Here is a 72,089-nt window from a genome sequence, read left to right on the forward strand (position 1 = left end):
TAGGCTAAGCATTACTATCATCACTTATCATCAGACAATGCACTACTTTCAATCTGTTTTCAGTTCATGAGCTTCAAACAATGTCATTTCACATTTAGCAAACTCATTACTTAACAGGAGCAAGCATTTTACTCTTTAAACACTAAACAAGCCTTTAAAGCATCCTGGGACAGATTCAACTAATTATATTTAGCAATCACATTATCCTCAGGTTTAACAATCACTACACATCACAATACACAACTCATCTTATCATCTGCTCATCATTAAGAAGGTTTTAAGAATCGTTTACCACAAGGAACCAGATTGGTTCCTTAACCTTTCATGAAACCGGCCATGCTTTGTTGGACTTGAGAGTGTGGATCGTCACCCACCTCCTTCACCTTCAGTTCATGGCCTCCATCTTGTACCATCAGCTTCAAAGACCCCTCCTTTCTTCATCTCCACTAGGCGCCAAGCTCTTGACACCATCTTCTTTGGAACCGGATGTGTTCTTCTCTTGGACAAGGCGCCTTGGTACAAGGATAGCTAGGCCTTGTCCATACACCTCTGCTTCCAAGGAGAATCACCATCAGGACAGGAAGAGAACAGGATGAGGAACCATGAGAACTCGCCAAGCTTCAGTCTTCTTCTTCATAAGGAGCTGAACCGGATGGAGAGAGCTTCAATGGTTTGGATTTGAGCTGAGGAGAGAGCAGTGTGTTTGCGGAAGCTTCAGCTCAGGTTCTGATGAACCTGGCTCTGATACCATATGAGATTTGAGAGCTCTGGCTGTGTATGTGTATGAGAAGCCATTAAAGGCAAAGAATAAGGTCTTGAACTAGTTGAATAAGAGGTCTGATGAAACTAGTATGAACTTGAATCAGAAACAAAGAGACTTAGAGAGATTAAGAGATTAGAGACTAAGAAAGGGGTAGATTAAGGGAATCTGATCAAGAACACACTTTTATATTTATGAAGGAGTTGGGGAAATCCCCCATACTCTCTTAAGAGTTTACAATCGACCATACATCAGTTTATATATGTTTTCACACTCTGAAACTCATAAACCTAAATCTGATGGCTCTAAATGACTTTGGGAAATGGATGGCTTGGATGTAGCTTTGAATCTGGTCAAGGCAGACTGAATGGTGATTGGTTCTTCCTTGCTGGCGCCTGATTGCTTTACTTAAGGCTCCATGTATCTTCCCTCTCCTTTGGCCAGATACATGATCTCTTCTTTGCCTTTACTTTACAGCTCACGCCAGCTTGCACATTTGAATTTGAACAAGCTGTATGGATAAGGTTTCTTATCCATAAACGGTCAAGAGAGCTCAGCACCTTCCTGGTTACTTCCTAAAGCATCTCGGACAGTATATGCCTTTAGGATCTTTGCTCTCTTGCCCTAAGCCTTCTTCATGCCTTGCATCACAAGTCTTCATCAGTTGAGTGTACGGATTAGGGTTGCTTCTCTCACATTGCGCCCTATCTTTGCACAACTCCAAAACATCCCAAGACTTGATAGAAACTCTTTTGGATCAGCCATGTCCTTCCCGGGCCGTACCATCCGTACATGGCCGTACATGGCTGTCCCTATCTTTGCACCATCTACCTTTCTCTCCTTAACTCATCCAAAGACTACTCCACTTCTATCTGAACTCTTCTTAGCCATTGTCCCAACCTTATATCAGCTTCTCATCACTTCTGAAGCTTCATAGAACTCTTCTAAAGATCTTCAAGAGCTTGCCCCTATTTATGCACAAGCTCCATTCTTCTCTTCAGTTCAACATTGTCTCTCTCACATAAATATGTTGTAAACCTCATCTTTAATAATTAATGGAGTTTTGAGTCTCTCTCTTTATTCTCTCACTAAAATCTCTTAATCTCTTTAATCTTTTCATCTGATTATCTCTGATTATTTGAATCATGCTCTAATACACAAAAGTGTATACTTTCTTGGAATTGAGATATGTAGATCCAAGGAAGGTTTGTTCATGTCCCAAAGGAAGTATACACTTGATCTTTTGAAAGGTGCAGGTGCTTATGGAGGCAAGACAGCAAGGATGCCTATGGAGGATGGCTACAAAGTCCCACGAGAGGGGGAGATTGAAGACAGCAAACCTTATCAGGATCCTAAACTCTATAGAAAGCTAGTTGGTAAATTGATTTACCTTACCATAACTAGACCTGACATTTGCTTTGCTGTGAATCAGGTGAGTCAACACATGCAAGTGCCTAAGGAACATCATTGGCGCATGGTGGAGAGGATCTTGATGTACCTCAACGGCTCACCTGATCAACGAGTATGGATGGGTTGCAATGGGAGCACTGAAGTAGTTGGATACTGTGATGCGGATTGGGCTGGTGATAGAGCAGACAGGAGATCAACCACAGGCTATTGCACATTCATTGGAGGCAACTTGGTTACTTGGAAGAGTAAGAAGCAGAAGGTAGTGTCTTGCTCAAGTGCAGAGGCTGAGTATAGAGCTATGCTGAAGCTTACCAACGAGCTGGTGTGGATCAAAGGTATCTTGAAGCATTTGGAGATTGATCAAGCCACGCCAATGACAATGCATTGTGATAACCAAGCTGCCATCCACATTGCCTCCAACTCGGTGTTCCATGAGAGAACCAAGCACATTGAAGTGGATTGCCACAAGGTGAGGCAGATGATCATCTTAGGAGTCATCCTGCCATGCTACACAAGAAGTGAAGATCAGTTGGCTGATGTGTTCACTAAGGCTGCGAGACAGAAGACAATGGAGTCCATTCACATCAGGTTGGGCCTCATTGATCTTGGGAAGAGAAGGAGCTGATCCCCTTTGGCTGTGAGGTCTTTACTCTTTTTCCCTCATCAAGGTTTTGTCCCAATGGGTTTTCCTTGGTGAGGTTTTTAATGAGGAAGATCTCATGGCTATCCAAGCTTAGTCTTTCACAAAGCTAAGCTTGAGGGGGAGTGTTGAGAAGAAGGCATTAGATGATGAGATGGATTGGTAATAAGAGAGTGAGGCTTAGGAGAATAATGGGTTGGAGGAATGAGTTTGGGAGAGGCTAGGCCGTACAGGCCGTACCATGGCCGTACAGGCCGTACAAGAGTAGCTCGACCAAGATCACTACCTAAGGGAAGTTACTACACTCGGTTAACTTAAGAGGTAAAGGAGAAGTCTTACTGAGGCTTTACTGATGTTACCGCGTGGAGAGGATAAGGGAAGAGCTTATGACAGGCTGTCAGTAGCTGTGTAAAGGTAAAGGTGCTTTACACACAAGGAAGAGCTTAATTGGACAGTTTGAATTAAAGCAGAATCTTATCCCATGTAATAGTGTGATTTCTGAAACCCTTAACCTCGACATGCCTCTCTATATATTGTAACATCTGGTCATTAATAAAACTTAGACAGTTCTGATTATACTTAGCCTCCATGGCGTTTCTCTTAGACTCTTGATCTAATCTCTTACTCTCTACACTTGTTTCTTCTCTAATCTCTCTCAAATCTATTCTAAACACTCAGATTACTCTTCATTACTCTAAAGTCATAGAATTTACATCAAACTTGTTATCTGTTAAGAAATGTGCTACTGATTTGCAATGCAATGTTATATTCAGTCCTAATGATGTGAAGTTTCAGGATATTAAAAGCAGCAAGATGATTGGAAAGGGAGTGACTAAAGGAGAGCTATATTTACTTGAAGATCTCACTCCTGTTTCTAGATATAGCTGCTCGTTTACCTCTGTTTCTAGTTCTGGTTTAAGTAAAAATGCATTGTGGCATGCTAGATTAGGACACCCTCATAATAAGGCTTTAAAACTGATGTTGCCAGGTGTTTCCTTTGAGAATAATGATTGTGAAGCTTGCATTTTAGGCAAGCATTGTAGAACTGTCTTTACCAAGTCTACTTATACACTTTTGTGTATGTAGAGTGATGAATGAATATCAAGAGATGATTTGTGTAGTTTGTATGAGATTGGGAGATTAAGAGAGACTAAGAGAATAAAGAACAAGAGAGAATACTCAAAACTCCATTAATCATTAACAATGAGGTTTACAAGGCTTTATATGAGTGATACAAGATACAATTCGAAATCATAGGGTCAGAGGAGATCAGGAACGTGTGGAGTCAAGGAGAGCCATCCAAAAGCAGCCAATGGGTGTTCTCACATGCTTGGACAGGCTGTAAAGGTGTTTTACCTTTCCAGCTATGACCAGACCTTATCCTGAATGCTTCTTCCTTATCCAGATTGCTCCTTCCTTATCCAGACTCTCCTTGGACGTGCTTCACTCTCCAAATGGGTGAAAGGTAACTTCCCAAAGTTATACCTTAGTTACCACAGTAAAACTAAAGTTACTGTGGTAAATCTCCAAAGTTACTGACTGCCCCATTACTCTTCCTCTATCAATGTACCCACTCTTTATCACCTCTTCTCAACACTCCCCCTCAAGCTTGACCATGTGGAACAAGTCAAGCTTGGAAACCATGAAGACCTCCCTCATTAAAAACCTCACCAAAGAAAACCCATTGGGATAAAACTTTGATGAGGGAAAAACAGTGGAGATTCCATGGTTAAGGGGCTCAGCTCCTGGGAGTAAGATCAATGAGTCCAAGCCTGGATAGTATGGACTCCATTGTCTTCAATCTCGCTGCCTTGGTAAACACATCTGCAAGCTGATCTTCACTTCTTGTATAACATGGCAGAATCACTCCCAAGATAATCATCTGCCTCACCTTATGACAATCCACCTCTATGTGCTTTGTTCTCTCATGAAACACTGAGTTGGAGGCAATGTGGATAGCTGCTTGATTGTCACAATGCATAGTCATAGGAGTACTCTGCTCAATTGCTAGATGCTTCAAGATCCCTTTGATACACACCAACTCGTTTGTGAGCTTCAACATGGCTCTATACTCAGCTTCAGCACTTGAACAAGAGATAACCTTCTGCTTCTTACTCTTCCAAGTAACCAAGTTCCCTCCAATGAATGTACAATACCCAGTAGTTGATCTCCTGTCCACTCTATCTCCTGCCCAATCAGCATCACAATACCCAACCACTTCTGTACTGCCATTACAGCCCATCCAAACTCCTTGTCCAGCCGTCCCACTCAGATACCTTAGTATCCTATCAACCATCTTCCAGTGATGGACCTTTGGCGCCTGCATATGTTGACTCACTTGATTCACAGCAAAGCATATATCTGGCCTGGTAATGGTCAAGTAGATTAGCTTGCCAACCATCTTCCTATACAGCTTAGCATCCTCAAACAGCTGGTTCTCTTCAACCTCCCCCTCACGTAAGACCTTATACCCCTCTTCAAGAGGTGTCTTGGCTACCTTTCCTCCAAGTACATCAGTCTCCTTCAGCATATCCATTGTATACTTCCTTTGACACATAAACAAACCCTCCTTGGATCTGCATATCTCAATCCCCAAGAAATACTTCATCTCTCCCAAGTCTTTGATATCAAACACAGACTTGAGGAACTCTTTAGTGGCTTTAATCCCAGCCTTATCACTCCCTGTGATAATCAAATCATCCACATATACTAGTATCACAATGATCCCTGAAGGTCCTGTCAAGGTGAAGAGAGTGTGATCTAATTCAGACTTCCTAAACCCTCTCCCATTGAGTGTTGTACTCAGCTTCCTGTACCAAGCTCTAGGTGATTGTTTCAGCCCATATATTGCCTTCTTCAACCTCAAAACATTCCCTGGCTTTACTAGATGCTCAAGACCAGGAGGCGGATGCATGTATACTTCATCTTCAAGTTCACCTTGCAGGAAAGCATTCTTCACATCCATTTGCCACAAATCCCACTCCAAGTTTGTTGCAATGGACAACACAATCCGAACTGTGTGCAGCTTAGCTACTGGTGCAAAGGTATCAATGTAATCCTCTCCATAGGTCTGTGTAAATCCTCTTGCAACCAATCTGGTCTTCTTCCTATCAATCTGTCCATTTGCTAGATACTTGATTGTGAAGATCCATCTACTAGATACAGCCCTCTTTCCCTTAGGCAGCTCACTCTCATACCATGTATCATTTTTGATCATAGCACCTGCTTCAGCTCCCACTGATTCTTTCCATTCCTTGTCTAACATAGCTTCTTCATAAGTCCTTGGTACATAACTCTCATCCAGACTAATCATAAAGGCATAATGCTCCTCTGGAAACTCAGCAAAGGAACACACGGCTTGAGAAGGATGCTCCACAGCCTGGGCATTGTAGTACACTCTCGTGTTTACCCAGTTGGAAGGATCCCTCTTTATCCTTGTGCTCCTCCTCAAAGCTTGAACCTGATCTTCAGTTTGCACACTAGCTGGCTCCACTTGCTCTTCTTCTGAACCGGCTGGTCCGACTTGTTCTTCTCTACTAGACTGAACCTCATCCACTTCTCCACTAGACTGAACCTCATCCACTTCTCCACTAGACTGAACATTGTTCTCAACTTCTTGTGATGTATCTTGATCATGAAGACCTGAATCCTCTTGGTTTTGCTCTTGCTCACCAGATTCAGTTCCATTCCCCCTCTCATGATCAAGAGGAGTTGTTCTTCCAGCTCCACCAGTCTGATTGGAAGGCTCTCTCCTTCCGGGTTCCTGATCCTGGGATAACCCTATCCCGAGCTTCTCCAACAACACTCTCAGTATTGTTGCCTTATCAGATGGAGCTTGAGACAAATCCTTCAGATTTTCCCACTCCTTTTCTTCATAATAACCTTTTGTTTCAACAAACTTCACTTCTCTAGATACCATCACCCTCCTTGCTTCAGGATCATAGCACTTGTACCCCTTCTGAGTGATAGAATAACCAATGAACATAGCCTTAGTACTCTTTGCCTCCAGCTTGTTTCTCTGCTCTCCTGGAACCATGACATAGCACACACACCCAAAGACACGTAGGTGATCAATGACAGGTTTGCTCTTGTTAAACACTTCAAATGGAGACAGATTCTTCAATATCTTGGTTGGAACCCGGTTGATGAGATAGCAAGCAGTCTGCACAGCATCACTCCAAAAACGTTTTGGGACATTTGCATGAAACATCATCGATCTAGCAACCTCCATCAAGTGCCTGTTCTTCCTCTCAGCTACACCATTCTGCTGTGGTGTATAAGGGCAGCTAGTCTGATGCACGATCCCATGCTTGGCTAGATGACTCTTGAAGGCATTGCTGATGTATTCACCTCCATTATCTGATCTCAGTACCTTCACAGTAGCATTGTATTGATTAGATACATATGCTTGGAAGTTCATAAATGCTTCTAGCACCCTATCTTTAGATGGAAGCAATGTAAGCCAAGTATACTTAGACTTCTCATCAATGAATGTCACAAAGTACTTCTGGCTATCTCTAGACAAACAAGGAGCAGTCCACACATCTGAATGAACTAGATCAAAGCAATGCTCATAAGTAGTTTCTGATGTTGGAAAAACAGTCCTACAATGCTTTCCTAATATGCATGCTTCACACTCCAAGTGATTAAATGACATATTAGGAATTATCAATTCAATAGCACGAGCATGAGGATGTCCCAATCTAGCATGCCAAGTAATACTATCAATCTTCTCATAAGTACTACTCAAACACATAGAATCAAAGGGTTTAGAGATCTTAGCCAATTGGAGCTGGTATAGATTATTCTTGCTGTCTCCTCTCCCAATGACCTTTCCTGTTTTCAAATCTTGGAATTCAACATCATCTGGCCTGAATACTACTTGACAGCCAAGATCAATCGTGGCTCTCCTCACAGATAGTAGATTTGAAGCAAACTGTGGCATGTAGAAGGCATCTGAGTCTTTATCAAATAGCTTGAGCTTTCCAACTCCTTCTATTGGAATCCTATCACCATTAGCTATCATCACACCTCCAGTAGCTTTCTTTACATCACTCATTAAGCTTCTGTCACTAATCATGTGATGACTTGCTCCAGAATCAACAATGATGGGTTTGTTGGATGTGGATGCTTTGGCAGGAGCACCTTGTCTCCGGGTCGTAGCCAAAGCATACACATACTTGACAAACTCATCCCATTCCTCCTTTGTGACAGGCTCATCCGCTCCTTTGGACTCTAGCTTCCTCATAACCCCACTGCTCTCTACAGATTCTCCAATGTAAGCTGAGTACAAGCATTCTCCTACTTGCATACTCTCCTTGATATCCTTTCTCCATAATCTGCTCATCATGACCCACATCTTAGAAAGTTTTCTCAACTTTCCCTTCTTGCAGCTTGTACCTCTCTTCCATCTATCTGGCTTCTTGTTTATCTCCCACACATCACACATGTGTTCAACCAGCTTACATATCTCTCCCATAAGAAAGCCAAAGATCACATCTTGCTTCCTCCTTCCTTGACACCAACTCGGACTTGCTGTATGAGTTTTTACCATACTCAACTCTGATTCTACTTCTCTCAGCCTCCTCACAAGCTGATACAACTCGTTCTTCCCTTGTCTTAGACTATATATCACGCCTTTGGCTTCATGAACCTCCAACCTTGCTGTCTGACCTTCTTCAGCAGCTACCTCCTTTAAAGGTTCCACCTTTACTTGAATCTCCTCCAAACTTGCTGTCTGATCTTTCTCAGCAGCTCTCACCTTTAAAGGTTCTTCCTTTTCATGATTACTCCAAATCCCACAGCTTTCAAAAGCTGTCTTTATCCAGCTTGACCAAGCACACTCGTTTTCTCTCTCTTTCTTCTCTTCACTTCTTGATCTTGTCTCCTCCACCATGCTTAACTCGTTTGAATCCATCAGAAACTCTCCACAGACTCAATTCGATCTCAAGCACACCAAAAAGCACCAAGAACACATCAAGAACACCAAGAACACCTCAAGAACACTCAGATTTCGAAAATCATAATCAAACACCCTCTCCCCTTTGCGCAACCTGGCTCTGATACCATATACACTTTTGTGTATGTAGAGTGATGAATGAATATCAAGAGATGATTTGTGTAGTTTGTATGAGATTAGGAGATTAAGAGAGACTAAGAGAATAAAGAACAAGAGAGAATACTCAAAACTCCATTAATCATTAACAATGAGGTTTACAAGGCTTTATATGAGTGATACAAGATACAATTCGAAATCATAGGGTCAGAGGAGATCAGGAACGTGTGGAGTCAAGGAGAGCCATCCAAAAGCAGCCAATGGGTGTTCTCACATGCTTGGACAGGCTGTAAAGGTGTTTTACCTTTCCAGCTATGACCAGACCTTATCCTGAATGCTTCTTCCTTATCCAGATTGCTCCTTCCTTATCCAGACTCTCCTTGGACGTGCTTCACTCTCCAAATGGGTGAAAGGTAACTTCCCAAAGTTATACCTTAGTTACCACAGTAAAACTAAAGTTACTGTGGTAAATCTCCAAAGTTACTGACTGCCCCATTACTCTTCCTCTATCAATGTACCCACTCTTTATCACCTCTTCTCAACACTACTACTGTTTATGAAAAGTGTTTTGATCTTATTCATTCTGATGTTTGGACTGCACCTTGCCTATCTAGAGAAAACCATAAGTATTATGTAACTTTCATTGATGAAAAATCCAAATACACCTGGTTAACCTTAATTCCAACCAAAGATAGGGTACTTGATGCATTTAAAAATTTTCAATCCTATGTGACTAACCATTACAATGCCAAGATAAAGATTTTCAGGTCAGATAATGGAGGAGAGTACACGGGACAAGCATTCAAGCTACACCTAGCTCAGCATGGAATTCTTCATCAGACAAGCTGTCCCTATACACCACAACAGAATGGTGTGGCTGAGAGGAAGAACAGGCATTTGATGGAAGTAGCCAGGTCCATGATGTTTCAATCCAATGTGCCTAAGAAGTTTTGGAGTGATGCTGTTGCTACGGCGTGTTATCTCATCAACAGGACACCAACTCTGATCCTTCAAGGACAATCACCATTTGAGGTATTGAATCAGTACAAGCCTTCTCTCGAGCATATGAAGGTCTTTGGGTGTTTGTGTTTTGTGATGGTGCCTGGAGAGATAAGAAACAAGCTAGAAGCTAAGAGTTCAAAGGCAATGTTCATTGGATACTCATCAAGTCAGAAAGGATACAAGTGCTATGATCCTAACACAAGGAGAGTGTTAGTCTCTAGAGAAGTAAAGTTTGTTGAAGAGAAAGGATATTATGAGGAACAGATTCAAGAAGACTTGAAGGATCTTACCTCTGATAGAGCTGAAACCTTGAGGATTATCCTAGAAGGCCTTGGAATCAACATGAATCAAGGACATCAAGGGGGGAGAAGCACTACCCCAGTCCCGGATCATCAGACTTCCAACCTTGAGCATGAGGGGGGGAATGAAACAAGAACTCCAAACCGTGAAGAAACAAGTAGAGAAGAGAGTTCTGGCTCTCATGATCAAGCTGTGGAATCAAATGATCAAGAAGAAGGAGCTGAAGAGAGTCAGCTAAGGGAAGAAGGAGCTGAAGCAAGTCAGCTAGGAGAAGAAAGATCTGAAACAAGTGTGCTGCCACAAGAAGAACAAGAGATGGCGCAAGAAGGGCCAGTATTGAGAAGAAGTACAAGGCTGAGAAAGGATCCTTCCAGTTGGGTAAACACAAGAGTGTACTACAATGCCCAAGCTGTGAAGCATCCTACTCAGGCCGTGTGTTCTTTTGCTCAATATCCAGAAGCACATTGCGCATTCATGGTAAACTTGGATGAGAATCACATTCCAAGAAGCTATGAAGAGGCAATGGAGGATAAGGAATGGAAGGAATCAGTAGGAGCTGAGGCAGGAGCTATGATAAAGAATGATACATGGTATGAGAGTGAACTACCAAAAGGGAAGAAAGCTGTGTCTAGTAGATGGATCTTTACAATCAAGTACAAGGCTGATGGGTCGATTGAGAGGAAGAAGACTAGACTAGTAGCAAGAGGGTTCACTCAGACATATGGAGAGGATTACATTGAAACATTTGCACCAGTGGCCAAGCTGCACACCATTAGGATTGTTTTAAGCTTGGCTGTGAACCTTGGATGGGGATTGTGGCAAATGGATGTAAAGAACGCATTTCTACAAGGAGAACTTGAGGATGAAGTCTATATGCATCCTCCATCAGGCCTGGAACATCTAGTGAAGAGAGGGAATGTACTGAGGCTAAAGAAAGCTATTTATGGGTTGAAGCAATCACCAAGAGCTTGGTATAACAAGTTGAGCACAACCTTAAACGGCCGAGGCTTCAAGAAGTCAGAGTTGGATCACACTCTCTTTACACTCACGACACCCTCAGGTATGGTTGCTCTCCTTGTGTATGTGGATGATATCATTATCACAGGAAGTGATGAGGAAGGTATCAAAGCAACCAAGGAGTTTCTAAAGACTATGTTTGAAATCAAAGACTTGGGAGAAATGAAATACTTCCTTGGAATTGAGATTTGTAGATCCAAGGAAGGTTTGTTCATGTCCCAAAGAAAGTATACACTTGATCTTTTGAAAGATGCAGGTGCTTATGGAGGCAAGACAGCAAGGATGCCAATGGAGGATGGCTACAAAGTACCAAGAGAGGGGGAGATTGAAGACAGCAAGCCATTTCATGATCCTAAACTCTATAGAAAACTTGTTGGCAAATTGATTTATCTTACCATCACAAGACCTGATATATGCTTTGCTGTGAATCAGGTGAGTCAACACATGCAGCTTCCCAAGGAACATCATTGGCGTATGGTGGAGAGGCTGCTGATGTATCTAAATGGCTCGCCGGATCAAGGGGTTTGGATGGGATGCAATGGAAGCTCAGAAGTGGTGGGCTATTGTGATGCTGATTGGGCAGGAGATAGAGCTGATAGGAGATCAACTACCGGCTATTGCACTTTCATTGGAGGCAACTTGGTGACTTGGAAGAGCAAGAAGCAGAAGGTGGTGTCATGTTCAAGTGCTGAAGCTGAGTATAGAGCCATGCTGAAGCTGACAAACGAGTTGGTGTGGATCAAAGGCATCTTGAAGCACTTGGAGATTGATCAAGCCACTCCAATGACAATGCATTGTGACAACCAAGCTGCCATTCACATTGCATCCAACTCGGTGTTCCATGAGAGAACCAAGCACATTGAGGTTGATTGCCACAAAGTGAGACAGATGATTGTGCTTAGAGTGATCTTACCTTGCTATACGAGAAGTGAAGGTCAGTTGGCTGATGTGTTCACCAAGGCGGCAAGACAAAAGACTATGGAGTCCATTCACATTAGATTGGGACTCATAGATCTTGGGAAGAGAAGGAGCTGATCCCCTTAGCTGTGAGATCTTTACTCTTTTTCCCTCATTAAGGTTTTATCCCAATGGGTTTTCCTTAATGAGGTTTTTAATGAGGAAGATCTCATGGCTGTCCAAGCTTAGGCTTTCACAAAGCTAAGCTTGAGGGGGAGTGTTGAGAAGAGTGCACTACAATATGAAGAAGAAGTCCAAGAGGGTGTAGAAGTGTTGAGGAGTTAATAAGCAACTAAGAGAAGGAGCATGTACGGACAGACAGTACGGATAGGGAGAGCAGTACGGACGCAGGCCGTACCAACGACCATCCGCAAGAAGTAACTCGGCCAAGGTGAAATGTAAACAGGCTGGAGTTACTTTACCTTACTTACCGTGAACCTGAAGTTGAGCTGAACATTAGAAGGATAAGGGAGGCGCGTCTGACAGCCTGTCATAGGCTGGAAAGGTAAAGGCATATTCAAAGATGCCTTACACATGTGGAGACTCTCATTGGAAGGATTCAAATGAGCTCTTAGCTGGTTATTGACCTCACATGCTTTCTACTTTATGTAATCGAAACCCTAGTGTCTTAAGCTTCCTATATAAGTGTAAACTCTCTCATTATTAATGTTAAGCAAGTTATGAGTCTCTCTTAGTCTCTCTCTAGTTCTTACTTAGACTCTTAATCTCATTTTATACTTTAATCTTCTCTAAATCTCGTCTAATCTTTCCTAAATACTCAGATCACTCTAAACATCACTTAAAGTGATATTCTTCGTCGTTCCAATCAAACCAGGATGAATCACTTTGTGAGAAGCTTGATTTGGATACATAAAGTGGTGTAAAATCACCAGGAAGTTGAATAAATCTCATAGGAGTTGGGATGAAGAAGTTATCCCACTTTCAAATAAGGTGATTCCAGTTTCCCAGTTTGGGAATAGCACAGCTTCTTCGTCGTTCCAATCAAACCAGGATGAATCACTTTGTAAGAAGCTTGATCTGGATATATAAAGTGGTGGAGAATCACCAGGAGGTTGAATAAATCTCATAGGAGTTGGGATGAAGAAGTTATCCCACTTTCAAATCAGGTGATTCCAGTTTCCCAGTTTGGGAATAGCAAAGCTTCTTCGTCGTTCCAATCAAACCAGGATGAATCTCTTTGTGAGAAGCTTGATTTGGATACATAAAGTGGTGAAGAATCACCAGGAAGTTGAATAAATCTCATAGGAGTTGGGATGAAGAAGTTATCCCACTTTCAAATCAGGTGATTCCAGTTTCCCAGTTTGGGAATAGCACAGCTTCTTCGTCGTTCCAATCAAACCAGGATGAATCATTTTGTAAGAAGCTTGATTTGGATATATTAACTGGTGGAGAATCACCAGGAAGTTGAATAAATCTCATAGGAGTTGGCAAGAAGAAGTAATCCCACTTTCAAATTAGGTGATTCCAGTTTCACAGTTCGGGAATAGCACAGCTTCTTCGTCGTTCCAATCAAACCAGGATGAATCATTTTGTAAGAAGCTTGATTTGGATACATAAAGTGGTGGAGAATCACCAGGAAGTTGAATAAATCTCATACGAGTTGGGATGAAGAAGTTATCCCACTTTCAAATCAGGTGATTCCAGTTTCCCAGTTTGGGAATAGCACAGCTTCTTCGTCGTTCCAATCAAACCAGGATGAATCACTTTGTGAGAAGCTTGATCTGGATACATAAAGTGGTGGAGAATCACCAGGAAGTTGAATAAATCTCATAGGAGTTGGGATGAAGAAGTTATCCCACTTTCAAATCAGGTGATTCCAGTTTTCCAGTTTGGGAATAGCACAGCTTCTTCGTCGTTCCAATAAAACCAGGATGAATCATTTTGTAAGAAGCTTGATTTGGATACATAAAGTGGTGGAGAATCGCCAGGAAGTTGAATAAATCTCTCTAAAGTGGTGGAGAATCACCAGGAAGTTGAATAAATCTCATAGGAGTTGGCAAGAAGAAGTTATCCCACTTTCAAATCAGGTGATTCCAGTTTCCCAGTTTGGGAATAGCACAGCTTCTTCATCGTTCCAATCAAACCAGGATGAATCTCTTTGTGAGAAGCTTTCTTTGGATACATAAAGTGGTGGAGAATCACCAGGAAGTTGAATAAATCTCATAGGAGTTGGGATGAAGAAGTTATCCCACTTTCAAATCAGGTGATTCCAGTTTCCCAGTTTGGGAATAGCACAGCTTCTTCGTCGTTCCAATCAAACCAGGATGAATCACTTTGTAAGAAGCTTGATTTGGATACATTAACTGGTGGAGAATCACCAGGAAATTGAATAAATCTCATAGGAGTTGGGATGAAGAAGTTATCCCACTTTCAAATCAGGTGATTCCAGTTTCACAGTTTGGGAATAGCACAGCTTCTTCGTCGTTCCAATCAAACCAGGATGAATCTCTTTGTGAGATGCTTGATTTGGATACATAAAGTGGTGGAGAATCACCAGGAAGTTGAATAAATCTCATAGGAGTTGGAAATAAGAAGTTATCCCACTTTCAAATCAGGTGATTCCAGTTTCACAGTTTGGGAATAGCACAGCTTCTTCGTCGTTCCAATCAAACCAGGATGAATCACTTTGTAAGAAGCTTGATTTGGATACATAAAGTGGTGGAGAATCACCAGGAAGTTGAATAAATCTCATAGGAGTTGGCAAGAAGAAGTTATCCCACTTTCAAATCAGGTGATTCCAGTTTCCCAGTTTGGGAATAGCACAGCTTCTTCGTCATTCCAATCAAACCAGGATGAATCACTTTGTAAGAAGCTTGATTTGGATACATAATGATATGATCATGGACCAGCCAGCTGATGGAGATAGAGATGGCGAGTTTAGAAATGAACCAGCTGAAGAAGATGAGGTCTTAACCATTCCTAAAGGTCCCATGACTCGAGCCAGAGCTAGGAAACTCAAAGAAGCTATTGGAGGACTAATCAGGAAGTCCTTGGAGCAAGAAGAATGTCTTGGAGGAAGCTTGATACTTCAAGATACGCTTATCACCATTCAAGCCATCTTACCATCAAGTTGAGTATCATCTAGGCTAGCAAGCTATGTGTGCTCTTTTCCTATCATTGTTTTTGTCCCATTGGGTTTTGCAATGATAGGTTTTTAACGAGGCCATAGTCTTGCTATCTTATCACCTAGTTGATACTCTCGGACCAAACCACATGAAGAACCTTATGCTATCTTTATTTCTAAGTATTTATGTCTTTCATTTTCGAAAACTCTATCTAAGTTATGTCTTTATTTCTACATTAATTGGAGGAGCCTGTTCCTTTAATTTCGAAATGCTTGGAGCCTGTTCCAAGCCTTTCACTATATATATGTGTAACTCGGCAACCCTAGCATCTATCAAGTTTTCTTTCACTTAAACCTTTGTGTTTTCTTCTCCCTTGCTTTCACGAGTTAAGAGAGTGTCTGGTGTGTAGTATCCAGTCTGTTGGTGTGTAATATCCAACGCCCAAGGGCTTTAGAAAGGTGTGTCATATCCGATCTAAGCCTAGGAGTATCAAGGAGCCTTTCCGCAGCCTCTTGTGTCACCATTCGATCCACAGCCTTGATAAACTTGAGTCTTTGATTCGTTTATGCAAGGATCTATCCAAACCATCCAGAGAAGGGTCCTAGGATCTCATTAAGTGGTATCAGAGCACTCTGGAAGGGGAGTTTTCAATTTCTCTTTTGCGATTTCATTAGATCTGTGTTCATCGTGTTATATCATTGATCATTTGGGTTTTGCGTGTTGTTTCTCACTCGATCTGATTAGTATCATTGAGAGGATTGATAGATCTGATTGTTTCGTGCCACATATTGTTAGATCTAAGAATTTCGATCGAGTTTTGAACAAAAAACCTTTTCACATTCTTGTCGATTACGTTATCGATTTGCTTGATCCAAAAGTTTCTTGTGATTGTGTGACTCGATCTGTTGTTAAGATCATAGATCAGGATTTGATTATCTCATTTCATCATCTGTTGAATCTGATCTGTTAGTGTTTCAATTTCGAAAAGATAGAATTCAAATCGTCGCGTGTTGATCAAGTATCTTCATTTGCCGCTTTGTTTGAAAAACTTTGTTTCCTTATTTGAATCTTGAGTTCTGAATTCTTTTGAACTACTTACTGGTTCAAGTTTTTCGTGTATCAGGAAGCAATGGGGTCTGAGGAAGATGATGAAACCTTTGTGCGAAGGAATAGATTGCTGCAAGAAGCAATCACCAAACAAGTGATGGAAGCGATGGTGAAGTTACTGGAAGAGAAGTATGATCAGAGACCGCATGATGGGCAAGGACAAGCATCTGGTTCAAGACATGAGCCAAGAAGAAACAGACAAGGTCAGCGTGAGCATGCTGGATCAGAAGAGACTGATAACTTCTATGAGAGAAGTAGCCATAGCTCCGGTTCAAGACGTAGCAGTAGAAGATCTCGACGTGATCATGAGGGCCGGAGGCATAGACGCAATGAGCTATCAGGATTAAAGCTTAAGATCCCTCCTTTCCATGGTAAAGCTGATCCAGATGCCTATCTTGAGTGGGAGAAGAAGATCGAACTCGTTTTCAACTGTCAGCATTACTCAGAGACTAAGAAGATTCAAGTAGCTGCTACCGAGTTCAATGACTATGCATTGAGCTGGTGGGATCAGTTGGTTACAAACAAGAGGCGCAATGGTGAATTTCCCATTGAAACATGGGCAGAGATGAAAGCTGTGATGCGCAAGAGGTTTGTACCAAGTCATTATCACCGTGATCTTCATCAAAAGCTGAGACTGCTCACACAAGGATCAAAGTCTGTAGAGGAATACTTTCAAGAGATGGAGTTGCTTATGCTAAGAGCTTGTGTATCTGAGGACAGTGAAGCTACCATGGCACGATTTCTTGGTGGACTCAACCGTGAGATACAAGATAGAGTGGAGATGCAACACTACTTGGAAATAGAGGAGATGCTACACAAAGCTATCTTGGTGGAGCAACAAGTTAAGAGAAGAAGTCATGCGCGTGGCAGCTATGGTTCCAATAGATACCAGACCTCTAAGGAAGATAAACCGAGCTATCAAAAGGAGAGCAAGCCACAGCCAAAAGAAGAAGCCAAGTCTAGTAGCATCTACAACAAAGATAAGGGGAAAGTGGAAGCTACAAGCTCGCGTGCAAGAGATGTGAAGTGTTTTAAGTGCCAAGGACGTGGGCACTATGCTAATGAGTGTACCAACAAACGTGTGATGATCCTTCATGCCAATGGAGAGTATGAATCTGCTGATGAGGAGACAGAGGCCGAAGAAGATCACAGTTCAGAAGAGGAGTATGTTGCCAACCCGGTCGCTGGAAGGTTGCTAGTTGCTAGAAGAACCTTGAGTCTTCAAAGCAAGACCGAAGAAATGGAGCAAAGAGAGAATCTCTTCTATACTAGATGTCTAGTGCAAGGAAAGGTCTGTAGTCTTATTGTGGATGGGGGCAGTTGTGTCAACGTTGCGAGTGAGACTATGGTTAAAAAGTTGGGTTTGAAGGTCCAGAAGCATCCTAAACCATATAGGCTCCAATGGCTCAATGAAGAGGGCGAGATGAGAGTATCTACTCAGGTTATGGTTCCCTTAGCCATTGGTAAATATGAAGATGAGATTCTTTGTGATGTGTTGCCTATGGAAGCTGGACACATTCTCCTTGGAAGGCCGTGGCAATCAGATAGACGTGTGATACATGATGGGTATGCCAACAAGCACACCTTTGAGTTTAAAGGGAGAAAGACAGTTCTTGTACCTATGACTCCTAAGGAAGTTCAGGTTGATCAGCTTCAGCTACAAAAGAAGAAAGAGATAGATCTTCCCGCTGAATCAACAAAGCAACTAAACTTCTATGCCAAGTCTGGTGATGTTAAAAGATCTCTCTGCTCTAACCTTCCTATTCTTTTGTTTATCTATAAGGAATCCCTCTTGACTACTACTAACATTGCACCGGAGTATCCGAGTGAACTTGTCAATCTTTTACAGGAATATCAAGATGTTTTTCCAGAAGATAGTCCCAATGGACTACCACCAGTGCGAGGGATTGAGCACCAAATTGATTTTGTGCCCGGTTCTACACTTCCCAATAGGCCAGCATACAGAACCAATCCGGTGGAGACCAAAGAACTACAAAGGCAAGTGGAGGAACTGATGGAGAAAGGGCATATCCGAGAGAGCATGAGTCCTTGTGCTGTTCCAGTGCTACTTGTGCCCAAGAAAGATGGGAGCTGGCGCATGTGTGTTGATTGCAGAGCCATCAACAATATCACTGTAAAGTATCGCCATCCTATTCCTAGATTAGATGATATGCTTGATGAATTGCATGGTTCTTGCATATTTTCTAAGATTGATTTGAAAAGTGGATATCATCAGATTAGGATGAAAGAAGGAGATGAATGGAAAACTGCATTCAAAACTAAACATGGTCTATATGAGTGGTTAGTCATGCCATTTGGATTAACCAATGCACCTAGTACATTCATGAGATTAATGAATCATGTTCTTAGATCATTCATTGGCATATTTGTTGTGGTATACTTTGATGACATCCTTGTATACAGTAAGAGCTTTAATGATCATATAGAACATCTTAGAGCTGTTCTTGATGTGCTTAGAAAAGAATCTCTTTTTGCTAACCTTAAGAAGTGTACTTTTGGAACGGATCACTTGGTCTTTTTAGGCTTTATTGTGGGTGCAGATGGGGTTAAAGTTGATCCGGAGAAAGTAAGAGCTATACGAGAATGGCCAATTCCTAAGACAGTGAGTGAAGTGAGGAGCTTCCATGGTCTTGCTGGTTTCTATAGGCGCTTTGTGAAAGACTTCAGCACCATAGCATCTCCCTTGACTGAAGTAATCAAGAAAGAAGTCGGATTCAAGTGGGGAGAAGCACAAGAACTTGCCTTTCAATGCCTAAAAGAGAAGCTTACTAATGCCCCTCTTCTTATACTTCCTGATTTCAATAAAACTTTTGAAATTGAATGTGATGCCTCAGGAATTGGAATTGGTGCTGTTCTTATGCAGGAAAAGAGACCCATAGCTTATTTCAGTGAGAAACTTGGAGGCGCCACTCTCAACTATGCAACTTATGATAAGGAATTGTATGCCTTGGTGAGAGCTTTGCAGACTTGGCAGCATTACTTGTGGCCCAAGGAGTTTGTGATACACACGGATCATGAGTCTCTCAAGTACTTGAAAGGACAGAACAAGCTCAGCAAGAGACACGCAAGATGGGTAGAATTCATAGAAACCTTTCCTTATGTCATCAAGTACAAACAAGGTAAAGAAAACATAGTTGCTGATGCACTATCTCGAAGGTATGTTCTCTTAAACACTCTTGATGCTAAGCTGTTAGGTTTTGAGCAGATTAAAGAGATGTATGAATCTGATCCAGATTTTAAAGAAGCTTATAACTCTTGTGAGAAATTTGCTGCTGGACATTATTTTAGACATGATGGGTTCCTCTTTTATGATAATAGACTGTGTGTGCCTAATTGCTCTTTGAGAGATTTGTTTGTTAGGGAATCACATGGAGGGAGTCTCATGGGTCACTTTGGTATTGCAAAGACTCTTAAAACCTTGCAGGATCATTTCTTTTGGCCTCGGATGAAAAGTGATGTGGAGAAACTATGTGAGAGATGTGCAACTTGCAAGCAAGCTAAGTCTAAGGTTCAGTCTCACGGTTTGTATACTCCTCTCCCTATTCCTTATCATCCTTGGAATGACATATCTATGGATTTCATTGTTGGATTGCCTAGAACTAGGACTGGGAAGGATTCTATCTTTGTTGTTGTTGACAGGTTCTCAAAAATGGCACATTTCATAGCATGTCACAAAACTGATGATGCATTGCATGTAGCTAATCTGTTCTTTAAGGAGATTGTGCGTTTACATGGCATGCCTAGGACCATAGTTTCTGATAGAGATACTAAGTTTCTTAGTTATTTTTGGAAAACTCTTTGGTCTAAGCTAGGCACTAAGTTGTTGTTCTCCACTACTTGTCATCCGCAAACTGATGGACAGACTGAAGTAGTTAATAGAACTCTAGGAACACTCTTGCGTGCATTCATTAAAAAGAATCTGAAATCTTGGGAAGACTATCTGCCACATTGTGAATTTGCATATAATCATGCTGTGCATTCTGCTTCTAAGTTTTCACCCTTTGAAATTGTTTATGGGTTCAATCCCACCTCTCCTTTGGATTTAATTCCTTTACCTGAGTGTGAAAGGGTCAGTTTGGATGGCAAAAAGAAGGCAGAGATGGTGAAACAACTCCACGAGCAAGCTAGGCTCAACATTGAAGAGAAAACTAAGCAGTATGTCAAGCATGCCAACAAAGGAAGGCGTGAGATGGTCTTTAAAGAGGGTGACAAAGTTTGGGTTCATTTGAGAAAAGAGAGGTTTCCTAATGAGAGGAAGTCAAAGCTTATGCCAAGAATTGATGGACCTTTTGAGATCACAAAGAAGATCAGCAACAATGCCTACAAGATTGATCTCCAAGGTAAGTATGATGTGAGTAATAGCTTCAATGTTACTGACTTGATCCCTTTTATTGCAGATGAACCTGATTTGAGGTCAAATCCTTTTCAAGAGGGAGGGGATGATATGATCATGGACCAGCCAGCTGATGGAGATAGAGATGGCGAGTTTAGAATGAACCAGCTGAAGAAGATGAGGTCTTAACCATTCCTAAAGGTCCCATGACTCGAGCCAGAGCTAGGAAACTCAAAGAAGCTATTGGAGGACTAATCAGGAAGTCCTTGGAGCAAGAAGAATGTCTTGGAGGAAGCTTGATACTTCAAGATACGCTTATCACCATTCAAGCCATCTTACCATCAAGTTGAGTATCATCTAGGCTAGCAAGCTATGTGTGCTCTTTTCCTATCATTGTTTTTGTCCCATTGGGTTTTGCAATGATAGGTTTTTAACGAGGCCATAGTCTTGCTATCTTATCACCTAGTTGATACTCTCGGACCAAACCACATGAAGAACCTTATGCTATCTTTATTTCTAAGTATTTATGTCTTTCATTTTCGAAAACTCTATCTAAGTTATGTCTTTATTTCTACATTAATTGGAGGAGCCTGTTCCTTTAATTTCGAAATGCTTGGAGCCTGTTCCAAGCCTTTCACTATATATATGTGTAACTCGGCAACCCTAGCATCTATCAAGTTTTCTTTCACTTAAACCTTTGTGTTTTCTTCTCCCTTGCTTTCACGAGTTAAGAGAGTGTCTGGTGTGTAGTATCCAGTCTGTTGGTGTGTAATATCCAACGCCCAAGGGCTTTAGAAAGGTGTGTCATATCCGATCTAAGCCTAGGAGTATCAAGGAGCCTTTCCGCAGCCTCTTGTGTCACCATTCGATCCACAGCCTTGATAAACTTGAGTCTTTGATTCGTTTATGCAAGGATCTATCCAAACCATCCAGAGAAGGGTCCTAGGATCTCATTACATAAAATGGTGGAGAATCACCAGGAAGTTGAATAAATCTCATAGGAGTTGGGATGAAGAAGTTATCCCACTTTCAAATCAGGTGATTCCAGTTTCCCAGTTTGGGAATAGCAAAGCTTCTTCGTCGTTCCAATCAAACCAGGATGAATCTCTTTGTGAGAAGCTTGATTTGGATACATAAACTGGTGGAGAATCACCAGGAAGTTGAATAAATCTCATAGGAGTTGGGATGAAGAAGTTATCCCACTTTCAAATCAGGTGATTCCAGTTTCCCAGTTTGGGAATAGCACAGCTTCTTCGTCGTTCCAACCAAACCAGGATGATTCACTTTGTAAGAAGCTTGATTTGGATACATAAAGTGGTGGAGAATCACCAGGAAGTTGAATAAATCTCATAGGAGTTGGCAAGAAGAAGTTATCCCATTTTCAAATCAGGTGATTCCAGTTTCCCAGTTTGGGAATAGCACAGCTTCTTCGTCGTTCCTATCAAACCAGGATGAATCACTTTGTAAGAAGCTTGATTTGGAAACATAAAATGGTGGAGAATCACCAGGAAGTTGAATAAATCTCATGGGAGTTAGGATGAAAAAGTTATCCCACTTTTAAATCAGGTGATTCCAGTTTCCCAGTTTGGGAATAGCAAAGCTTCTTCGTCGTTCCAATCAAACCAGGATGAATCTCTTTGTGAGAATCTTGATTTGGATACATAAAGTGGTGGAGAATCACCAGGAAGTTGAATAAATCTCATAGGAGTTGAGATGAAGAAGTTATCCCACTTTCAAATCAGGTGATTCCAGTTTCCCAGTTTGGGAATAGCACAGCTTCTTCGTCGTTCCAATCAAACCACGATGAATCACTTTGTAAGAAGCTTGATTTGGATACATAAAGTGGTGGAGAATCACCAGGAAGTTGAATAAATCTCATAGGAGTTCGCAAGAAGAAGTTATCCCATTTTCAAATCAGGTGATTCCAGTTTCCCAGTTTGGGAATAGCATTGCTTCTTCGTCGTTCCAATCAAACCAGGATGAATCACTTTGTAAGAAGCTTGATCTGGATACATAAAATGGTGGAGAATCACCAGGAAGTTGAACAAATCTCATAGGAGTTGGGATGAAGAAGTTATCCCACTTTCAAATCAGGTGATTCCAGTTTCCCAGTTTGGAAATAGCAAAGCTTCTTCGTCGTTCCAATCAAACCAGGATGAATCACTTTGTGAGAAGCTTGATTTGGATACATAAAGTGGTGGAGAATCACCAGGAAGTTGAATAAATCTCATAGGAGTTGGGATGAAGAAGTTATCCCACTTTCAAATCAGGTGATTCCAGTTTCCCAGTTTGGGAATAGCAAAGCTTCTTCGTCGTTCCAATCAAACCAGGATGAATCTCTTTGTGAAAAGCTTGATTTGGATACATAAAGTGGTGGAGAATCACCAGGAAGTTGAATAAATCTCATAGGAGTTGGGATGAAGAAGTTATCCCACTTTCAAATCAGGTGATTCCAGTTTCCCAGTTTGGAAATAGCACAGCTTCTTCGTCGTTCCAATCAAACCAGGATGAATCATTTTTTAAGAAGCTTGATTTGGATACATAAAGTGGTGGAGAATCACCAGGAAGTTGAATAAATCTCATAGGAGTTGGCAAGAAGAAGTTATCCCACTTTCAAATCAGGTGATTCCAGTTTCCCAATTTGGGAATAGCACATCTTCTTCGTCGTTCCAATCAAACCAGGATGAATCACTTTGTAAGAAGCTTGATTTGGATACATAAAGTGGTGGAGAATCACCAGGAAGTTGAATAAATCTCATAGGAGTTGGCAAGAAGAAGTTATCCCACTTTCAAATCAGGTGATTCCAGTTTCCCAATTTGGGAATAGCACATCTTCTTCGTCGTTCCAATCAAACCAGGATGAATCTCTTTGTGAGAAGCTTGATTTGGATACATAAAGTGGTGGAGAATCACCAGGAAGTTGAATAAATCTCATAGGAGTTGAGATGAAGAAGTTATCCCACTTTCAAATCAGGTGATTCCAGTTTCCCAGTTTGGGAATAGCACAGCTTCTTCGTCGTTCCAATCAAACCACGATGAATCACTTTGTAAGAAGCTTGATTTGGATACATAAAGTGGTGGAGAATCACCAGGAAGTTGAATAAATCTCATAGGAGTTGGCAAGAAGAAGTTATCCCATTTTCAAATCAGGTGATTCCAGTTTCCCAGTTTGGGAATAGCATTGCTTCTTCGTCGTTCCAATCAAACCAGGATGAATCACTTTGTAAGAAGCTTGATTTGGATACATAAAGTGGTGGAGAATCACCAGGAAGTTGAATAAATCTCATAGGAGTTGGCAAGAAGAAGTTATCCCACTTTCAAATCAGGTGATTCCAGTTTCCCAATTTGGGAATAGCACATCTTCTTCGTCGTTCCAATCAAACCAGGATGAATCACTTTGTAAGAAGCTTGATTTGGATACATAAAGTGGTGGAGAATCACCAGGAAGTTGAATAAATCTCATAGGAGTTGGCAAGAAGAAGTTATCCCATTTTCAAATCAGGTGATTCCAGTTTCCCAGTTTGGGAATAGCACAGCTTCTTCGTCGTTCCAATCAAGCCAGGATGAATCACTTTGTAAGAAGCTTGATCTGGATACATAAAATGGTGGAGAATCACCAATATGAGATTTAAGAGTACTCAGGTTGTATGTGTGTATGAAACCCAAATGGGTAAAGAGAGAAAGCTTGGAAGCGATTTGAGAGAAAGGAAGTTTAATGAGTGTTTGTGTGTCTAAGTGTTTAAGAGATTAGTAACAAGACTGAGAACGTGTATAGAGATTCAGGATGAGAGACTAGAGAGACTAAGAGAAAGTGTTTCAGATTAGAGAAGGAGAAGGGAAACCCCCTTACTCACTTAAGTGTTTACAATCACACATACAAGGCTTTTATATGCCTTTACATTACACTCATAAACCCTACATCCTAAGGTTGTAAATAAATGATAGAATGGATGGCTAGGATGAGAGTAGACTGGTCTTGATGCTAGCTGGAAAGTGTGGTCGTGCCTTGACTGAATGGAAGGTGGGATTGATCCATTTTGAATGAAAGGCTAAGATGGACTCATGTGGAAAGGTGGCTGGAAAGGTAAAGTGCTTTTCTCTTTCCAGCCTGTCTCTTGGATCACTCTGATCCTAAGGGATATTCCCTTTGTTTCCTGTAGCTCCCAACGGTCCTCATAGCCAAGATAAACACGCCCAGACTTTGCACTTCTTCAACATTGCTTAAACCGGATGTGTGGGCGAGATGATTGGCAGTACGGTCGATGGTACGGACCTCCTGTCCGTACCACTCGCCCTATATTTGCCCAACACTCTTTCTCACTTCTTTGGTCGATCCACCATCTTCTTTGGTTCGCCCTTGGCCGTACCAGGCCGTACAAGACCGCCCTATAATTGCACCTTGGACCATCTTCTCTCTAACTCCTCCAAAGCCTTCACATGATCAGTCTAAGTCTTCCCTAGACTTAACTTCCCAAGATAACTACTTCAGAACACTTCTGAAGCTTGATTGAACTCTTCTTGACATCTTCTAGAGCTTGCCCTATTATTGTACAAGCTCTATCTTCTCTTCAGTTCAACACTCCCCCTCAAGCTTGACTTTAGGAGATCCTAAGCCAAGCTTGGAACTCTGAAGAGTCTCCCTCATTAAAAACCTTACAAGGAAAACCCTTTGGGACAAAACCTTGCAAGGGAAAAAGAGTAGAGCTCTCCAAAGCCTAGGGATTGGCCAGTGAGCTCTTGTGCCTTAGAACAAATGTGGTTGGACACAAGAAGCTCTGGATCACGGCCTAACAGGTGCAGCAACTCTTCACAGCGTTGCGCACACTTCACACTTCACACTTCAGCTTCACCTCTTCATGGAACCGGTTTGAAGTCTCCCTCTCTCAACTGACTTCTCAGCCATCTTAGAGAAGCTAGGACACGACCAGATCATCTTCAAAACACTAGTGAGGCTGATCAATACTTCACACCCGGCTTGCCCTCTTCATAGACTAGGTTTATGGTCTCCCCCTCTCAACAGACTTCACAGCCCCTTTAGAGAAGCTAGGAGATTCCCCGGAACTGTTTAATGAGGCTACAAGCAATGGTACCTGATACATTATCCCAAAGGTGCATCAGTACCTATCAAAACCAAGAAAATGAATATCCTGCATCACACTTGATGCACACAATCTCACAATTCAATCATAATCATTTTAAGTATCTTTTCAAGCACAAGCAATGAATAAGATGAAAGAAAAGGTTTTAAAAGTCTAAGGGAACTTCCCTTGTGTTTTTTTTTGTGAGTTTCCTAACTCGGCCAATGCACCATCTTCATGGCATCACCAACTTCTTGGAAAGGCAGAATGGATTCTTGGATTCATCAGCTTCTCCTCAATCACCTCTCATTGAAGCCGCATTGATGGAAAGCCTTCTTCCTCACTCGCCAAGACTGCTCTGAACAGCCTCTTGCCTAGACACGCCACTATCTTGGTCCGGTTGATGATCCTTGTAGAAGCCTTTTGCAAAGACTTGTTACTTACCATGGATCATATGCATTAAGACTCCCCCTCAAGCTTAGAACCAAGACTAGAAGGAGCTAAGCTTGTGATGATCCTATGCATCTCCATGGTCTAATAACTATCATCTTTTATGATAGCTTTCTTCTTGTGAGTTTTCTCTCTTCCTTAACCAGGAATTAGGGTGTTTGAATCACCATAGAGAGTCTCACAAGACACATCTATCATTGCATAATGACCCATGCTACACTTCCTGTAGACTAAGAACTAGATATGTCCAATGGTATTATGCAATGGCCATCTCTCATTGCATAATCAATCACACTACACTTCCTGTAGATTATGGACTAACATGTCCAAGTGATGATATGTAATGGCACAAGACCTTTGCTCTACATTCTTGGTTGATGGCGAGTTACATGTATCACTTCCCTTGTGTACCTAACACCACCACAACTCAATGCAAGATCAGATCATCCCATTGGAATCAAACCAAGATCATCCATCCTGTTTGATCACCAATGCCACAATAATATATGATACTTGAAACAAGCTAGACAATCAAAGACAAGAATATGCAAAGACAATGTATGCTTTCAACAATATACTGATCTCAATGTATGCTTTCAATTCAGTTTTTTTTTTTTAAATGCAACAATAGATGAATGCATTAGGTTACACACTAACTATATGAATGAAACAGATTCAATCCAAATGAACACAAGACTAGATGATTCTTTATGCAATCAAGGCAACAAGCGTGACTCAATTCATGCTTATGCTTACTAGATTTATTAAGGCCAATGATTCAAGTAGCTTAGACATACTTCTAAATCCTACAAGACATTAGATGCTAACAAGCAGATTTTAATTTCTCTAAATGCAATGCAAGCTTACATCAGTACATTTGCAATGTAGGCTCATTTTTTTAAATGCATTACTACATGAATGCACAATCTTAAAGCATTAGCTATATGAATGCAACAGGTTCAATCCATGAGTAATATTTAAAGCTCTGCACAACAGTTTCAATCAGAACCAATGATGCAAGCACTTAGACAATTTCTAATTGATGCAAGACTTTCATTGATGGATTAGACATAGGCAATAGCATCAGATAACACTAGGATTGAACTTAGACAGTATGAGATATGCTTATGTATGCAAAATAACTTATCAATCATGATGCAAGTAGTAGAGACATTCTACTCAATTCTACAACACATTCATGATGATTCAAGCTATGACAACACCCAAGACAATGCAATAAACAGAACATAAGATTCTGGGACTCTAGACATTACTTACTATCAATAAGACAATGCAGCAGCAAAACAATTTCAGTGCAATTAGTCTAGACATTCTACTAGAAGCTATAAACTCTTAATTGAATTAGGGAAAGCACATAGTATAATCAGGAGATAAACCTATCAAGACATATTAAGATAGATGAGATTAGGTTTACTCCCTTGTTTAAGATGATGAGGAGTGGTTCTCAAAGTTACCACTTGAATCCTCACTTCTTCTTCTTCTCTTATTGCAATCATCCTTCTGAATTCACCACCATGATGGAATGCTTGTGGATGCTTCAGCTACTTCTTCAATCACCTCACAATAGAAGCCGCCTTGATAGAGTAGCCTTCTTCTTCACACAGCCAAGAGTGCTCTGTCTTAGTTTGAGCACCCTCTTGAATAGGCACGCCACTGCCTAGACCCGGTTGGCTTCTTCTTCAGTTACTTGCAATGGTAAGAGGAAGACCAGTGAGCTTCAGTGGGTTTTACAACCATCTGCGCTTCACCCTTCTTGTAATAACTCTCCATTGCACACACAATGGAAATCATACTTTCTCTTTCAACTCGGATTTGATGATGAACTAGGAACACCTTTTGTGAACCTGAAACATCACTCAAACTCTAGCAAAGATAAGTCACAATTGCATTGGGATCAATCCTTGACTTCATCAAGTTTGATCACCAATGTCTCAAGCTTTATAACATTAGATAGAATCAAGACAATGTCAAGTTCTTATCTATGCAAGCAACCATTCTCTAAATACTAAGCAAGACCTTATCAGATTCAAGTCAAAGTATTTAGGCAATTTTATGCAACTTAGATTTTAATCTAAATGCAACAATACAAGGCAGTATGCATTAATCTTAATCAGTTTCTAACTCATGAAAGCAAGCATGATTAGATAATATAATCTATCATCTTAACAAGACAAGTTAATTTAGAACTGACATTAAGCATTTAACCATTTTCAATAGTATTGATGTCAAATCTTGATTAATAAATTATCAAGTTTGATTCCCAATATCACAAGCAATGCAACAGATAGACACAAGGCATTATCAAGTTCTATTCTTTGCAAGCTAAATCTCTAAGTACAAGTAAGATCCTAACAGATTCAAGACAAGTTACTTAGGCACTCTTAAGAGCTTCTTTACTCAGTACTTAGACATGAATCTAATACTTCAATGTAAGACAGCCACAAGACTATATGCAACAACTTTAAATTCGGTTTCACTCCATGTATGCAAGCAGATTTAATTAATCACAACAAGCATCACTATGAACCGGAGCTAAGCATACTAAACAATTTCAATACCCAAACAAGACTCTTAAAGTATCCTGGGACAGATTCTAAAGCAACTTCATTTTAGCAATCTTTTAAACAATCCTCAGGTTTCCAGTCACATCACAACCTGTTCATACACTCAAGCTTTATACAAGAGAAAGAGATTTCCTTACAGCCAAGGAACTAGTGTTAGTTCCTTGAAACTCTTTAGTACATGGGAAGATCCGAGCTGTTGGTGTCAACTCCTACATCTCCTTCTTTCATGGACCTTTCTCTTGAACCCACCATGCCTAAGACACCTCCTCTCTTCATTTTTGAGTCGCCATAACAGGTACAAGTTGAAAGCTTTCACCTTTCTTCTTGGACAGTGAATGGGAATGGCTTGGACATGCTTCCAATGGCCTTCTTTCTTCAGGACGACCATGAGAGAGTGGAGAACGACCAAGAACAGCTTCTGGACGCCATTGATGAGCACACCTTCTTCTTGAAGAGGTTGAACAGCCAAATGAACATGAAGCTTCTTCTTGGTTTGGAAATGGCATGGGAGTGAGCTTTGAGCTTAGCGGAAGCTGGAACCAAGTTCTAATGAACCTGGCTCTGATACCATATGAGATTTAAGAGTACTCAGGTTGTATGTGTGTATGAAACCCAAATGGGTAAAGAGAGAAAGCTTGGAAGCGATTTGAGAGAAAGGAAGTTTAATGAGTGTTTGTGTGTCTAAGTGTTTAAGAGATTAGTAACAAGACTGAGAACGTGTATAGAGATTCAGGATGAGAGACTAGAGAGACTAAGAGAAAGTGTTTCAGATTAGAGAAGGAGAAGGGAAACCCCCTTACTCACTTAAGTGTTTACAATCACACATACAAGGCTTTTATATGCCTTTACATTACACTCATAAACCCTACATCCTAAGGTTGTAAATAAATGATAGAATGGATGGCTAGGATGAGAGTAGACTGGTCTTGATGCTAGCTGGAAAGTGTGGTCGTGCCTTGACTGAATGGAAGGTGGGATTGATCCATTTTGAATGAAAGGCTAAGATGGACTCATGTGGAAAGGTGGCTGGAAAGGTAAAGTGCTTTTCTCTTTCCAGCCTGTCTCTTGGATCACTCTGATCCTAAGGGATATTCCCTTTGTTTCCTGTAGCTCCCAACGGTCCTCATAGCCAAGATAAACACGCCCAGACTTTGCACTTCTTCAACATTGCTTAAACCGGATGTGTGGGCGAGATGATTGGCAGTACGGTCGATGGTACGGACCTCCTGTCCGTACCACTCGCCCTATATTTGCCCAACACTCTTTCTCACTTCTTTGGTCGATCCACCATCTTCTTTGGTTCGCCCTTGGCCGTACCAGGCCGTACAAGACCGCCCTATAATTGCACCTTGGACCATCTTCTCTCTAACTCCTCCAAAGCCTTCACATGATCAGTCTAAGTCTTCCCTAGACTTAACTTCCCAAGATAACTACTTCAGAACACTTCTGAAGCTTGATTGAACTCTTCTTGACATCTTCTAGAGCTTGCCCTATTATTGTACAAGCTCTATCTTCTCTTCAGTTCAACAACCAAGAAGTTTAATAAATCTCATGGGAGTTAGGATGAAGAAGTTATCCCACTTTCAAATCAGGTGATTCCAGTTTTCCAGTTTGGGAATAGCACAGCTTCTTCGTCGTTCCAATCAAACCAGGATGAATCACTTTGTGAGAAGCTTGATTTGGATAGATAAAGTGGTGGAGAATCACCAGGAGGTTGAATAAATCTCATAGGAGTTGGCAAGAAGAAGTTATCCCACTTTCAAATCAGGTGATTCCAGTTTCCCAGTTTGGGAATAGCACAGCTTCTTCGTCGTTCCAATCAAACCAGGATGAATCACTTTGTAAGAAGCTTGATTTGGATACATAAAATGGTGGAGAATCACCAGGAGGTTGAATAAATCTCATAGGAGTTGGGATGAAGAAGTTATCCCACTTTCAAATCAGGTGATTCCAGTTTCCCAGTTTGGGAATAGCAAAGCTTCTTCGTCGTTCCAATCAAACCAGGATGAATCACTTTGTGAGAAGCTTGATTTGGATACATAAAGTGGTGGAGAATCACCAGGAAGTTGAATAAATCTCATAGGAGTTGGGATGAAGAAGTTATCCCACTTTCAAATCAGGTGATTCCAGTTTCCCAGTTTGGGAATAGCAAAGCTTCTTCGTCGTTCCAATCAAACCAGGAAGAATCTCTTTGTGAGAAGCTTGATTTGGATACATAAAGTGGTGGAGAATCACCAGGAAGTTGAATAAATCTCTCTAAAGTGGTGGAGAATCACCAGGAAGTTGAATAAATCTCATAGGAGTTGGCAAGAAGAAGTTATCCCACTTTCAAATCAGCTGATTCCAGTTTCCCAGTTTGGGAATAGCACAGCTTCTTCATCGTTCCAATCAAACCAGGATGAATCTCTTTGTGAGAAGCTTTCTTTGGATACATAAAGTGGTGGAGAATCACCAGGAAGTTGAATAAATCTCATAGGAGTTGGGATGAAGAAGTTATCCCACTTTCAAATCAGGTGATTCCAGTTTCCCAGTTTGGGAATAGCACAGCTTCTTCGTCGTTCCAATCAAACCAGGATGAATCACTTTGTAAGAAGCTTGATTTGGATACATTAACTGGTGGAGAATCACCAGGAAATTGAATAAATCTCATAGGAGTTGGGATGAAGAAGTTATCCCACTTTCAAATCAGGTGATTCCAGTTTCCCAGTTTGGGAATAGCACAGCTTCTTCGTCGTTCCAACCAAACCAGGATGATTCACTTTGTAAGAAGCTTGATTTGGATACATAAAGTGGTGGAGAATCACCAGGAAGTTGAATAAATCTCATAGGAGTTGGCAAGAAGAAGTTATCCCATTTTCAAATCAGGTGATTCCAATTTCCCAGTTTGGGAATAGCACAGCTTCTTCGTCGTTCCTATCAAACCAGGATGAATCACTTTGTAAGAAGCTTGATTTGGATACATAAAATGGTGGAGAATCACCAGGAAGTTGAATAAATCTCATGGGAGTTAGGATGAAAAAGTTATCCCACTTTTAAATCAGGTGATTCCAGTTTCCCAGTTTGGGAATAGCAAAGCTTCTTCATCGTTCAAATCAAACCAGGATGAATCTCTTTGTGAGAAGCTTGATTTGGATACATAAAGTGGTGGAGAATCACCAGGAAGTTGAATAAATCTCATAGGAGTTGAGATGAAGAAGTTATCCCACTTTCAAATCGGGTGATTCCAGTTTCCCAGTTTGGGAATAGCACAGCTTCTTCGTCGTTCCAATCAAACCAGGATGAATCACTTTGTGAGAAGCTTTATTTGGATACATAAAGTGCTGGATAATCACCAGGAAGTTGAATAAATCTCATAGGAGTTGGGATGAAGAAGTTATCCCACTTTCAAATCAGGTGATTCCAGTTTCCCAGTTTGGGAATAGCAAAGCTTCTTCGTCGTTCCAATCAAACCAGGATGAATCTCTTTGTGAAAAGCTTGATTTGGATACATAAAGTGGTGGAGAATCACCAGGAAGTTGAATAAATCTCATAGGAGTTGGGATGAAGAAGTTATCCCACTTTCAAATCAGGTGATTCCAGTTTCCCAGTTTGGAAATAGCACAGCTTCTTCGTCGTTCCAATCAAACCACGATGAATCACTTTGTAAGAAGCTTGATTTGGATACATAAAGTGGTGGAGAATCACCAGGAAGTTGAATAAATCTCATAGGAGTTGGGATGAAGAAGTTATCCCACTTTCAAATCAGGTGATTCCAGTTTCCCAGTTTGGAAATAGCAAAGCTTCTTCGTCGTTCCAATCAAACCAGGATGAATCACTTTGTGAGAAGCTTGATTTGGATACATAAAGTGGTGGAGAATCACCAGGAAGTTGAATAAATCTCATAGGAGTTGGGATGAAGAAGTTATCCCACTTTCAAATCAGGTGATTCCAGTTTCCCAGTTTGGGAATAGCAAAGCTTCTTCGTCGTTCCAATCAAACCAGGATGAATCTCTTTTTGAAAAGCTTGATTTGAATACATAAAGTGGTGGAGAATCACCAGGAAGTTGAATAAATCTCATAGGAGTTGGGATGAAGAAGTTATCCCACTTTCAAATCAGGTGATTCCAGTTTCCCAGTTTGGAAATAGCACAGCTTCTTCGTCGTTCCAATCAAACCAGGATGAATCATTTTAAGAAGCTTGATTTGGATACATAAAGTGGTGGAGAATCACCAGGAAGTTGAATAAATCTCATAGGAGTTGGCAAGAAGAAGTTATCCCACTTTCAAATCAGGTGATTCCAGTTTCCCAATTTGGGAATAGCACATCTTCTTCGTCGTTCCAATCAAACCAGGATGAATCACTTTGTAAGAAGCTTGATTTGGATACATAAAGTGGTGGAGAATCACCAGGAAGTTGAATAAATCTCATAGGAGTTGGCAAGAAGAAGTTATCCCACTTTCAAATCAGGTGATTCCAGTTTCCCAATTTGGGAATAGCACATCTTCTTCGTCGTTCCAATCAAACCAGGATGAATCTCTTTGTGAGAAGCTTGATTTGGATACATAAAGTGGTGGAGAATCACCAGGAAGTTGAATAAATCTCATAGGAGTTGAGATGAAGAAGTTATCCCACTTTCAAATCAGGTGATTCCAGTTTCCCAGTTTGGGAATAGCACAGCTTCTTCGTCGTTCCAATCAAACCACGATGAATCACTTTGTAAGTGTTGAAGCTTACATGATCCAAGAGAGCTTGGTGGTTATTCTAGAAGAGGAAGCAACCTGTTGAGAAGTATGATGAAGGATGAAGAAGCAATGTCCAAGGCGGCTTCAAGTGTTGAGGTGATTGGAGAGTGGCTGAAGCATCCTCATGTAGCTCAAGCAACAAGGTGGCGACTCTATAAGAAGAAGAAGCAGCCAAGACTCAGTAAGAGAAGTTGTATCTCCAAGAAGAGGCTGATCTGGTGTGTCTGAGCACTTCAACCTAACAAGAGGTTAGGTGAAAGGGGGAGAGACCAAGATTAGGCAGTAAGGAGAGTACAAGGCGTGGGATGATTGTAGAGGCCATGATCCAGAGTCTTTGTGTCCCTTACATTGTTGGTAAGGCACAAAGACTCACTGGCCAATCCCTAGGCCTTGGAGACTTTACTCTTTTTCCCTCATCAAGGTTTTGTCCCAAAGGGTTTTCCTTGGTGAGGTTTTTAATGAGGAAGTTCTTCAAGGTTCCAAGCTTTACTTAGGATCAGCTAGAGTCAAGCTTGAGGGGGAGTGTTAACTTGAAGAGAAGAAGTGGAGAAGCAAAAGTGATGAGTTGAGTTGGTGCTTGTGCAAAGACATGGCAAGATCTTCAGAGATTGTATGTTAAGGCTTTGGGAGAGTCTTAAGGCTTCAGAAGTGGTCTGATGAGTGTGCAAAGATAGGGTTAAGTCCAGGAGGGACTTAGACACCATTTAGAGAAGATTTGGGTCAGACAGTAACTCCAAAGTTACCACAGTAACTTTGGAGAGTTACCACAGTAAGATTGGAGAAGTTTGGGCAAGTTGGTGTAAAAGTGAATAGTAAATCACTAGTCACTATTCAGGTTAACTATTCACTATTCAGGATGTGAAGAGTGCATAGTATATGGATAAGGCACCAAGGTTTGAATCTAGTCAAAGGGAATCAAGAAGATGCTGTGTGGAGCTGATTGGTTACTTTGGGGTATGGACAGGCTGGCTGGAGCTGTAAAGAGGAAGGCAGCCACGACCATGCACCTAGACTGATCTGTGGACAGATACAAAGGAGCCTAAGAAGAACCAATCAAAGCTCAGCCTTGGTTTGAATTAAAGTGAGCCAGCTTAGTATGAGGTTTTCAGAGTACCAGTACTTGAGTGATGTAAGAACAGATGAGAGATTGTTGTGTGATGAAGTATGAAGAATAGAAATGAGTTTAAGAGAATCAAAGAGAGTATGGGAGAGACTGAGAACGTGTATGGGAGATTAGAGAGAGACTTAGTAACAAGAGAATAAGAACCAAGAACAAGTTTATGAAGAAGAGAGACTCTCTCAGCTTAAGGGTTTACAAAGTGATCATAAGAGGCTTATATATGCCTTTACACAACTTATATCACAAACCTAGATCCTAAGGCTGTAATTAAAAGATAGAATGGATGGTAAGGATGAGAGAAGACTGGTCTTGATGTTTCTGGTGCTAGCTGGCGTGGCTGATTCAAATGGAAGGCTCAGATTGCTTCTTTTGAATGAAGGGAGGAGATGGGTCTTGGCTGTAAAGGTAAAGCTTCTTTTCCCTTTCCAGCCTGTCTCTTGGACCACAAGATGCTCAGGTATATTCCTTCCCTCCATAAGCCTTCAACGGTCACTTAAGATAGGATTGGATCAAAGTAAACCGCCCTCACATTGCTCATCTTTGATTTAAGCTGAACCGGGTGACTTGGGCGTGTGGAGTGGCCGTACGGTTGATGGTACGGACCTCCTGTCCGTACCACAATCCCTAACTATGCACATTGCCTTATCTCCTTCTTGACTGATCCCAAACACCTTCATGATTCACCCTAGACCGTACAAGGCCGTACTGAACGCCCTATCTTTGCACCACACTTCCATCTTCTCTCTAACTCCTCCAAAGCCTTCACATGATCAGTCTAAGTCTTTCCTAGACTTAACTTCACAAGATAACTACTTCAGAACACTTCTGAAGCTTGATTGAACTCTTCTAGACATCTTCTAGAGCTTGCCCTATTGTTGTACAAGCTCTATCTTCTCTTCTGTTCAACACTCCCCCTCAAGCTTGACTTTAGGAGATCCTAAGCCAAGCTTGGAACTCTGAAGAGTCTCCCTCATTAAAAACCTTACAAGAAAAACCCATTGGGACAAAACCTTGCAAGGGAAAAAGAGTAGAGCTCTTCAAAGCCTAGGGATTAGCCAGTGAGCTCTTGTGCCTTAGAACCAGTGTGGTTGGACACAAGAAGCTCTGGATCACGGCCTAATAGGTGCAGCAACTCTTCACAGCTTTGCGCACACTTCACACTTCATACTTCAGCTTCACCTCTTCATGGAACCGGTTTGAAGTCTCCCCCTCTCAACTGACTTCACAGCCATCTTAGAGAAGCTAGGACACGACCAGATCATCTTCAAAACACTAGTGAGGCTGATCAACACTTCACACACGGCTTGCCCTCTTCATAGAACTGGTTTGGATCTCCCCCTCTCAACAGACTTCTCAGCCATCTTAGAGAAGCTAGGAACTGACCAGGAACATCTTTAGTGAGGCTCAAGCAATGGTACCTGATACATTATCCCAAAGGTGCATCAGTACCTATCAAAAACAAGAAAATGAATATCCTGCATCACACTTGATGCACACAATCTCACAGTTCAATCATAGTCATCTTAAGTATCTTTTCAAGCACAAGCAATGAATAAGATGAATGAAAAAAGATTGAAAAGAGTTTAAAAAAAGTCTAAGGGAACTTCCCTTGTGTTTTTGTGAGTTTCCTAACTCGGCCAATGCACCATCTTCATGGCATCATCAACTTCTTGGAACGGCAGAATGGATTCATCAGCTTCTCCTCAATCACCTCTCATTGAAGCCGCATTGATGGAGAGCTTTCTTCCTCACTCTCCAAGGCTGCTCTGAACAGCCTCTTGCCTAGACACGCCACTGACTTGGTCCGGTTGATGATCCTTGAAGAAGCTTTTGCAAAAGACTTGTTACTGACCATGGATCATATGCATTAAGACTCCCCCTCAAGCTTAGAACCGAGAATAGAAGGAGCTAAGCTTGTGATGATCCTATGCATCTCCATGGTCTAATAACGATCATCTTTCATGATAGCTTTCTTCTTGTGAGTTTACTCTCTTCCTTAACCAGGAACTAGGGTGTTTGAATCACCATAGAGAGTCTCACAAGACACACTTCTCATTGCATAATGACCCATGCTACACTTCCTGTAGTCTTTGGACTGGATATGTCCAATGGTATTATGCAATGGCCATCTCTCATTTCATAATCAATCACACTACACTTCCTGTAGATTATGGACTAACATGTCCTAGTGATGATATGCAATGGCACAAGACCTTTGTCACTACATTCTTGGCTGTTGGCGAGTTACATGTATCACTTTCCTTGTGTACCTAACACCACCACAACTCAATGCAAGATCAGATCATCCCATTGGGATCACACCAAGATAATTTATCCTGTTTGATCACCAATGCCACAGCAGAATATAAACCTTGAAACAAGCCAATCAATCAAGGCAAGAACAAGCAGTTTTCAATCTCTAAAATGACAATGCAAGCTTTAAACAATACATTGACAATTTAGGCTCATTTTTAAATGCATCAATGAATGCACAATCCTAAAGCATTAACTATATGAAGGCATCAATCCATGAGACATATTAATCAAGTTCAATGATGCAAGCAACTTAGACAATTTCTAAGGGTTAGGAGGTTTGCTTACAAACAAGAGATCCGAGCTGATCTCTTGAACCTCCATGGGCATGATCAGCTTGCAATGGTCTTGGTTTAAATTGCATCACCCTCCTGGTGATGCTCTTTCTTTGCATGTCGACTGTCCTCTCTACACTCATCTGATGTGTAGGCTATGGTGACTAAACTATTACTTTAGAGAATATGAAAGGTATTGAGAAGTCTAAGAGAGATTTAAGAGAGATTAGAGTGTTTAAGAGAAAGTGTATGAGATTATCATGATGAACTAGAGAGAGAGAGACTCATAAACTCGTGTATATTCATTAATCAATCAGAGTACAAGTTATATAGTAAGGGAGAGAGACACTAGGTTAAACATTAGGGAAAGCATAAGCATGTGGAGTCAAAGGGGAAGAGGAGCGTCCATTTGAAATGATCCAATGGGAGAGCCTACACGCTTTGGTATCTTGGCATCTAAGACCAAGATGCTGTTTGCTTTACAGCCTGGAACAGCTAGAGACGCGCTGGTCTTCTTCCCTCAACGGACTGATCAGGATAAGGCTGTAACAAGGTTAATCTCTCAAGTTAACTCCACTTGGGTAACTTTAGGATGATCCTCTTTCCCTAAGTGTACGGCCTCACTTGTACGGCCTTGGCTTGTACGGACATCCCTCATGTACTGATTCCTTATTCAGAATCCTCTCATCCCTTCATGCCTTCACCTTGATGTCTCTTCTCTCCTTTTATTTAACACTCCCCCTCAAGCTTAGACTCTTGCGACACTAAGCTTGGAAAGGCCATGAGATCTTCCTCATTAAAAACCTCACCAAAGAAAACCCATTGGGACAAAACTTTGATGAGGGAAAAAGAGTGAAGAACTCATGGCTAAGGGGACTTAGCCACTTGGTGTGAGATCCACGAGTCCTAGCCTGATGTGAATGGACTCCATGGTCTTCTGTCTCGCGGCTTTGGTAAAGACATCAGCTAACTGATCCTCACTCCTTGTATAGCATGGCAAGATTACTCCCAAGACAATCATCTGCCTCACCTTGTGGCAATCAACTTCAATGTGCTTGGTTCTCTCATGGAAGACTGAGTTGGTTGCAATGTGTATAGCCGCTTGATTGTCACAATGCATAGTCATTGGAGTTGCTTGCTCTATCTCCAAATGCTTCAAGATCCCTTTGATCCATACCAACTCATTGGTAAGCTTCAGCATTGCTCTATACTCAGCTTCAGCACTTGAACAAGACACCACTTTCTGCTTCTTGCTCTTCCAAGTCACCAAGTTGCCTCCAATGAATGTACAGTAGCCAGTGGTTGATCTTCTGTCTGCTCTATCTCCAGCCCAATCCGCATCACAATATCCCACTACTTCAGTACTCTTGTTGCATCCCATCCAAACTCCAAGGCTTGATGTCCCGTTCAGATACAAGAGCAGTCTCTCCACCATGCGCCAGTGATGATCCTTTGGAACTTGCATATGCTGGCTCACTTGGTTCACAGCAAAGCAAATGTCTGGTCGTGTGATGGTGAGGTAGATGAGCTTCCCTACTAGCTTCCTGTATAGCTTTGGATCATGAAAGGCCTTGCTATCTTCAATCTCCCCCTCACGTGGAATCTTGTATCCATCTTCAAGAGGCATCTTTGCTGTCTTATCTCCTTGTATACCTGCATCTTTCAAAAGATCAAGTGTGTACTTCCTTTGGGAAATGAACAATCCTTCCTTAGATCTACACAACTCAATTCCAAGGAAGTATTTCATTTCTCCTAAGTCTTTGATTTCAAACACAGATTTCAAAAACTCCTTTGTGGCTTTTATACCAGCCTTATCACTACCTGTTATGATAATGTCATCAACATATACAAGTAGACAGATGATACCTGAGGGTGTAGTGAGAGTGAAGAGAGTGTGATCCAATTCAGACTTCTTGAACCCACGCCCATTTAAGGTAGTGCTCAGCTTGTTATACCATGCTCTAGGAGATTGCTTCAGCCCATAGATAGCCTTCTTGAGTCTCAATACATTTCCAGGTTTCACAAGGTGCTCTAGACCCGGTGGTGGATACATATACACTTCATCCTCTAGCTCTCCTTGAAGAAAGGCATTCTTCACATCCATCTGCCAAAGCTCCCACTCAAGATTCACAGCAAGAGATAGTACAATTCTTATGGTATGGAGTTTGGCAACAGGGGCAAAGGTATCAATGTAGTCTTCCCCATATGTTTGAGTGTATCCTCTAGCCACCAGTCTTGTCTTCTTCCTCTCAATAGTTCCATCAGGTAGATACTTGATAGTGAATATCCACTTGCTTGTTACTGCCTTCTTCCCTCTTGGTAACTCACTTTCAAACCAAGTGTCATTCTTTATCATAGCATTTGCTTCATCACCCACTGATTCTTTCCAATCTTCATGTAACATTGCTTCTTCATATGATCTTGGTACACTGCTCTCATCTAAGCTTGTAATGAATGCACAATGTTCCTTTGGGTAGCTCGCAAATGAGCACACAGCCTGAGAGGGATGCTTCACAGCTTGAGCATTGTAGTACACTCTCGTGTTTACCCAGTTGGAAGCATCTCTCTTCAGCCGTGTGCTTCTCCTTAATGGGGCTTGTTCCACCTCCACCACCGTAGGCTGCACCACCGTAGGCTGAACTGCTTCTCTTTCTACTTCATTTGGTTCAATTGGTTCCACATGATCTTCTTGTATGGATTCTTCCTCTCTTTGTATCACACCTTGACCATGACTATCTGAGTCTTGATCCTCATGATCTTCAGGCTCAGCCTCATTTCCCCCCTCATGATCATGGTGTGATGGTTCTTCAGCTTCATTCTCCTTTGATGGTTGCTGATCCTGGGACATGTTGATTCCAAGTCCTTCCAGTACACGCCTAAGACTTGTAGCTCGATCAGATGGTTGAGACAAATCTTCAAGATCTTCCCACTTTCTATCTCCATAAAAGCTCTTATCCTCCAAGAACTTCACATCTCTAGACACAAGAACTCTCCTGGCTTCTGAATCATAGCATTTGTATCCCTTTTGTGACGTTGAGTAGCCAATGAACATGGCTCTTGTGCTCTTTGCTTCTAGCTTATTCCTTAGCTCCCCGGGTACAAGTACAAAGCACACGCATCCAAAGACTCTTAAGTGATCCAGCACAGGTTTGCTTCTGTTTAAAACTTCATAAGGAGCTTGATCTTCCAGGATCTTGGTTGGTATCCTATTGATTAGATAACAAGCCGAGATCACAGCATCACTCCAGAATCTCTTAGGCACACTTGTATGAAACATCATAGACCTTGCCACCTCCATTAGGTGTCTATTCTTTCTCTCAGCTACACCGTTCTGTTGAGGAGTGTATGGACAACTTGTCTGATGTAGAATCCCATGTTGAGCTAGGTGACTCTTGAATGCATTGCCAGTATATTCTCCACCATTATCAGACCTGAAAATCTTAATCTTGGCATTATACTGGTTAGATACATAAGATTGGAAGTTTTTAAATGCATCAAGAACCCTATCCTTTGTTTTAATGAGTGTTATCCAGGTGTATTTAGATTTCTCATCTATAAATGTGACAAAGTACTTGTAATTATCTCTAGATAAGCAGGGAGCAGTCCATACATCAGAGTGAACAAGATCAAAACACTTATCATAGATAGTAGTAGATCTTTTAAAGACAGTCTTACAATGTTTTCCCAAAATACAAGCCTCACAATCATTATTTTTAAACATGACACCTGGAAACATTAAGCTTAAGGCTCTAACATGTGGATGTCCTAGCCTAGAATGCCATAATGCACCTTTACTTAAAACAGAACTCAGCAAACAACTAGAAATGGGGTTAATGTCTTCAAGTACATAAAGATCCCCCTTGGTTACTCCTTGTCCGATCAACTTATTGCTCTCAATATCCTGAAATGTCACATTGTTAGGACTAAAGATAACATTGCATTGTAGATCATTGGTACATCTTTTAACAGATAAGAGATTAGAAGTAAAATCAGGCATGTAAAATGCTTTAGAGTTCTTATCAAATAGCTTTAAGTCTCCTACACCTTTAATGGGAATTCTATCTCCATTTGCAATCATTACATGACCATGAGCAGGTTCTATGTTTTTGATCAAGCTATCATCACTAATCATGTGATGAGATGCACCAGAGTCAACAATCAATGGTTTTATGCCTCTAGCAAGATGAGTTCTAGGTGATTCATTTCTCAGTTTTAATTTCTCAATGATATCTATCAACCTATTCTCATTCCTAGGCATCATATGAGCAGTATAAGAGTAACCAAGAGTGTTTCCGAATGTACCAGACTCCTTAAGAGCTTTGATGAGGGCATCAATGTCAGATTTGCGGATCACTTCATGCTCCAAACTCTTTGCGGCCGTGTAGTGAGTTGCCATTGCCTTGCCTGCGCTTTCACCCACTTGTGCACTTGAGCCTGCTCCTGATGGACCGGCTTCACTTGCTTCAGTAGACAGGTTAGCTCTGGCTTCTCGATCCTTGTTGAACTTGGCCGGCTTGAGATGGGGATGAAGGATCCAGCACTGGCTCCTCTTGTGTCCCGGCTTCTTGCAGTGATCACAGTTGCCTCCAAACCTCCTCTCATCACCATACTTCCTCTCATCAGTCTTGTATGCTGCACGGTTAGCTTGCGCTCCTTCCTCAGCCTTGTTGGCTAGAGCTAAGTCTCCCTTGCTTCCGAAGAGACCAAGAGATCCTTCCTCCTTCTGGAGCTGCGCACACACTTCCTCCATGGATGGAAGACTTGGCATCCTCAACATGTGTTTGATCACATCATTGAACGGAGGATCCAAAGTCAACAGCAATCCAAACACCTGATCCTGCTCCCTCCTCTCCATGAGTAGCTCTTGATCAGCCGTGCTTGGCCTCAATGATTCAAGCTCAGACCACAAGGATCTATACTTGCCCAAATGCTTGGTGAACTCCTCTCCATCTTGTACCAGTGTGTTGATAGCTTTCTTGATCTCATACACACGGTTCAGATTGGTAACGTTCCCAAAAGTCTTTTGGAGTACCTCCCACAGGTGTTTTGGAGTCTCACAGTAGCTGTAGGCTTCCAAGAGATGTTCTTCAAGAGATCCTTGCAGCACAGATAGCACCATCAAGTCATCTTGAATCCACTTCTTTCCATCAGCAACCGCGAGCTCTCTTCCACCTTCTTCCTCACTGGCCACTGGTGCTGGAGCTTCATCTGTGATGTGACCCCATAACCCTAGCCTCCCAATGGCTGTCTTCACAAGCCTAGACCACAACAGGTAGTTTCCCCCACCCTTGAGTGAAATCGGAACCGTAATCACCTTGTTTCCTCCCATCTTGATTTGCTTGGACTTGGTTTAGAATCTCACAAGAAAAAACTTTTATCTGAAGCTGAAGAACACACGATCTCAATACCACAGCCAACCTGGCTCTGATACCATATTACTTTAGAGAATATGAAAGGTATTGAGAAGTCTAAGAGAGATTTAAGAGAGATTAGAGTGTTTAAGAGAAAGTGTATGAGATTATCATGATGAACTAGAGAGAGAGAGACTCATAAACTCGTGTATATTCATTAATCAATCAGAGTACAAGTTATATAGTAAGGGAGAGAGACACTAGGTTAAACATTAGGGAAAGCATAAGCATGTGGAGTCAAAGGGGAAGAGGAGCGTCCATTTGAAATGATCCAATGGGAGAGCCTACACGCTTTGGTATCTTGGCATCTAAGACCAAGATGCTGTTTGCTTTACAGCCTGGAACAGCTAGAGACGCGCTGGTCTTCTTCCCTCAACGGACTGATCAGGATAAGGCTGTAACAAGGTTAATCTCTCAAGTTAACTCCACTTGGGTAACTTTAGGATGATCCTCTTTCCCTAAGTGTACGGCCTCACTTGTACGGCCTTGGCTTGTACGGACATCCCTCATGTACTGATTCCTTATTCAGAATCCTCTCATCCCTTCATGCCTTCACCTTGATGTCTCTTCTCTCCTTTTATTTAACATAAACCACCATGGACAGAACCACAAGTCATCTCTCCATTGTCACAACATCCTCTCTACCCTCTTTGGAGCAGGCTGTGGACTTCCCACAGAATGTTGGCAACAGGCTTCATTTTATCATTCTATTGTAATGATAGGGAGGAAACAGGTCTTGAACTTTAGCTCTTCAGGTTGGTCATTTGAATCCCCACCGCAAGCTTGAGACCGAGAATGAGGGAGATCCAAGCTTGAAATGAGCCTCAATGAACTTCAAGACCAGGAGCACATCACCCTAACAGCTGCGCTTAAATCACTGATCCACCCTTTTGCCTTCAGCTTCAAGTACCCTCAGATCACCAGCCTTCCTCATGGCTTAGATGGTGATCTTCTTCTTCTTGTGTGTCTTGAACCAGGAGCTCAACAACCTTGTGGCCTGCGCTTCTTAAACCGGCTTCTACACACAAGAACCTTCCCATTGCTCCACACAATGGTTGGTCTTTCGCTTGTGTGTCTTGAACCAGGAGCTCAACAACCTCGTGGCCTGCGCTTCTTAAACCAGCTTCTACGCACAAGTATCTTCCCATTGCTCCACACAATGGTTCAGGTCGTCCTCTTGTCTTGGATAGGTGGTGAGTAAAGAACACTTCTTGTGAACCTGAAACACCACTCAAACTCCAGCAAGGATAAGACACAAGGGTATTGGGATCAATCCTTGATTAATCATCAAGTTTGATTCCCAATCTCACAAGCATTGCAACAGATTAAAACAAGTCATTTTCAAGTTCTATCTTTGCAAGCAATCTCTCTAAGCACAAGCATTTTCAGATTATGCAAGCTACTTAGGCATTTTCTAATTGATGCTAGACTTTCATTGATGGATTAAACATAGGCATTAGCATCAGTAAACATAGACATGCTTATGTATGCAAAACAGCTTTTCAAAACATGTTGCAAGCAGTAGAGACATTCTACTCAATTCTACAACACATTCATGATGATTCAAGCTATGGCAACACACAAGACAATGCAATAACAAGACATGAGATTCTGGGACTCTAGACACCACTCACAGCACAATAAATAAAGACACAAGCTCTTATTAAGGGTTAGAAGGTTTTCTTACAAACAAGAGATCCGAGCTGATCTCTTGAACCTCCATGGGCACGGTTCACTTGAACTCGGCAGGGTTGAGGCTTGGATTCAGTATCCAACACCTCTCCTTGGTGTGCCCATCCCTCTTGCAATGCTCACACTTCAGGCCTCTCCTATCCCCCTTCTTGTAAGGCGCCTTGTTGGGCTGAGAGCTTCTTTCAGCTTGAGAAGCAAAGGAGAGTGTTTCCTTTGTTCCAAACAGCCCGATTGTTCCCTTCTCCTTTTGGACTTGGGAACACACTTCTTCAAGTGTTGGGAGCTTCTCAGACCTCAAGATATGTTGAATCAAGGCGCTGTAGGCAGGGCTGAGGGTGAGTAATAGGCCAAGCACCTTGTCTTGCTCCCTTCTTTCAATCAACACCTCCGGATCAACAGATTGGGGTCTAAGCATCTCTAGCTCAGACCAAAGGGCTCTGAACTTGCCTAGATGCGCAGTGAACTCCTTATCCAAAAGGGATAGGATGTTGATGGACTTCTTGATCTCAAATACTCGGCTGATGTTGGAGATGTTCCCATATATCTTGTTAAGTGTACTCCAAAGGTCTTTAGCACTCTCACAGTATGAGTATGCTTCAAGGATGGATGGAGACAGTGAGCTATGGAGAATGGATAAGACCTTGAGGTCTTCTTGTTCCCACTTCTCCTCAGATACAGATTTGGAACCGGATTCACCATCTGCTGAGCTTTCATTTGAACCGGCAGTCTTGGAGAGCTTTGGAGCATCCATGAGGCAATGGCTCCATAAGCCTCTCCCTCCTAGAGCTGTCTTCACCATGCGTGACCAGAGAAGGTAGTTGGGACCATTGAGAGTAACAGCAATGACAATGGTTCTTTTGGACTCTATGTTGAAGTCGGATGAACAAGACTGTCAAAGAACTCTTCAAGGTAGAAATTTGGGACAAGGTGAGCTGAATCTTCAAGGGCGTGAGCTTGGGAGCTTGTGGATGTAGCGGAAGTCTTCACCAGGAGTCTGAGCAACCTGGCTCTGATACCATATGAGGTTTTCAGAGTACCAGTACTTGAGTGATGTAAGAACAGATGAGAGATTGTTGTGTGATGAAGTATGAAGAATAGAAATGAGTTTAAGAGAATCAAAGAGAGTATGGGAGAGACTGAGAACGTGTATGGGAGATTAGAGAGAGACTTAGTAACAAGAGAATAAGAACCAAGAACAAGTTTATGAAGAAGAGAGACTCTCTCAGCTTAAGGGTTTACAAAGTGATCATAAGAGGCTTATATATGCCTTTACACAACTTATATCACAAACCTAGATCCTAAGGCTGTAATTAAAAGATAGAATGGATGGTAAGGATGAGAGAAGACTGGTCTTGATGTTTCTGGTGCTAGCTGGCGTGGCTGATTCAAATGGAAGGCTCAGATTGCTTCTTTTGAATGAAGGGAGGAGATGGGTCTTGGCTGTAAAGGTAAAGCTTCTTTTCCCTTTCCAGCCTGTCTCTTGGACCACAAGATGCTCAGGTATATTCCTTCCCTCCATAAGCCTTCAACGGTCACTTAAGATAGGATTGGATCAAAGTAAACCGCCCTCACATTGCTCATCTTTGATTTAAGCTGAACCGGGTGACTTGGGCGTGTGGAGTGGCCGTACGGTTGATGGTACGGACCTCCTGTCCGTACCACAATCCCTAACTATGCACATTGCCTTATCTCCTTCTTGACTGATCCCAAACACCTTCATGATTCACCCTAGACCGTACAAGGCCGTACTGAACGCCCTATCTTTGCACCACACTTCCATCTTCTCTCTAACTCCTCCAAAGCCTTCACATGATCAGTCTAAGTCTTTCCTAGACTTAACTTCACAAGATAACTACTTCAGAACACTTCTGAAGCTTGATTGAACTCTTCTAGACATCTTCTAGAGCTTGCCCTATTGTTGTACAAGCTCTATCTTCTCTTCTGTTCAACACTTAGCTCATCCAATCAGCACACATCACTCAGATCACAACAAGACCAACTCATCCTCACCATCCATTCCTCTTAAGTTATTTCTATCCATTAGATATAGGTTTATGAGTTTGCAAGAGTGTAAAACCTATATAAAGACCTCATGGGCGTTTGTAACTCTCTTAAGAGAGTATGGGGGTTTTCCCCATCTCCTTCATAAATATAAAAGTGTGTTCTTGATCAGATTCCCTTAATCTACCCCTTTCTTAGTCTCTAATCTCTTAATCTCTCTAAGTCTCTTTGTTTCTGATTCAAGTTCATACTAGTTTCATCAGACCTCTTATTCAACTAGTTCAAGACCTTATTCTTTGCCTTTAATGGCTTCTCATACACATACACAGCCAGAGCTCTCAAATCTCATATGGTATCAGAGCCAGGTTCATCAGAACCTGAGCTGAGCTTCCGCAAATCCACAGCTCTCATCTCAGCTCAAACCAAACCCTTGAAGACATTACCAGCCGAGTTCAGTTCTTGAAGAAGAAAGAAGCTTGAAGCATGGAGTGTTCTCCTTATCTCTCAACCGTGCCTGTCTTTACCTGATGGAGAGAGTCTCTTTGGAAGCAGAGGAGGATGGAGAGGCGTCATGAACCTCAAGCCAAAGCTCCTTGTCCAAGAGCTTATCACATCCGGATACAAGAAAGATGAAGCTAAGAGAAGCCGGTTTGAAGTATGAAGAAAGGAGGGGTCTTTGGGTGTGAGAAACAAGAAGGAGGCCATGGACTGAAGGAGAAGGAGTTGGGTGACGACCTAGACTCTTGAATCCAGCCATATCATGGCCAGATTGCCTTTAGAGGCTTAAGGAACCAACCTGGTTCCTTGTGTAAGCGATTCTTTAAAACCTTCTTGATATTGAGCTTGTGTTGTGTTGTTGCCTGGTTATTGTGATGTGTAATGATTGAAAACCCTGAGGATAATGTGTGATTGCTAAATATAATTAGTTGAATCTGTCCCAGGATGCTTTAAAGGCTTGTTTAGTGTTTAAAGAGTAAAATGCTTGCTCCTGTTAAGTAATGAGTTTGCTAAAGGTGAAATGATATTGTTTGAAGCTCATGAACTGAAAACAGATTGAAAGTAATGCATTGTCTGATGATAAGTGATGATAGTAAGCTTAGCCTAAGTTATAAATGAATGTGTGATGAATTGTATTGTTGCATTCATGAATTAAAACTGATTAAGGTTAGTGCATACTGTCAAATGGCTGTCTTACATTGAAGCATTAGATTCATGTCTAAATGCTGAGTAAAGAAGCTTTAAAAATTGCCTAAGTAGCTTGTATTGAATCTGTTAGGATCATGCTAGTGCTTAGAGAGTTTGCTTGCAAAGATTAGAACTTGAAAATGTCTAGTTTAATCTGTTGCATTGCTTAAAGACATTGGTGTTCAAACTTGATGATGCATCAAGGGTTGACCCAATGCACTTGTGTCTTATCTTTGCTGGAGTTTGAGTGATGTTTCAGGTTCACAAGAGGTGTTCTTGGTTCACCATCCATCCGAGTTGAAAGAGGAAGACTTTGCCCATTGTGTGGAGCAATGGAGAGTTGAGAAAGAAGTGGTGATGCGCCACTGGTGTGAAGTCTCACTGAAGCTCACTTGCAAGCTTGGACCTATACTCAATCCAAGCTTGAGGAGGGGAGTTTAGTGAGCTTCCAAGCGATACAAGAAGTCCATTGCAACCATCTGAAGAAGGAGCCATCCGGGCTTAGGCTGTGGCGAGTCTATTCAAGAGAGTACTCAAACTAAGACAGAGTACTCTTGGCTGTGAGAAGATGAAGGCAACTCTATCAAGGCGGTTTCTAGTGTGAAGTGATTGGAGAGATAGCTGAAGCTTCCACAAGCATTCCATGAAGATGGCAAGATCAGAAGAGAAGCGGCAATGGTGTGTGTGTGAGGATCATGAAGCAATCCATTCAAGCTTGTTCCTGTGAGAGTCTCAAGCTTGAGGGGGAGTGTTGAAGCTTACATGATCCAAGAGAGCTTGGTGGTTATTCTAGAAGAGGAAGCAACCTGTTGAGAAGTATTATGAAGGATGAAGAAGCAATGTCCAAGGCGGCTTCAAGTGTTGAGGTGATTGGAGAGTGGCTGAAGCATCCTCATGTAGCTCAAGCAACAAGGTGGCGACTCTATAAGAAGAAGAAGCAGCCAAGACTCAGTAAGAGAAGTTGTATCTCCAAGAAGAGGCTGATCTGGTGTGTCTGAGCACTTCAACCTAACAAGAGGTTAGGTGAAAGGGGGAGAGACCAAGATTAGGCAGTAAGGAGAGTACAAGGCGTGGGATGATTGTAGAGGCCATGATCCAGAGTCTTTGTGTCCCTTACATTGTTGGTAAGGCACAAAGACTCACTGGCCAATCCCTAGGCCTTGGAGACTTTACTCTTTTTCCCTCATCAAGGTTTTGTCCCAAAGGGTTTTCCTTGGTGAGGTTTTTAATGAGGAAGTTCTTCAAGGTTCCAAGCTTGACTTAGGATCAGCTAGAGTCAAGCTTGAGGGGGAGTGTTAACTTGAAGAGAAGAAGTGGAGAAGCAAAAGTGATGAGTTGAGTTGGTTCTTGTGCAAAGACATGGCAAGATCTTCAGAGATTGTATGTTAAGGCTTTGGGAGAGTCTTAAGGCTTCAGAAGTGGTCTGATGAGTGTGCAAAGATAGGGTTAAGTCCAGGAGGGACTTAGACACCATTTAGAGAAGATTTGGGTCAGACAGTAACTCCAAAGTTACCACAGTAACTTTGGAGAGTTACCACAGTAAGATTGGAGAAGTTTGGGCAAGTTGGTGTAAAAGTGAATAGTAAATCACTAGTCACTATTCAGGTTAACTATTCACTATTCAGGATGTGAAGAGTGCATAGTATATGGATAAGGCACCAAGGTTTGAATCTAGTCAAAGGGAATCAAGAAGATGTTGTGTGGAGCTGATTGGTTACTTTGGGGTATGGACAGGCTGGCTGGAGCTGTAAAGAGGAAGGCAGCCACGACCATGCACCTAGACTGATCTGTGGACAGATACAAAGGAGCCTAAGAAGAACCAATCAAAGCTCAGCCTTGGTTTGAATTAAAGTGAGCCAGCTTAGCTCATCCAATCAGCACACATCACTCAGATCCCAACAAGACCAACTCATCCTCACCATCCATTCCTCTTAAGTTATTTCTATCCATTAGATATAGGTTTATGAGTTTGCAAGAGTGTAAAACCTATATAAAGACCTCATGGGCGTTTGTAACTCTCTTAAGAGAGTATGGGGGTTTTCCCCATCTCCTTCATAAATATAAAAGTGTGTTCTTGATCAGATTCCCTTAATCTACCCCTTTCTTAGTCTCTAATCTCTTAATCTCTCTAAGTCTCTTTGTTTCTGATTCAAGTTCATACTAGTTTCATCAGACCTCTTATTCAACTAGTTCAAGACCTTATTCTTTGCCTTTAATGGCTTCTCACACACATACACAGCCAGAGCTCTCAAATCTCATAGTAAGAAGCTTGATTTGGATACATAAAGTGGTGGAGAATCACCAGGAAGTTGAATAAATCTCATAGGAGTTGGCAAGAAGAAGTTATCCCATTTTCAAATCAGGTGATTCCAGTTTCCCAGTTTGGGAATAGCATTGCTTCTTCGTCGTTCCAATCAAACCAGGATGAATCACTTTGTAAGAAGCTTGATTTGGATACATAAAGTGGTGGAGAATCACCAGGAAGTTGAATAAATCTCATATGAGTTGGCAAGAAGAAGTTATCCCACTTTCAAATCAGGTGATTCCAGTTTCCCAATTTGGGAATAGCACATCTTCTTCGTCGTTCCAATCAAACCAGGATGAATCACTTTGTAAGAAGCTTGATTTGGATACATAAAGTGGTGGAGAATCACCAGGAAGTTGAATAAATCTCATAGGAGTTGGCAAGAAGAAGTTATCCCATTTTCAAATCAGGTGATTCCAGTTTCCCAGTTTGGGAATAGCACAGCTTCTTCGTCGTTCCAATCAAGCCAGGATGAATCACTTTGTAAGAAGCTTGATCTGGATACATAAAATGGTGGAGAATCACCAAGAAGTTTAATAAATCTCATGGGAGTTAGGATGAAGAAGTTATCCCACTTTCAAATCAGGTGATTCCAGTTTTCCAGTTTGGGAATAGCACAGCTTCTTCGTCGTTCCAATCAAACCAGGATGAATCACTTTGTGAGAAGCTTGATTTGGATAGATAAAGTGGTGGAGAATCACCAGGAGGTTGAATAAATCTCATAGGAGTTGGCAAGAAGAAGTTATCCCACTTTCAAATCAGGTGATTCCAGTTTCCCAGTTTGGGAATAGCACAGCTTCTTCGTCGTTCCAATCAAACCAGGATGAATCACTTTGTAAGAACCTTGATTTGGATACATAAAATGGTGGAGAATCACCAGGAGGTTGAAGAAATCTCATAGGAGTTGGGATGAAGAAGTTATCCCACTTTCAAATCAGGTGATTCCAGTTTCCCAGTTTGGGAATAGCAAAGCTTCTTCGTCGTTCCAATCAAACCAGGATGAATCACTTTGTGAGAAGCTTGATTTGGATACATAAAGTGGTGGAGAATCACCAGGAAGTTGAATAAATCTCATAGGAGTTGGGATGAAGAAGTTATCCCACTTTCAAATCAGGTGATTCCAGTTTCCCAGTTTGGGAATAGCAAAGCTTCTTCGTCGTTCCAATCAAACCAGGATGAATCTCTTTGTGAGAAGCTTGATTTGGATTCATAAAGTGGTGGAGAATCACCAGGAAGTTGAATAAATCTCATAGGAGTTGAGATGAAGAAGTTATCCCACTTTCAAATCAGGTGATTCCAGTTTCCCAGTTTGGGAATAGCACAGCTTCTTCGTCGTTCCAATCAAACCAGGATGAATCCCTTTGTAAGAAGCTTGATTTGGATACATAAAATGGTGGAGAATCACCAGGAGGTTGAATAAATCTCATAGGAGTTGGGATGAAGAAGTTATCCCACTTTCAAATCAGGTGATTCCAGTTTCCCAGTTTGGGAATAGCAAAGCTTCTTCGTCGTTCCAATCAAACCAGGATGAATCTCTTTGTGAGAAGCTTGATTTGGATACATAAAGTGGTGGAGAATCACCAGGAAGTTGAATAAATCTCATAGGAGTTGGGATGAAGAAGTTATCCCACTTTCAAATCAGGTGATTCCAGTTTCCCAGTTTGGGAATAGCACAGCTTCTTCGTCGTTCCAATCAAACCAGGATGAATCTCTTTGTGAGAAGCTTTATTTGGATACCTAAAGTGGTGGAGAATCACCAGGAAGTTGAATAAATCTCATAGGAGTTGGCAAGAAGAAGTTATCCCACTTTCAAATCAGGTGATTCCAGTTTCCCAGTTTGGGAATAGCACAGCTTCTTCATTGTTCCAATCAAACCAGGATGAATCTCTTTGTGAGAAGCTTTCTTTGGATACATAAAGTGGTGGAGAATCACCAGGAAGTTGAATAAATCTCATAGGAGTTGGGATGAAGAAGTTATCCCACTTTCAAATCAGGTGATTCCAGTTTCCCAGTTTGGGAATAGCACAGCTTCTTCGTCGTTCCAATCAAACCAGGATGAATCACTTTGTAAGAAGCTTGATTTGGATACATTAACTGGTGGAGAATCACCAGGAAATTGAATAAATCTCATAGGAGTTGGGATGTATTGAGATGAAGACCAAGGAGGCTGAGACAGTAACTTTAGAGTTTTTTTGTGGTAACTTTATTTTAACCACAGTAACTACTTGGGGAAGTTATCTGATGGGATGAGAAGGTAACTTAGTGAAGAGAAGAGAGGAAACTCGACCAAAGAGGATAAGTGAGGTTAAGGAAGGATAAGGGATCACTTTGACAGCCTGTATGATGCTGGAAAGGAGAAGTTACCTTTATACTAGTGCAAGCATGTGAGAAAGCACAGCCAAGTGATTCAAAAGGAGTTCCAGCCTGTCCTTTGACTACACATGCTTAACCATTTCGAATTTCCTTGTTGCTCTCTCTATTAATACTTGTAAACCTCATCAGTTATTAATTAATGGAGTTTTGAGTCTCTCTCTCTCTTTATTCTCTCACTAGAATCTCTTAATCTCTTTAATCTTTTCATCTGATTATCCCTGATTGGTTGAATCATGCTCTAATACACAAAAGTGTATATGGTATCAGAGCCAGGTTGCTAAAAAGGGGAGAGTGTGATTTCGTTTTTCATAAAATCTGGGTGTTCTTGAGTGTTCTTGAGGGTTCTTGAGTGTTCTTGGTGTTCTTGAGTTCTGGTCTTTATTATCTGAGTGGTGTGAGATATTCTGATGGATTCAAACTATCTCAACATGGAAATGAAGCACAGATCTAGTACAACCATGGAGCTTGAAGAAGAGAGGGATGGCGATTGGTCAAGATGGGCAAAGAGAGCTTTGGAAAGCTGTGGGTTATGGAGTAGTCATGGAAAGGGGAAACCTTTCATGGAAATGGCTACTGAAGAAGGTCAGACAAGAGGTCTGAAGCTGGGAAATGAAGTTGTTCAAGGAGACACTACAAAGAGTGAGATTGAAGCAACTTTAGGCAAGTCCAAGCTTGTGAGAGTCGTTGAGGACAGAGGGGTGATCCGCGGCTTGAGACAAGGAAAGGATGAGTGTTATCAGCTTGTGGGAAGGCTGAGAGAAGTATGGTCGGAGCTAGATGTGGTGAAGACACACACATCAAATCCGAGATGTTGTCAAGAAAGGAGGAAGCAAGATGTGATCTTCAGCTTCCTTATGGAAGAGGTATGTGAGCTTGTTAAATATACTTGTGATGTGTGGGAAATGAACAGGAAGCCAGAAAGATGGAAGGGAGGTACAAGCTGTAAGAGGGGAAGGTTGAGAAAACTTTCTAAGGAGTGGTTAATGAAGAGAAGGGCATGGAGAAAGGATAGCGAGTCTGAGCACTTAAGTGACAGGATGAGTGTAATCTTGAAGAGAATCAAGGATGTACTTCAGCAGATGGTTATAGGAGAGTGTTCATACTCAGCTTACATGGGAGAGACAGTAGGAGACAGTGCGGATATGAGAGGAATGGATACCAAGAGGGCAGATGAGTGTGTGACAAAGAAGGAATGGGATGAGTTGGTTAAGCATGTGTATGCTTTGGCTACGACCCGGAGTCTGGGTGCTCCTGCCAAAGCATCCACATCTAAACCCATCATCATTGACTCTGGAGCAACACACCACATGATCAGTGACAAGAGACTAATCAGTGAGGTTAAAGCAGCAACAGGGAGTGTCATGATAGCCAATGGTACCAGGATCCCAATAGAAGGAGTGGGAAACCTCAAGCTGTTTGAGAAGAACTCCACTGCCTTCTACCTACCTCAGTTTACATCCAATCTAATCTCAGTTAAGAAGGCTACAGTTGATCTGGATTGTCAAGTGGTTTTCAGACCAAATGAAGTTGAGTTCCAGGATTTGAAGACTGGAAGGGTTATTGGCAGAGGAGACAGCAAGCATCAGCTCTATCATCTCCAAACAACTGAGGCGCCTAGTCCTGTGGAGTCTGTGTGTTTAAGCAGCACAACGGATAGGTGTGATAATCTCACATGGCATGCAAGGCTGGGACATCCTCATGCCAAGGCAATTGAACTGATTCTACCAAGTATGGCGTTCAATCACTTGGAGTGTGAAGCTTGTATACTTGGAAAGCACTGTAGGACTGTCTTCCCAACATCAGAAACCAGATATGAGAATTGCTTTGATCTGGTGCATTCAGACGTGTGGACAGCTCCCTGTATGTCTAGAGACAGCCATAAGTACTTTGTGACTTTCATTGATGAGAAGTCCAAGTACACATGGATCACCATGATTCCCTCCAAAGACAGAGTCCTAGAAGCCTTCATGAACTTCCAAGCATATGTTACTAATCAGTACAATGCCACTGTGAGGATTCTGAGGTCTGATAATGGAGGAGAATACACTAGCAATGCTTTCAAGAGTCATCTTGCAAAGCATGGGATTGTGCAACAAACTAGCTGTCCTTACACACCACAACAAAATGGGGTGGCTGAGAGGAAGAACAGACATTTGATGGAGGTTGCGAGATCAATCATGTTCCACATGAATGTCCCTAAGAGGTTTTGGAGTGATGCTGTTCAGACTGCTTGCTATCTCATCAATAGAGTGCCAACCCGTGTCTTGAAGAAACTGTCTCCCTTTGAAGTATTGAACAAGGCCAAGCCACACATTGATCATTTGAGAGTCTTTGGGTGCTTATGTTATGTGATGATTCCCGGAGAAAGAAGGAACAAGCTAGAAGCAAAGAGTACTAAAGCTATGTTCATTGGGTACTCAATCACTCAGAAAGGCTACAAATGTTATGATCCAATAACTAGGAGGGTTATGGTATCTAGAGAAGTGAAGTTTGTTGAGTCTAAAGGGTATTATGAGGAGAAGAAATGGGAAGACCTAGAGGATCTGTCCCGAGCTCCATCAGAGAAGGCAACAACATTGAGAGTGTTGTTGGAGAGGCTAGGGATAGGATTATCCCAAGATCAGGAACCAGGAAGAACCGGACCTTCTAATCAAACTGGAGAAGCTGGAGGAACAACCCCTCTTGATCATGAGAGGGGGAATGGATCTGAATCAGGGGAGCAGGAGCATAACCAAGAGGATTCAGGTCAGCATGATCAGGAGGAGACACAGGAAGTAGAGAGTGAAGCTCAGTCAGGTGGAAATGAGCAGGGAGAACCTACTGGTTTAAGAGAGGAAGCACAAGAGAATGTTCAGGCTGAAGAACAGGTTGAGACCTTGCGGAGGAGCACAAGGATAAGGAGGGATCCTTCCAACTGGGTAAACACGAGAGTGTACTACAATGCCCAGGCTGTGGAGCATCCCTCTCAAGCCGTGTGTTCCTTTGCAGAGTTTCCAGAAGAGCACATGGTGTTTATGTGTAACTTGGATGAGAATGAGATACCAAGATCTTATGAAGAAGCTATGAAGCACAAGGTTTGGAGAGATTCAGTAGGAGATGAAAGGGATGCAATGATCAGGAATGATACTTGGTATGAGAGTGAGTTACCTAAAGGGAAGAAGGCAGTTTCAAGCAGATGGATCTTCACCATCAAGTACCTTGCAAATGGGGAGATAGATAGGCGCAAGACTAGGCTGGTTGCAAGAGGATTTACACAGACTTATGGGGAAGATTACATTGATACTTTTGCACCAGTGGCCAAGCTTCACACAATTCGAATTGTGTTATCTATTGCAACAAACTTGGAGTGGGATTTGTGGCAAATGGATGTGAAGAATGCTTTCTTGCAAGGTGAACTTGAAGATGAAGTATACATGCATCCACCTCCTGGTCTTGAGCATCTAGTAAAGCCAGGGAATGTTTTGAGATTGAAGAAGGCTATATATGGGCTGAAGCAGTCTCCTAGAGCTTGGTACAGAAAGCTTAGTACAACTCTCAATGGGAGAGGGTTCAGGAAGTCTGAACTAGATCATACACTCTTCACACTGGTTGGACCATCAGGGATCATAGTGATTTTGGTGTATGTGGATGATTTGATTATCACAGGGAGTGATAAGGCTGGGATTAAAGCCACCAAAGAGTTTCTCAAGTCTGTGTTTGATATTAAAGACTTGGGAGAGATGAAGTATTTTTTGGGGATTGAGATATGCAGATCTAAGGAGGGTTTGTTTATGTCTCAAAGGAAGTATACTATGGATATGCTGAAGGAGACTGATGTGCTTGGAGGGAAGATAGCTAAGACACCTCTTGAGGAAGGGTATAAGTCTTGCGTGAGGGGGAGGTTGAAGAGAACCAGTTGTTTGAGGATGCTAAGCTGTATAGGAGGATGGTGGGTAAGCTGATCTACTTGACTATCACCAGACCTGATATATGCTTTGCTGTGAATCAAGTGAGCCAACATATGCAGGCGCCAAAGGTACATCACTGGAAGATGGTTGATAGGATACTGAGGTATTTGAGTGGCTCACATGGACAAGGAGTTTGGATGGGTTGCAATGGCAGTACAGAAGTGGTTGGGTATTGTGATGCTGATTGGGCAGGAGATAGAGTGGACAGGAGATCAACTACTGGGTATTGTACATTCATTGGAGGGAATCTGGTTACTTGGAAGAGTAAGAAGCAGAAGGTCATCTCCTGTTCAAGTGCTGAAGCTGAGTATAGAGCTATGTTGAAGCTTACAAATGAGTTGGTGTGGATCAAGGGGATCTTGAAGCACTTGGAGATCGAGCAGGCCACACCTATGACAATGCATTGTGACAATCAAGCAGCTATCCACATTGCCTCCAATTCAGTGTTTCATGAGAGAACAAAGCACATAGAGGTGGATTGTCATAAGGTGAGGCAGATGATCATCTTAGGAGTGATTCTGCCATGTTATACAAGAAGTGAAGATCAGCTTGCAGATGTGTTTACTAAGGCAGCGAGATTGAAGACAATGGAGTCCATACTGTCAAGGCTTGGACTCATTGATCTGACTCCTAGGAGCTGAGCCCCTTAACCATGGAGTCTCCACTCTTTTTCCCTCATCAAGGTTTTATCCCAATGGGTTTTACTTGGTGAGGTTTTTAACGAGGGAGGTCTTCATGGTTTCCAAGCTTGACTTGTTCTACATGGTCAAGCTTGAGGGGGAGTATTGAGATGAAGACCAAGGAGGCTGAGACAGTAACTTTAGAGTTTTACTGTGGTAACTTTATTTTAACCACAGTAACTACTTGGGGAAGTTATCTGATGGGATGAGAAGGTAACTTAGTGAAGAGAAGAGAGGAAACTCGACCAAAGAGGATAAGTGAGGTTAAGGAAGGATAAGGGATCACTTTGACAGCCTGTATGATGCTGGAAAGGAGAAGTTACCTTTATACTAGTGCAAGCATGTGAGAAAGCACAGCCAAGTGATTCAAAAGGAGTTCCAGCCTGTCCTTTGACTACACATGCTTAACCATTTCGAATTTCCTTGTTGCTCTCTCTATTAATACTTGTAAACCTCATCAGTTATTAATTAATGGAGTTTTGAGTCTCTCTCTCTCTTTATTCTCTCACTAGAATCTCTTAATCTCTTTAATCTTTTCATCTGATTATCCCTGATTGGTTGAATCATGCTCTAATACACAAAAGTGTATAGGATGAAGAAGTTATCCCACTTTCAAATCAGGTGATTCCAGTTTCACAGTTTGGGAATAGCACAGCTTCTTCGTCGTTCCAATCAAACCAGGATGAATCTCTTTGTGAGATGCTTGATTTGGATACATAAAGTGGTGGAGAATCACCAGGAAGTTGAATAAATCTCATAGGAGTTGGAAAGAAGAAGTTATCCCACTTTCAAATCAGGTGATTCCAGTTTCACAGTTTGGGAATAGCACAGCTTCTTCGTCGTTCCAATCAAACCAGGATGAATCTGAAAGAATATGAGATTTGTTTAAGTCATTATGAGAATTATGAAGAAGGTGAAGAGAATCGAGAGAGAGAGAGAGAGAATCGCATAAGACTAAAGAGAAGAGGAACTCATTTCCTTGATTCATTTGATTCTGGTTACATGCCTTAAATAGATACAACAATGAATAAACTAATGGCAAGTTGACATAGAAGAAAAGAATAAACAAAGGGGACTGATCAAGGCAAGGTGCGCACAGCAAAGGTGGAAAGCGACAGCACCAAACGGCTCTCTCTCCTTTGAACCACCTTGTCCTCTTCTTCAACGGATCCCTTTTCTTGGCCGACATCATTTAAATATCTTAAGGCAAGTATCACATCCTCCTTGATCACAGATAAGTCTCCTCTTGTCTTGCACGCCAAGTTAGATCAAACTTGTACGGACAAGCACACTTTGATCACTCCGGATGCATGTCTTGACTTGATCTCTTCTTCCTCTATGTCATTCATGCTCTCATGTCAACACTCCCCCTCAAGCTTGACCATGTGGGACAAGTCAAGCTTGGACTCCATGAAGCTATTCCCTCATTAAAACCTTCCTTAGGAAAAACCTCATGGGACAAAACCCTAACCAAGGAAAAAGAGTAGAACACTTCATGGAAGGAGAGATCAGTGACATGGAAGATCCGTGAGTCCAAGTTTAGGATGAATGAACTCACAAACCTTGCTGCTGGCTGCCTTGGTGAATATGTCAGCTAGTTGATCTTCACTTCTTGTGTAGCATGGAAGAATCACTTGCTGCTCCACTGCTTGTCTCACCTTGTGACAGTCCACTTCTATATGCTTAGTCCTCTCATGGAACACAGAGTTTGATGCAATGTGTATTGCTGCCTGATTGTCACAATGCATAGTCATTGGCGTGGAGATCTCTATGCCCAAGTCCTTTAGCAGTCCCTTGATCCATATGAGTTCACTAGTAAGCTTCCTCATAGATCGGTACTCTGCCTCAGCACTTGAGCAAGAGACCACCTTCTGCTTCTTGCTCTTCCATGTGACTAGGTTTCCTCCAATAAAGGTGCAATAGCCTGTGGTTGATCTCCTATCAACTCGATCTCCAGCCCAATCAGCAGCACAATACCCAACAACTTCAGTACTCTTGTTGCAAGCCATCCACACTCCTTGACCTGGCGCCTCTCTTAAGTATCTCAAGATCCTTTCCACCATGTTCCAATGATGTACCTTAGGAGCTTGCATATGTTGGCTCACTTGGTTCACAGCAAAACACACATCCGGCCTTGTGATAGTAAGATATATAAGTATGATTTTAGAGAGTTGAACAGGTATTGAGAGATTTAGAGAAAGATTAAAGTGAGATGAGATGATTTATGAAATGTAGAAGAGAAACATGATGAACTAGAGAGAGATTATGATGAACTCGTGTTAACCATTAATCAAGACAGAGTTTACAATATATAGAGAGAGACATTAGGGTATTCAGGAGCGCTAAGCATGTGTAGTCAAGGATAAGATTGCTTTAATTCAAATGTAAACCAATGGGAGCTGTCACACGCTTTTGGCATCTTGGACTAGGTTCCCTTTTGCCTTTACAGCTTGTGCCAGACTGTCAGGATAAGCCGCGGTCACTCTATCCATCCAAACGGTCATATCTCCTAAGGTAAAACCCCTTTGGCCGTTTAACCCTTTCACCCGGGTAACTTCCCTCTTGGTCGAGTTATGGATCGACCCGGACAGTACGGACGGTACGGCCGGTACGGCCTCTTGTACGGCCTGGTCGATCCCTAACCTTCCTTCCCTTTGCCTCCACATTCTCACACTCTCAACTCCTTAAGCCATCTCCCCATATACTGAACAACTCATTTTAACACTCCCCCTCAAGCTTAACTTAGTAACTTAGTTAAGCTTGGAACCACCATGAGATCTCCCTCATTAAAAACCTCACCAAGGAAAACCCATTGGGACAAAACCTTGATGAGGGAAAAAGAGTGAAGACCTCATGGCAAAGGGGATCAGCTCCTTGGGGAAAGATCTATGAGCCCCAATCTGGAATGAATGGACTCCATAGTCTTTTGTCTTGCAGCCTTGGTGAACACATCCGCAAGTTGATCCTCACTCCTTGTGTAGCATGGCAAGATCACTCCCAAGACAATCATCTGCCTCACCTTGTGACAATCAACTTCAATGTGCTTGGTTCTCTCATGGAAGACTGAGTTGGTCGCAATGTGTATAGCCGCTTGATTATCACAATGCATAGTCATTGGAGTTCCCTGCTCTATCTCCAAGTGCTTCAAGATTCCTTTGATCCATACCAACTCATTGGTAAGCTTCAGCATTGCTCTATACTCAGCTTCAGCGCTTGAACAAGACACCACCTTCTGCTTCTTACTCTTCCAAGTCACCAAGTTGCCTCCAATGAATGTACAATAGCCGGTGGTTGATCTCCTGTCTGCTCTATCTCCAGCCCAATCCGCATCACAGTATCCCACCACTTCAGTGCTCTTGTTACATCCCATCCACACTCCAAGGCTTGACGTCCCATTTAGATACAAGAGAAGTCTCTCCACCATGCGCCAGTGATGATCCTTTGGGACTTGCATATGCTGGCTCACTTGGTTCACCGCAAAGCATATGTCTGGTCGTGTGATTGTAAGGTAGATGAGCTTCCCTACTAGCTTCCTGTACAGCTTTGGATCATGAAAGGCCTTGCTATCTTCAACCTCCCCCTCACGTGGAACCTTGTATCCATCTTCAAGAGGCATCTTTGCTGTCTTGTCTCCTTGTATACCTGCATCTTTCAAAAGATCAAGTGTATACTTCCTTTGGGAAATGAACAATCCTTCCTTAGATCTACACAACTCAATTCCAAGGAAGTATTTCATTTCCCCTAAGTCTTTGATTTCAAACACAGATTTCAAAAACTCCTTTGTGGCTTTTATACCAGCCTTATCACTACCTGTTATGATAATATCATCAACATATACAAGTAGACAGATGATACCTGAAGGTGTAGTGAGGGTGAAGAGGGTGTGATCCAATTCTGACTTCTTGAACCCACGGCCATTCAGAGTAGTACTCAGCTTGTTGTACCATGCTCTAGGTGATTGCTTCAACCCATAGATTGCCTTCTTGAGTCTCAATACATTCCCTGGTTTCACAAGATGTTCAAGACCCGGTGGTGGATGCATGTACACTTCATCTTCTAGTTCTCCCTGAAGAAATGCATTCTTCACATCCATCTGCCAAAGCTCCCACTCAAGGTTCACAGCAAGAGACAATACAATTCTTATTGTATGTAGCTTGGCAACAGGGGCAAAGGTATCAATGTAGTCTTCCCCATATGTTTGAGTGTATCCTCTGGCCACCAATCTTGTCTTCTTTCTGTCAATGGTTCCATCAGGTAGATACTTAATGGTGAATATCCACTTGCTGGTTACTGCCTTCTTTCCTTTTGGCAACTCACTTTCAAACCAAGTGTCATTCTTTATCATGGCATTTGCCTCATCTCCCACAGATTCCTTCCAATCTTGATGTAGCATTGCCTCTTCATATGATCTTGGTACACTACTTTCATCTAGGCTCATCATGAATGCGCAATGCTCCTTTGGATAACAGGCAAATGAACACACAGCTTGAGAAGGATGCTCCACAGCCTGGGCATTGTAGTACACTCTCGTGTTTACCCAGTTGGAAGCATCTCTCTTCAGCCGTGTGCTTCTCCTCAATGGTACCTCAACTGGTGCTTGCTCTGGTGCTTCTACTTCAGTTGCTTCCACTCCTCCTTGTTCTGGTAACTCATTGAGCTCTTCATTACTTGGTTCAGCTCCACCTTGATCAGGATGATCCGCAACATCTTGATTCTCATCCGGCTCAATTCCATTCCCTCCCTCATGATCAAGGTGAGATGGTTCTTCAGCTTCTTGTCCTTCAGATGACTGATCCTCTGTCGACTCCTGGGACATTCCAATTCCAAGACCTTCTAGTATCTGTCTCAAGCTTGTAGCTCTATCTGAAGGTTGTGAAAGATCCTCCAGCTCTTTCCAATCTTTATCTTCATAGTAGCTCTTCTCTTCAAAGAACTTGACATCTCTAGATACAAGGACTCTCCTTGTCTCAGGAACAAAGCACTTGTATCCCTTCTGTGTGGTTGAGTATCCTATCATCATAGCTCTGATACTCTTTGCTTCCAGCTTGTTTCTCATCTCTCCCGGGACAAGAACATAGCTTACACACCCAAACACTCTTAGGTGATCTAGGACTGGCTTGCTGTTGTTGAGAACTTCATAAGGGGCTTTATCTTCCAGAATCTTGGTTGGTATCCTATTGATTAGGTAGCAAGCCGTGATCACAGCATCACTCCAGAATCTCTTTGGCACTCTCATCTGGAACATCATTGATCTAGCCACTTCCATAAGATGTCTGTTCTTCCTCTCAGCCACTCCATTTTGTTGAGGTGTATAAGGGCAACTCGTTTGATGAAGTATCCCATGTTGAGCTAGATGGTTCTTGAATGCATGGCCAGTATACTCTCCACCATTATCAGACCTGAAAATCTTAATCTTGGCATTATACTGGTTAGAAACATATGATTGAAAGTTTTTAAATGCATCAAGAACCCTATCCTTTGTTTTAATTAGTGTTATCCAGGTGTATTTGGATTTCTCATCTATGAATGTGACAAAGTATTTGTAATTGTCTCTAGATAAGCATGGAGCAGTCCATACATCAGAATGAACAAGATCAAAGCATTTATCATAGATAGTAGTAGATCTCTTGAACACAGTCTTACAATGCTTTCCCAAAATACATGCTTCACACTCATTATTTTTAAACATGACACCTGGTAACATTAAGCTTAAGGCTCTAACATGTGGATGTCCTAGCCTAGAATGCCACAATGCACCTCTACTTAAAACGGAACTCAACAAGCAACTAGAACTAGAAATGAAAGAAAGGTCTTCAAGTAAATAAAGGTCTCCTTTGGTTACTCCTTGCCCAATCAACTTACTGCTTTCAATATCCTGAAATTTCACATCATTAGGACTGAAAATAACATTGCATTGAAGATCATTGGTACACCTCTTAACAGATAAAAGATTAGAAGCAAACTCAGGCATGTACAAAGCTTTAGAATCCTTATTAAACAGTTTTAAGTCTCCTACACCTCTAATAGGAATTCTATCACCATTTGCAATCATTACATGTCCATGAGCCGGTTCTATGTTCTTTATAAGGCTATCATCACTTATCATATGGTGTGAAGCACCTGAATCAATAATCAATGGTTTTATTCCTTGAGCAATATGATTCCTAGGTGGTTCTTTTACCAGTTTCAATTTATCAATGAGATCAAGCAATGTGGTTTCATTTCTAGACATCCTATCAGCAGCAAAGGTTGTATATCTATCCGGTTCAGTTCTCATCCTATCAAAGCTTCCTAGCAAGCTATCACAAGTTCTAGGCAGCACATGAGCAGTATAGGAATAACCAAGGGTGTTTCCAAGGGTGTTACCAGACTCTTTAAGGGCTTTGATCAAGGCATCAATGTCTGACTTCTTGATCACCTCATGATCCATGTTCTTCACAGCTCCTTGGTGGTGAGAGGTTAAGGCTCTTCCTTCACTTTCACCCGCAAGACCAGATGAACCAGCTCCTGATGCGCCGGCTTCACTTGTCTCTGCAGAAAGGTGAGCTCTTCCCTCTCTCTCCTTGTTGAACTTGGCCGGCTTCAGATGGGGGTGTAGGATCCAGCACTGACTCCTTTTGTGTCCCGGCTTCTTGCAATGGTCACAGTTTCCACTGAACTTCCTTTCCTCTCCACGGTAAGCGGCTTTGTTTGCTTGGATTGCTTCAGCCTTGTTGGACAGAGCCATGTCTCCTTTCCCTCCAAACAAACCAAGTGACCCCTCTTCCTTCTGAATCTGCGCACACACCTCCTCCATAGATGGAAGACTTGGCATCCTCAACATGTGCTTGATCACATCATTGAATGGAGGATCCAGTGTCAACAGCAATCCAAACACCTGATCCTGCTCCCGCCTCTCCATGAGTAGCTCTTGATCAGCCGTGCTTGGCCTCAATGATTCAAGCTCAGACCACAACGATCTATACTTGCCCAAATGCTTGGTGAACTCCTCCCCATCTTGTACCAGTGTGTTGATGGCTTTCTTGATCTCATACACACGGTTCAGATTGGTAACGTTCCCAAAAGTCTTTTGGAGTACCTCCCACAGGTGTTTTGGAGTCTCGCAGTAGCTGTATGCCTCCAAGAGATGCTCTTCAAGGGACCCTTGTAGCACTGAAAGCACCATCAAGTCTTCTTGAATCCACTTCTTCTCGGCAGCAGCAACTTGATCTCCCACACCTTCACCTCCTTCTCCGTCTTTGGCCACTGGCTTGGTTGCATCATCCGTGATGTGACTCCAAAGCCCTAGCCTCCCAATGGCTGTCTTCACCAGCCTTGACCACAACAGGTAGTTACTCCCACCCTTCAACGCAACCGGAACTGTAATGACTTTGTAGTTTCCCTCCATCTTGTTTTGTTAGAACCGAAAAGAAAGTATGAACGAGTATGAACTGAAGCTGAAGAACACTCTAAACCTCAATACCAAAGCCAACCTGGCTCTGATACCATATGATTTTAGAGAGTTGAACAGGTATTGAGAGATTTAGAGAAAGATTAAAGTGAGATGAGATGATTTATGAAATGTAGAAGAGAAACATGATGAACTAGAGAGAGATTATGATGAACTCGTGTTAACCATTAATCAAGACAGAGTTTACAATATATAGAGAGAGACATTAGGGTATTCAGGAGCGCTAAGCATGTGTAGTCAAGGATAAGATTGCTTTAATTCAAATGTAAACCAATGGGAGCTGTCACACGCTTTTGGCATCTTGGACTAGGTTCCCTTTTGCCTTTACTGTTAAAATGAGCTGTTCAGTATATGGGGAGATGGCTTAAGGAGTTGAGGATGTGAGAATGTGAAGGCAAAGGGAAGGAAGGTTAGGGATCGACCAGGCCGTACAAGAGGCCGTACCGGCCGTACCGTCCGTACTGTCCGGGTCGATCCATAACTCGACCAAGAGGAAAGTTACCCGGGTGAAAGGGTTAAACGGCCAAAGGGGTTTTACCTTAGGAGATATGACCGTTTGGATGGATAGAGTGACCGCGGCTTATCCTGACAGTCTGGCACAGGCTGTAAAGGCAAAAGGAGTCTCCCCAAAAGATGCCATAAGCGTGTGATCTTCCTCATTGGTTTACATTTGAATTAAAGCAACCTTATCCTTGACCACACATGCTTAGAGCTTCTGAATACCCTAATGTCTCTCTCTATATATTGTAAACTCTGTCTTGATTAATGGTTAACACGAGTTCATCATAATCTCTCTCTAGTTCATCATGTTTCTCTTCTACATTTCATAAATCATCTCATCTCACTTTAATCTTTCTCTAAATCTCTCAATACCTGTTCAACTCTCTAAAATCATATGGTATCAGAGCTAGGTTGGCTTTGGTATTGAGATTTAGAGGGTTCTTCAGCTTCAGTTCATACTCTTTCATACTTTCTTTTCGGTTCTAACAAAGCAAGATGGAGGGAAACTACAAGGTCATTACGGTTCCTGTTGCGTTGAAGGGTGGTAGTAACTACCTGTTGTGGTCAAGGCTGGTGAAGACAGCCATTGGGAGGCTAGGGCTGTGGAGTCACATCACGGATGATGCAACCAAGCCAGTGGCTAAAGACGGAGAAGGAGATGAAGGTGTGGGAGATCAAGTTGCTGCTGCCGAGAAGAAGTGGATTCAAGAAGACTTGATGGTGCTTTCAGTGCTACAAGGGTCCCTTGAAGAGCATCTCTTGGAGGCCTACAGCTACTGCGAGACTCCAAAACACCTGTGGGAGGTACTCCAGAAGACATTTGGGAACGTTACCAATCTGAACCGCGTGTATGAGATTAAGAAGGCTATCAACACACTGGTTCAAGATGGAGAAGAGTTCACCAAGCATTTGGGCAAGTATAGATCCTTGTGGTCTGAGCTTGAATCATTGAGGCCAAGCACCGCGGATCAAGAGCTACTCATGGAGAGGAGGGAGCAGGATCAGGTGTTTGGATTGCTGCTGACACTAGATCCTCCATTCAATGATGTGATCAAGCACATGTTGAGGATGCCGAGTCTTCCATCTATGGAGGAAGTGTGTGCGCAGATTCAGAAGGAAGAGGGGTCACTTGGTATGTTTGGAGGGAAAGGAGACATGGCTCTGTCCAACAAGGCTGAAGCAATCCAAGCACACAAGGCTGCTTACCGTGGAGAGGAAAGGAAGTTCAGTGGAAACTGTGACCATTGCAAGAAGCCGGGACACAAGAGGAGTCAGTGCTGGATCCTACACCCCCATTTGAAGCCGGCCAAGTTCAACAAGGAGAGAGAGGGAAGAGCTCACCTTTCTGCAGAGACAAGTGAAGCTGGCGCATCAGGAGCTGGCTCATCTGGTCTTGCGGGTGAAAGTGAAGGAAGAGCCTTAACCTCTCACCACCAAGGAGCTGTGAAGAACATGGATCATGAGGTGATCAAGAAGTCAGACATTGATGCCTTGATCAAAGCCCTTAAAGAGTCTGGTAAAGCCCTTGGTTATTCCTATACTGCTCATGTGTTGCCTAGAACTTGTGATAGCTTGCTAGGAAACTTTGATAGAATGGGAAATGAACCAGATAGATATACAACCTTTGCTGCTGATAGGATGTCTAGAAATGAATCCACATTGCTTGATCTCATTGATAAACTGAAACTGGTAAAAGAATCACCTAGGAATCATATTGCTCAAGGAATAAAACCGTTGATTATTGATTCAGGTGCTTCACATCATATGATAAGTGATGATAGCCTTATAAAGAACATAGAACCGGCTCATGGACATGTAATGATTGCAAATGGTGATAGAATTCCTATTAGAGGAGTAGGAGACTTGAAACTGTTTAATAAGGATTCTAAAGCTTTGTACATGCCTGAGTTTACTTCGAATCTATTAAGCATGTGTATGCTTTGGCTACGACCCGGAGTCTGGGTGCTCCTGCCAAAGCATCCACATCTAAACCCATCATCATTGACTCTGGAGCAACACACCACATGATCAGTGACAAGAGACTAATCAGTGAGGTTAAAGCAGCAACAGGGAGTGTCATGATAGCCAATGGTACCAGGATCCCAATAGAAGGAGTGGGAAACCTCAAGCTGTTTGAGAAGAACTCCACTGCCTTCTACCTACCTCAGTTTACATCCAATCTAATCTCAGTTAAGAAGGCTACAGTTGATCTGGATTGTCAAGTGGTTTTCAGACCAAATGAAGTTGAGTTCCAGGATTTGAAGACTGGAAGGGTTATTGGCAGAGGAGACAGCAAGCATCAGCTCTATCATCTCCAAACAACTGAGGCGCCTAGTCCTGTGGAGTCTGTGTGTTTAAGCAGCACAACGGATAGGTGTGATAATCTCACATGGCATGCAAGGCTGGGACATCCTCATGCCAAGGCAATTGAACTGATTCTACCAAGTATGGCGTTCAATCACTTGGAGTGTGAAGCTTGTATACTTGGAAAGCACTGTAGGACTGTCTTCCCAACATCAGAAACCAGATATGAGAATTGCTTTGATCTGGTGCATTCAGACGTGTGGACAGCTCCCTGTATGTCTAGAGACAGCCATAAGTACTTTGTGACTTTCATTGATGAGAAGTCCAAGTACACATGGATCACCATGATTCCCTCCAAAGACAGAGTCCTAGAAGCCTTCATGAACTTCCAAGCATATGTTACTAATCAGTACAATGCCACTGTGAGGATTCTGAGGTCTGATAATGGAGGAGAATACACTAGCAATGCTTTCAAGAGTCATCTTGCAAAGCATGGGATTGTGCAACAAACTAGCTGTCCTTACACACCACAACAAAATGGGGTGGCTGAGAGGAAGAACAGACATTTGATGGAGGTTGCGAGATCAATCATGTTCCACATGAATGTCCCTAAGAGGTTTTGGAGTGATGCTGTTCAGACTGCTTGCTATCTCATCAATAGAGTGCCAACCCGTGTCTTGAAGAAACTATCTGTTAAAATGAGTTGTTCAGTATATGGGGAGATGGCTTAAGGAGTTGAGAGTGTGAGAATGTGGAGGCAAAGGGAAGGAAGGTTAGGGATCGACCAGGCCGTACAAGAGGCCGTACCGGCCGAACCGTCCGTACTGTCCGGGTCGATCCATAACTCGACCAAGAGGGAAGTTACCCGGGTGAAAGGGTTAAATGGCCAAAGGGGTTTTACCTTAGGAGATATGACCGTTTGGATGGATAGAGTGACCGCGGCTTATCCTGACAGTCTGGCACAAGCTGTAAAGGCAAAAGGGAACCTAGTCCAAGATGCCAAAAGCGTGTGACAGCTCCCATTGGTTTACATTTGAATTAAAGCAATCTTATCCTTGACTACACATGCTTAGCGCTCCTGAATACCCTAATGTCTCTCTCTATATATTGTAAACTCTGTCTTGATTAATGGTTAACACGAGTTCATCATAATCTCTCTCTAGTTCATCATGTTTCTCTTCTACATTTCATAAATCATCTCATCTCACTTTAATCTTTCTCTAAATCTCTCAATACCTGTTCAACTCTCTAAAATCATATGGTATCAGAGCCAGGTTGGCTTTGGTATTGAGGTTTAGAGTGTTCTTCAGCTTCAGTTCATACTCGTTCATACTTTCTTTTCGGTTCTAACAAAACAAGATGGAGGGAAACTACAAAGTCATTACAGTTCCGGTTGCGTTGAAGGGTGGGAGTAACTACCTGTTGTGGTCAAGGCTGGTGAAGACAGCCATTGGGAGGCTAGGGCTTTGGAGTCACATCACGGATGATGCAACCAAGCCAGTGGCCAAAGACGGAGAAGGAGGTGAAGGTGTGGGAGATCAAGTTGCTGCTGCCGAGAAGAAGTGGATTCAAGAAGACTTGATGGTGCTTTCAGTGCTACAAGGGTCCCTTGAAGAGCATCTCTTGGAGGCATACAGCTACTGCGAGACTCCAAAACACCTGTGGGAGGTACTCCAAAAGACTTTTGGGAACGTTACCAATCTGAACCGTGTGTATGAGATCAAGAAAGCCATCAACACACTGGTACAAGATGGGGAGGAGTTCACCAAGCATTTGGGCAAGTATAGATCGTTGTGGTCTGAGCTTGAATCATTGAGGCCAAGCACGGCTGATCAAGAGCTACTCATGGAGAGGCGGGAGCAGGATCAGGTGTTTGGATTGCTGTTGACACTGGATCCTCCATTCAATGATGTGATCAAGCACATGTTGAGGATGCCAAGTCTTCCATCTATGGAGGAGGTGTGTGCGCAGATTCAGAAGGAAGAGGGGTCACTTGGTTTGTTTGGAGGGAAAGGAGACATGGCTCTGTCCAACAAGGCTGAAGCAATCCAAGCAAACAAAGCCGCTTACCGTGGAGAGGAAAGGAAGTTCAGTGGAAACTGTGACCATTGCAAGAAGCCGGGACACAAAAGGAGTCAGTGCTGGATCCTACACCCCCATCTGAAGCCGGCCAAGTTCAACAAGGAGAGAGAGGGAAGAGCTCACCTTTCTGCAGAGACAAGTGAAGCCGGCGCATCAGGAGCTGGTTCATCTGGTCTTGCGGGTGAAAGTGAAGGAAGAGCCTTAACCTCTCACCACCAAGGAGCTGTGAAGAACATGGATCATGAGGTGATCAAGAAGTCAGACATTGATGCCTTGATCAAAGCCCTTAAAGAGTCTGGTAACACCCTTGGAAACACCCTTGGTTATTCCTATACTGCTCATGTGCTGCCTAGAACTTGTGATAGCTTGCTAGGAAGCTTTGATAGGATGAGAACTGAACCGGATAGATATACAACCTTTGCTGCTGATAGGATGTCTAGAAATGAAACCACATTGCTTGATCTCATTGATAAATTGAAACTGGTAAAAGAACCACCTAGGAATCATATTGCTCAAGGAATAAAACCATTGATTATTGATTCAGGTGCTTCACACCATATGATAAGTGATGATAGCCTTATAAAGAACATAGAACCGGCTCATGGACATGTAATGATTGCAAATGGTGATAGAATTCCTATTAGAGGTGTAGGAGACTTAAAACTGTTTAATAAGGATTCTAAAGCTTTGTACATGCCTGAGTTTGCTTCTAATCTTTTATCTGTTAAGAGGTGTACCAATGATCTTCAATGCAATGTTATTTTCAGTCCTAATGATGTGAAATTTCAGGATATTGAAAGCAGTAAGTTGATTGGGCAAGGAGTAACCAAAGGAGACCTTTATTTACTTGAAGACCTTTCTATCATTTCTAGTTCTAGTTGCTTGTTGAGTTCCGTTTTAAGTAGAGGTGCATTGTGGCATTCTAGGCTAGGACATCCACATGTTAGAGCCTTAAGCTTAATGTTACCAGGTGTCATGTTTAAAAATAATGAATGTGAAGCTTGTATTTTGGGAAAACATTGTAAGACTGTGTTCAAGAGATCTACTACTATCTATGATAAATGCTTTGATCTTGTTCATTCTGATGTATGGACTGCTCCATGCTTATCTAGGGACAATTACAAATACTTTGTCACATTCATAGATGAAAAATCCAAATACACCTGGATAACACTAATTAAAACAAAGGATAGGGTTCTAGATGCATTTAAAAACTTTCAATCATATGTTTCTAACCAGTATAATGCCAAGATTAAGATTTTCAGGTCTGATAATGGTGGAGAGTATACTGGCCATGCATGCATTCAAGAACCATCTAGCTCAACATGGGATACTTCATCAAACGAGTTGCCCTTATACACCTCAACAAAATGGAGTGGCTGAGAGGAAGAACAGACATCTTATGGAAGTGGCTAGATCAATGATGTTCCAGATGAGAGTGCCAAAGAGATTCTGGAGTGATGCTGTGATCACGGCTTGCTACCTAATCAATAGGATACCAACCAAGATTCTGGAAGATAAAGCCCCTTATGAAGTTCTCAACAACAGCAAGCCAGTCCTAGATCACCTAAGAGTGTTTGGGTGTGTAAGCTATGTTCTTGTCCCGGGAGAGATGAGAAACAAGCTGGAAGCAAAGAGTATCAAAGCTATGATGATAGGATACTCAACCACACAGAAGGGATACAAGTGCTTTGTTCCTGAGACAAGGAGAGTCCTTGTATCTAGAGATGTCAAGTTCTTTGAAGAGAAGAGCTACTATGAAGATAAAGATTGGAAAGAGCTGGAGGATCTTTCACAACCTTCAGATAGAGCTACAAGCTTGAGACAGATACTAGAAGGTCTTGGAATTGGAATGTCCCAGGAGTCGACAGAGGATCAGTCATCTGAAGGACAAGAAGCTGAAGAACCATCTCACCTTGATCATGAGGGAGGGAATGGAATTGAGCCGGATGAGAATCAAGATGTTGCGGATCATCCTGATCAAGGTGGAGCTGAACCAAGTAATGAAGAGCTTAATGAGTTACCAGAACAAGGAGGAGTGGAAGCAACTGAAGTAGAAGCACCAGAGCAAGCACCAGTTGAGGTACCATTGAGGAGAAGCACACGGCTGAAGAGAGATGCTTCCAACTGGGTAAACACGAGAGTGTACTACAATGCCCAGGCTGTGGAGCATCCTTCTCAAGCTGTGTGTTCATTTGCCTGTTATCCAAAGGAGCATTGCGCATTCATGATGAGCCTAGATGAAAGTAGTGTACCAAGATCATATGAAGAGGCAATGCTACATCAAGATTGGAAGGAATCTGTGGGAGATGAGGCAAATGCCATGATAAAGAATGACACTTGGTTTGAAAGTGAGTTGCCAAAAGGAAAGAAGGCAGTAACCAGCAAGTGGATATTCACCATTAAGTATCTACCTGATGGAACCATTGACAGAAAGAAGACAAGACTGGTGGCCAGAGGATACACTCAAACATATGGGGAAGACTACATTGATACCTTTGCCCCTGTTGCCAAGCTACATACAATAAGAATTGTATTGTCTCTTGCTGTGAACCTTGAGTGGGAGCTTTGGCAGATGGATGTGAAGAATGCATTTCTTCAGGGAGAACTAGAAGATGAAGTGTACATGCATCCACCACCGGGTCTTGAACATCTTGTGAAACCAGGGAATGTATTGAGACTCAAGAAGGCAATCTATGGGTTGAAGCAATCACCTAGAGCATGGTACAACAAGCTGAGTACTACTCTGAATGGCCGTGGGTTCAAGAAGTCAGAGTTGGATCACACCCTCTTCACCCTCACTACACCTTCAGGTATCATCTGTCTACTTGTATATGTTGATGATATTATCATAACAGGTAGTGATAAGGCTGGTATAAAAGCCACAAAGGAGTTTTTGAAATCTGTGTTTGAAATCAAAGACTTAG

At 42.2% G+C, this 72,089-nt stretch overlaps 1 protein-coding gene across 1 annotated transcript; it reads right to left on the minus strand.

Annotated features, from left to right (window-relative positions):
• Nucleotides 1-36,856: 36,856 nt before the first annotated feature.
• LOC125603935 lies at nucleotides 36,857-45,704 on the minus strand. Its single transcript, XM_048774632.1, has 2 exons — nucleotides 44,330-45,704; nucleotides 36,857-36,913 (listed from the first exon to the last, which is right to left on the minus strand). Exon 1 carries the CDS (start codon nucleotides 45,131-45,133, stop codon nucleotides 44,375-44,377), a length of 759 nt encoding a protein of 252 aa, XP_048630589.1. The 5' UTR covers nucleotides 45,134-45,704; the 3' UTR covers nucleotides 36,857-36,913; nucleotides 44,330-44,374.
• Nucleotides 45,705-72,089: the final 26,385 nt, after the last annotated feature.

The sequence above is a fragment of the Brassica napus genome, unplaced genomic scaffold (assembly GCF_020379485.1).
Source record: "Brassica napus cultivar Da-Ae unplaced genomic scaffold, Da-Ae ScsIHWf_426;HRSCAF=657, whole genome shotgun sequence".
NCBI lineage: Eukaryota > Viridiplantae > Streptophyta > Magnoliopsida > Brassicales > Brassicaceae > Brassica > Brassica napus.

What these genes read in the sequence shown, in the direction of transcription:
- LOC125603935 (XM_048774632.1), bottom strand. Translation starts at nt 45,133, where the DNA reads ATGGTGAAGACAGCTCTAGGAGGGAGAGGCTTATGGAGCCATTGCCTC.